Source organism: Nelumbo nucifera, chromosome 4 (genome assembly GCF_055504915.1).
Source record: "Nelumbo nucifera cultivar China Antique chromosome 4, China Antique-T2T, whole genome shotgun sequence".
Lineage (NCBI taxonomy): Eukaryota > Viridiplantae > Streptophyta > Magnoliopsida > Proteales > Nelumbonaceae > Nelumbo > Nelumbo nucifera.
In genome coordinates, this window is record NC_142652.1 from 30,913,240 (window position 1) to 30,979,833 (window position 66,594).

Sequence of the window (66,594 nt, forward strand, 5' to 3'; positions counted from 1 at the left end):
GATGCTACAATCCAATATTCAAACTTTTAAAATGTGACAATCCAATACCCGAACTTTCAAAATATGAAAGTTCGTTAACCAGAAAGTTAATCAACCGTTAAGTAACATTTGAAAAGTCAAAAATGCCCTAAAAATGTCATCTAATTTTCTTTATCAACCATCTAAACATTGACAATAAAATGAACAGTCCCAAATTCTAGATTCTTCTAAACAATCACCAACTTTTTTGAATAAAAAATACTAGGAGTTCAAGTACTGAATTATCACATTTTGAGAGTTCGAAAACCAAATTGTCACTTGAGACAAGTACAGGGTGCTGATGAGGAATTTTCCCTTAATATTTTCAGTGGATGAATAAACAACTTATCCACCTTCCAGGAGGATATCAGGTAGTCTCTGAAAGGTTTTACTTACCATGGAACCCATTAAAGCAGCAAAAGAATGCAGAGAAATTGACCAATTGCCCAGTTGACCAACTTACCCCCCCCCCCCCCCGCAAGATACCGGCAAATCAACCAGGCCTTAAAGACAACAGTTGGGATGGCACTTGCACTTTCCCTTCTTTTTCCCTGAGTACGACACATCGGCCCCGGCCCATATCGGCCAATACATATCGTGCCAATGGCTTCCTGATATGGCCCTCCAGGGGGTTGTATCAAGTCAAACCAAGGTTCAGAGGATAGCCGGGACTTAAACCAACCCCTCTGAACCGGTTTTTAAAAAAAAAAAAAAACTTCAAATAAAAGCACCGATACAGGCCGAACACAGCCTAGTGGGCCATGGGAGCCATGGCTGACCAGCCTATTGCCATCCCTTCCCTGCCAACAAAGCCCAAATTATGTTTGCTGTTTTAAGCAATTGACGATTCACAGTAGGACTACACAAATTCAAATAAGCTCCCATATGTTTCTTTCTCTAACTATGTTTATTCTACTCACCAATTCCTAGTTCATAAGAAGTTAAGAACAAAACGAATTCTAAATCCTAAATTAAGAACATCATATCCACAAGGACAAAAAGGAAACCAGGTATGAACTCAACAAGCTTACTGTCATCCCGTTAATACACCAAAATTAAACAAACCAAACAGAAATCACAACAAATCAAATTCTGTTACAGGTAAGAAAAAAAAAAATATATATAATAACTTTCAACCATCTCGCTTTCCATTTCTAATGCCAATATATTCTCAACATAATAATCATTACTTATTAGAAACAGCTATAACGATAGCCCTTTCAATTTATGTAGGTATGATCCGTAAAGTAGCTGGACAATAGTAGGATTCATCACCATCGTCATATTATAATCATAGGCAACCACTGGTATGAAAAGAGAGGAGAACTACCATACCACAATAACCAAGCCGCAGCATAGCAAAGCCCCAGAATAACCAAAACTCAGCCGTCAGCCCCCAACTGTTGGCAAGAGGACAATGCGCATCTTGTTGAGATGGATACATCAAAGCCCTTCTATACAAATAGATATTACTGATTCACCTTAATACTCCGAAATTCTGGTTGAAAGCATGAAAGAAAGCCCATCCTTCACTACCAAACACTACATGCCACAAGAAATGTAATTGTAAGAAGAAACAATACGCAATCACTTGTTTTTCCCTCTTTTTTCCTTTTCCTTTTCCTTTTTCCCACTTCTGTGCAATGGACAATCTGTGGACAAAACAAATGTACGATAACATCGCACAATCACCAAACTTCTTATTGCAAACCTGAAAACTGTTTTGAGTGATTGCACTCATCTTTGTTACTGTGGGGTTAATCTCCACACACGAACACATGCATCCTCACCTGAGCTCACAACACTGCATTCATCAATGAAACCCACTCCATATACACCACCCAAATGAGCACCTTTTATGGTTATTCGGCTTGATGCAGGCTTTTCAATTTCATATATTATGACACATGTATCTAATGATCCAGTAGCAACCATGGTGTTGTCAGGAGACCAAGCCAAGCAGTTTATGCGGGCAGTGTGGTATAGCATGTTCTTGAGCTTAACCTGCAAAAGATAACCTTTCAAAAATCAAATGCATGTTCTAGAAATCTGCCACGTAGAAAAAGAAATCAGCATTTGAAGAAGAATAAGAGCTCTAAGAATTGGAGATTAATTTGTATCATACAAGTTTCTTTTCAACTAAAATATGGCCTGTATGGGGCTGGTCCTTGTAATAAGTTTAAGAAGGTCTACAAGAAGAAGACATTGAAGGGTGGTAATTGGTTTGCTAAGATTGGTGAATGTCTGAAAAATGACCAGAAAGAAATGATGCCATGCATTATCTCCTAATGATGCGGAGTAAGATGACATTGCAAATAGAAAGAGAAGAGAGGAGAGGAGTGGAGCTTACATGCAGTAGTGGTGGTAGAAAGAGATGAGAGGAGAGCCAACTCACCCAAAATCTCTTTATTTTTTTTGGTAGTACAAGAGTGAATCTCAAGTAGGAGGTGGGAATTGCTGGCGTTTTGGGAAGAAGAATAACAAGGTAAAAGGGTGGCTTTGTCATAGGGATGAGGGTGATTTCAAATGACAATACTTATTTTAAGGAGGAATAGATTTTGGAGGGTGGACTTGTTTCTATTGGTCAGTTGTTAGAAGTTGGCAAGGGGTTTATTGGATGGAATTTTATTTTAAAATAGGGGTTTTTCTTTTTGCTGGATTTGCAGGGGATCATATTTTTCCTTTCTCTCATTGGCGATATCTTATCACCTGGCTTTTTTACTTTTCTTTATCTTCATTTTTCTTTCTCCTTTATTATCAAAAAATGAATCTGCCATCCAATGTTTTAAGTAGAAGAGGAAAAAGATGTTCATTTCATCTAATAAAAAATCAGCAAATTTTCTGTATTTTCAAAAAATGGAATTTTAATCTTGACAGGAAATCTGTGATCTTCTGAGAATCCATGATTCAAACAATCAGTGCTTCTAAAATCATAGCCACAGCATTGCATCATTATCTAAATTTTTTATGCATCTTTCTAGCAGAGGGGCCCTGTGTTCCAGGGTTTTCCAAAACTAAATTACTGTATAGGAAAAAATGAATTTGCAAAAGATAAATTTTTTAGCTTAAAATTTTTAGGAAAAAAGATTTACTTAAAATATGTAGAAATTTATGGATAATAATATATTTAATTTAATAAAATAAAACAATAAATAAAAATTTCAGCTTTGAAGTCAATTTAATATAAATAAATCAATTTTGTTCTTAAATAAAGAATACAAATCTTTTTTCTCAATTTCTTGACCGGGCTTTGGGCTTTATAGGCCAGGGTTGGGCTCAAGATCTAGGCCCAATGGTCTAGTCATGCTCAGGCTTGGGCCTGAATATGTTCCATAGATATAAAGGCAAAGCCTAGCGTGGCCTATGAATAGGTTTAATCCGGGGGTGGAGAGTGGAGACAGGGGGAACCCAAGGAGCCATGGCCCCCCTATGGCCCAGCAAATCCCCACTTTTCATGTATATTTTCCCCCTCTCCCACTCCCCACCCCAATGGTTGCCCCCCCCCCATTGGCCATCCATATTTATTCCCCCTATCCCTTATCCCCAATGGCCATCCATATTTATGCTTGTCAACGGTCTTTCTAGCTTTTGAAAAAATCTTAAAAAAATTGCAACCAAACGGTCTTTAATCTTTGAAGATCTACTTGTGAAAGCTCACCGGTCTTTTAAGGTCTTGAGCTTTTGGAAGATCTTCTTAAAAAGAATTGCTAAACGCTTCCTTAATTTTCGTGAACAGTTTGTAACCAATGAATAGTTTGTCAGAGCTAACACAATACCTCCCCCTCCCTTTACCCACTCTCTAGATCTCAGTAAATCTCATCACAATCCATAGGACTCTCTCTCTCTCTCTCTCTCTCTAGATCTCCATGCATCTCGTCACAACTCATAGGATTGGATTACTGCTAGCAAGTGGTTAAATATAATTAATAAGGAACTGTATACGATTTCTATGGGTTAATTTCATACTACCAGGAACTCGTGTGATGCACGGGAAAATCTAAAAGATTTAATAATTTTATTTTTCGTTTAATGTTGATTTATAAAAAATAATTATTGTTAATTGAATATGAACAAATATTTTTTAATAAACTTAGTTTTATTAATAATTTGTAGTAATCTTAATAAATTTTATTCTTTTTATTATTTTTAAAATAAATTTTGATTAACTCTAACTAACTAAAAATAATTATAAAAGCTAACATTTTTATTAATTCCACTAATAATTAACAACTATATAGGAATGACAACGGGGTGGGTTTAGGGCAGGGCACCCCATCCCTTTCCCTGTCCCATAGTCAAGACACTCTACCCCATCCCCGCCCCGTCCCTAGCGTCACACGAGTTCAGGGCAAGGTAACCACTCATTGTCAGGCGAGTTCAGGGGCAAGGCACCCCACTCCTCATCAAGGATGGAGAATCCTTGAATTTCCCTGCCCCGTCCCCAGTATTGGGCGGGTTCAAGTAGAGGTGTAAATTGGGTCGTGCTGGGTCGGCACGACACGACTCGCATGTGGCCTACACAAAGTGAGTCGTGCCGTGCTGGCCCAACAAGGCATCCCGGGCCGTGCCTCCCTCCTCTAGGATAATTTGGGGGGGTCGGTTTGGCACAACCCACGGCCTGAGCCCACACGGCCCCACTCCCTAATTTATCTTTTATTTTTCAATATAAATTAATTAATAATTTCATTTTCTAACATTGTAATATTTTGTTCCCCCATTTGTATTTGGTTATTAATTATAATAATAACAATATAAAATTTTATACTTTTTGATAATTGTTAAATATAATTCTCAATTTCATAGAAATTAGTTAAAGAATTTTCAATTTCTATAAAATGTTGTTAATGAGTTAATTAATAACAATATTTAAATAAATGAATAATAAAAGTTGAGATAAAGAATAGGAGAGAGAAAAATAATTTATTTAATTTTATTGATAAATAAATAAATGCTTAGATAATAATAAAAAAATGAATAAATAAAAGTTGAGATAAAGAATAGGAGAGAGAAAAATAATTTATTTAATTTTATTGATAAATAAATAAATGCTTAGATAATAATAAAAAAATGAATAAATAAAAGTTGAGATAAAGAATAGGAGAGAGAAAATTAGGTGAGAGTAGGGGTGCAACTTGGGCAAGCCTAACCCTAGCCCGAATCGGCCCAACCCAAAATTTTACATGGGTTGGGCTTGGATTTTCGGTCCTCAGGCTAGGCTCGCGCCTAAAAAGTTAGGCTTTTTTAATTTTCGGGCCGGGCCCGAGCCTAGCCCTTGGGTAGCCCGAGCCAGCCCAACTATACACATTTATATATATATATATATATGTGTGTGTGTGTGTGTGTGTGTGTGTGTGGGTGGGTGGGTGGGTTCATTGACCAACCCGAGTGCATCATATTACAATGCAGGTTGGGCTCGGGTTGGGAAAGTCGGGCTTGACCTCGAGCCTGGTCTGGGCTTGGGCCTTCCCAACTTTTAGGGTCGGGCCTGGGTTAACCATGAACCCGGCCCAACCCGCCCGACTTGCACCCCTAGTTGAGAGAGAGGAGGGATGGAATTTTATTTTATAGGATGGCATAATCGTAAATAATAATAAAACAAATAAATGCTTAGATAATAGTAAAAAATAAATAAATGAATAAATAAAAGTCTCTCTCAATGTCAAATCTCCTTTATTTTACTGATTTATAATTAATTTATTTAATTTTATTAAATAATTAAATGCTTAGATAATAATAAATAAATAAAAGTAGAGATAAAGAATAGGAGAGAAAATTAGGTGAGAGAATTGGGATGGAATTTTATTTTATAGGACGACATAATCATAAATAATAATAAAATAATAGATGCTTAGATAATACTAGAAAAATAAATAAATGAATAATAAAAGTTGAGATAATGAATAGCAAGGAGAGAGAACTGGCCCAACCCAAAATTTTACATGGGCTGGGCTTGGATTTTTGGTCCTCGGGCTAGGATGGGGCCCAAAAGGTCGGGCTTTTTTACTTTTCAGGCCAGCCCGACCTAGCCCTTAGGTAGCCTGAGCCCGGCCCAACTATAAACATATATGTATATATGTATACATATTTGCATTAATATATGTATAATTTTAGATTGGGTTCATTGACCAACCCGAGCCCAGCCCAAGCCCAAACCCAACCCAAGTGCATCATATTACAGTGTGGACCGGGCTTAGGTTGGGAAAATCAGGCTTGACCTTGGGCCCAGTCTAGGCTCGGGCCTTAAGCCCAACCTTTAGGGTTGGGCCCGAGTTAACCATAAACATGACCCAACTCGCCCGACTTGCACCCCTAGGTGAGAGAGAAGAGGGATGGAATTTTATTTTATAGGATGGCATAATCATAAATAATAATAAAATAAATAAATGCTTAGATAATAATAAAAAAATAAATGAATAAATAAAAGTTGAGATAAAGATTAAAGAATAGGAGGAGAGAATTAGGTGAGAGAGAATAGGGATGGCATTTTGTTTTATAGGATGGCATAATCTAACTAATTATATATGGCACTCTTGTAATTTTCAAATATGATAGAGTTAGTTACAAGTTGGAAGGTTTGTCTTAATGGCACTCTATAGTTGTCATGAGACCCATTGGGTTAGTTCTGTTGTGAATTAATGAATAGAAAATAAAAATAAAACAAAATAATATTAATGAATAGAAAATAAAAAAACAAAATAATACGATATCTTTTTCTATTGTGAATTAATGAATAGAAAATAAAAAAAAAAAAAAACATACAGTTTCGTGTTTCCTACTCTTTCTTCCTTTCTACCTGTATTCCTCTCTCTAAGCCCATATTCATCTGTTTGAAACCCAACCAATCAGTCATTTTCCACATTTTACATTTTACCCAATAGCTAATCCCCCTTGCCCATTCTAAGTAACTGGCTTGTACCATAAGTCTCAAGATTAGTTTCATGCGTAAAACCCAATAGCTAATCCCCCTTGCCCAATCTAAGTAACTAGCTCATACCATCATCTCGAGATTAGTTTCATGCGTAAAAAGGAGAGAGAGAGAGAGTGGAGGACGCCACTAACGGGTTAAAAGATTAACCCGGGCTACAAGAATAACCCCAGCTGATTGGTTTCATATGTGAAAAGGAGAGAGAGAGTGGAGAACGCCATTAACCGGTTAAAAGATTAACCCGAGCTACCCCGGCTACTGGTTAAAAGATTGCTGAAAAGGAAAGAGAGAGAGAGAGAGTGGAGGTAGTTGGAAGATTTGTCCTAATGTGGTCTTTCTGTAATTTATAAGAAAAAAAAGGCAAAAGTTACTGTTAGATTCCGATTCCTGCATCCTCAAGCCTTCTTTCGTACACATTTCAGCTTAATATATTTATATAGATTATTATTTTTATCATTAACCAGATTAAAGAGCCTTATTAATTGTAATTTAAGCTGATCCAAACCACAAACATCTAACCTGCCCAAGGAAGGGGATATCTGACCCGAAGCCTCTCCGATGCATATTTTTCCCTCCATGGAAAGAAAATACATGGAAAATTCATTAAAAAAATGGAAAAACCACAAGCTTTTGTTGTATTACCTCTCGAGAGACACGGTCCCAAACAACAGCTTCTCGATTGGAATCCCCTGACGCAAACATAGAAACATCCGGGGAGTAACATATGACAGTTATAGCACCCCGATGCTTTTCAAGCACTGTTTCTTCAGTAAGTGTATCACCTGTGATGGAATATATGTGCAACTTTCCATCCTGCCCACCCACAATCGCCTCACTTCCATCAGGTGTAATTGTAGCTGCCGTCACAGTAAACCCAAGATTGATGGTTGATACTATTGTTGAACCACGAAGCATGACAACTCCTGAATCAATTGAAACCAAAGCAAGTCCAGGAGAAAGATGGGCAAGGCTCAAGTCCTTTGGCTGACTTCCAACATCAATAGGTTCTGCATCTCCAAATTGATCCCCAAGAAGAGCATTTCTATATACCTATATTTATGAGGAAAGAAAAGAGAATATTAAAGCCAGAAAGACATGAAACCAAATACAAAGACATTGATAATTAATGTGATCTATATGTGTGTCTGGAAGCACATATTTAAACATTTTAAAAATGCATAAAACTAGTTATTCATAATACAATAATAGAAGATAAGATGAATAAAATAAGATATTCATTTAAGCCTGTAATTTAACAATGGATATGTCACTAAACAGAACAAAATGGTGAAACAGAATTCATGTAGCTGACCCATTTGGGACTATGTTAGTCTTTGGTTGGAGGAAACAATTTATCAAAATCATTTCTTCAAGAATCAGTGATTTTGAAGGGTTTGGTGAATCACAGTTTTTCTCCAAGAAAGTGTGTTTGGTAGAAATGATGTCACATCATTTATTTACACATTATTGGCATGGACATGTCACTGCCATGCCAGAAATCAATTTGAAAATCACCCCCCCCCCCAATTCATGAAGCTATGTCCCAAATCTTCAGGCATCATCTCAAATCACAACGATTCCTCTTTTGATTTTCAAGGAATTGGTCTTACCAAATTGGAATTTTTACATGATTCATGATTCAGGGAATCAGCTGATGTGGCAAATTCATAAATCAGAATTCAGCAAATTGATCCTTTAAATAAAAAATCTCAAGTTTTCATAATTATGCATACAATGCAACACATCCAGTGTTTCAAAAGGCATGCCTGAGGCACAAATAGACACAGAGGCAAGGTGCGTTTTAGGTTGGGTGCTGATACAGGTATGGCTCCAGTTGGCAGCAACAGGTGCCTCACCTACGTCAAGGGAAAAAGGGCTCTACTTGGCCTCAATGCCTCAACTCTGCAGAAAAGATAACAGTTCAAAGAAAGCAAAGATGATGAGAAATTGGACTGCACCACAAAGGGATTTATAAACTTAATTTTGACAGCAGCAGTTTTGGGAATCCAGGGCCTTTTGGCCTTTTGGCCTTTTGGGATAAGAGGGGCGTTTGAGAATGAAGATTTAATATCATATATATATGCATTTGGGTCCAATTGAAGTAGGTGACTCAATAAGAGCAGAACTTAAGGCTGCAACTTATGGAGTGCAAAAAGCTATGGAGATGAGAATGGAGAAATTAATCATTGAAGGTGACTCCAAGGTGGTTATAAATTGATTGCTGAATAAGGATAGAGACTTATGCATAAAACTGTACTAGAATAGAAAGAGTATGGACAAATAAAATGAGAAATATATAGAAACATTTTTCAGCAAACATTTTTCACCTTGTTATCGAATCCAGATGAAATAACTTCTCCTTCAGCAGCAATTAAACATTTAATTTGAGCATTCTCTTTCCTCACTAATTTACCACTGTATCCCATGCCCTGAATCCATTTGATTATCAAACCATCATAGCTGCTAGACAAGATGGCTTTGCCTTGGAGAACAGATAGTGACGAAACATTCTTCATGTGCCCAGAGAAACAAACTGGGCTTTTATCAGGATCACTTGCTGCGTATACGCTAATAGTTCCACCAAGAGAAACTGTGACAAGATGGTCATTCTGCCAAAGGCATCCAACCAGCATATCATCTACTCCTCCTGAGCCAAGACATTGTAATGTTTTCTTCACTGTTCCAAGCTTACCATCATCAGCAATTTCCCATATCTTGGCAGACTTGTCAGCAGACACAGTCAGTACCTAATATCAATAGATTCATAGTTTAGATCAGTGCACAACTATGCAAGTAAGAAACTAAGAATATGCTTATAGTAGAAAAGCAAAATTATGCTCAGCCACATAGGTTAGTAGTAAATTCTGACACATGTATCCAGGGTGACGGAAATTTAAATCTAACCACACACATCGGTATAATTATACAATAAAAATAATCAATTACCTGCTTTCTGTGGGCCTGTTTGGGAGGGCTTCAGCTTTGATTGAGCTGCTTTCACTGAGCCACTTTGAAGAAGCTACTAAAAGTAGCTTCACAAGAAAGTCAATTTCTTGACTGAAAGAAAGCATGAAAAAGCTTTCTGGGTTTTTCACCAAACATAGCTTCTGGGCTTTCCATGTGGGGCCTACATTGCAAAGCCAGAAGCTACTGCATGAAAGCCCTCCCAAACGAGCACTATAGCATTTCTAGATGTCATTAATATAATATCCAAATTTTATGCTCTTATTCATTTAAGGAAAAAAGAATCACCTATTTAGTACTACCATGAGATGATTTTTAGCAGTTCTCCAATAAAAAGGGAACGATTAAGAAGAGGTAAACTGACAAACAAGTAAATAAAAGGAAATGGATGGAGAAATTCCACTCACACAGTTCTGTTTCACCTTGTTAGGAATGTAAAATCCCTGAGTTGCAATTCATAATTTTACTAAGTTACATATTTCAAGAAAAGACATAATTTTAAGGCCAAGTCTGAAATTTTCAGATGTTCATGTAGAAATGAAATTGCTGGTCCCAAAAGGTAAAGATACAAAAGCTTGTTAAGTAGCCATGACGAAGGGAGTATATGTAGCTTTTGAATGATGGAGAATATGGTCCTAGATGAATAGAGCTGCAAAATAGAAGATTTGTGTAGCCAAACCTAAATATACATGGCAAGGCTTTGGTAATGAAGATAGTGTTTGTATATTGACACTAGGATGTTGGGAATAGCCAGGTGCTATAATTGATGTTAAACTAGTCTTCTCTGATTTTATCTTGAAGTTTTGAACATTTTTTCTTGGAATCATGGAGTTGAATTCCTATAATAGAAAGCCAACAATTTGGTTGTTGTTGCTGATAAACTGTCCTTGTAATGGCTGCATCATGATATTATGTTAATTAAAAAAAAAGCATACTTATCAAAAAAAATTAAAATGCAGTTCTGCTTTGTATGGGAGTGCATTCACAGAAGGCTTCTTCAAACTATTACTAGTGAAGATAATAAGGAGAACTAGTGAAGCAAAAAATTACAAACTAAAATGGATATAGGACAACTTAAACTAATCATATACACCAAACATGTCTATAAACTCAACTGCAAATATCTAAGCTCCAGAAACCCTTACTTCTTTACTATCAGGACTCCAACTAACAGCATAAATGCTCCCTTTATGGCCATCTTCAGAGGACAACTCTCCAATCTTTTCCCCAGTCTTCCCATCATATATTATCCCCTTCTTATCTGAACTCACACTGATAAACTTGCTGCCATCTGGAGAAAATCTTATACAATTGACGAAATTTGAATGGTCCCTGTGGATATCGGAAAAAAGAAAAAGAAAGAGCATTTCATGAATTCGGTATTTCACGAAACAAGAGTCATGCACATCTAAGCAGCCTTGAATTTAAAGTTGCAATAGCCTGCCCCGAAGAAATTGGGGCTTAATTGCATCAACAAGACCGTCCATAAGAAAGCTTGCAGACAAATGGTTCAAGCATTTTATTTACAGCATTGCAGTGAGTTCCCTGAACTTGAAGCAATTTGTTAGACCTTTTTCAAGTGTAAAAAAGTTCCACAAAAAGGGGAATTGCAAGCCAAATCCCACCTCAGGAGAAAACAATTAAATGATATATCTAAGTTCAGCAGTGGAGTTGTGCCAAGCACAGGACTAAATGGAATAAGATCTAGTTTTTCACATATGAAAAAGGCATGTTCTGCATGTACCACAGTTACTAGGTCATGTTGTTGACTTTTAGCATTCTGCTCTCACAAGACTGTTGGCTGATCTACAAATCACGTTGAACAAAGGTGTTTGCTCTGGAACACAAGAATCTTACCTCTCTAATCTTCTATATTATTTTATAGGATCTGTTGGATTTGCATTTTCTGCACATGCATAGCCACCAAATGCCACTGGATGTGCATTCAGTGGCATCCAGTGGGTTGCAAGTCCATATATGTATTATTCTGGAGGAAAGCCAATACAGGTATATGCAACCACCAACACACGTAGATATGAAATGCATCTCATAAAATTAGAAGTCATATACTACTCAAAAAATAAATAAAGAAATACAACAGTTATATCTATAATTGGCAGAGCATACCTGTGAGACAGCTTGAATTTAAACGGTGGTCCTTCATAGAAGTTCACCAAAAAATCCTCACCACATGTGACAATACGGAATGGTCTTGTTGGCTTAAAAGCACAACTTAATACTCGTCTTGAATGACCATCAAATTCCCCGACATTAGAGCCTGAGTCCCACCTGCAAAATTAGTGTGCCCTGATTATTTTATAGTAAGAGAGGATGCCTATGAGAAAAGGAAACAAAATGCAGCATATATTGAACTCTGAAGAGCTGTCTGTACTCCATATTTCTTCCCTAAAATGGAGGAAAAAAACAGTAGACTATGGCATGTAACAAAATCTAGAGGTCATTATCTTACTCAGAAAGATTAGTTACCCCTAAGCGCCATTATATCTAGGTGTAAGATAAAAACAGACATAGAGTAGTACCATCAGGGGTGAAATTTATTGGACACTGTAGGAAATTAAGGGAAAGAGTCATTGGGCGGAGATTAAATATAAAATTGGAAAATTAGTAATTCAATTTCAATAGGCCAAGCATTTAGGCTATTTCCTTTCTTAAAGTAGTTGATGGAGAACAGAGGGAAATCTTCAGATGGTATATATACACATATGCATACATAAATGCATATACACGAAGTATTTCTGTATGTACGTTCGCATGTACATATTCATGTATCTGTATGTAACACATACGCGTGTTACAGAGAAAGCTAAAATAATTTCCAATGCCTACAAGATAAATTTTATTAACTAATACTCAAATAACGTGTTGTATTCACTTGATGTCATTAACTATCAAATTACTCTAATTTCATATTCTGATTTGATTGACTTTATCAGAATTTTGAATCAGTTCTTCCATAATTAAAACATTCTTAATGCTATTCTTAATTCTTCTAAAGTAATAAACATTAATTTTTTTATAAGTAATAAACGTTAAAATTTTCAAAAATTTACATTTTTTTTTCTCTCCCTATTTCTATTGAAGCAAGAGCAACAACACCCAAGACAAGTGAGTTCATTGACGGAGTTAAGAAATGGAACTCACATAAAAGCACGAACAAAGGATTTGCCTTTCCCGTCACCGGAAGCGACGATCCTGAGACCATCAGGAGACCACTGGAGGTCGTCGATCCGACCGGAAAGAACCTTAAATTCATTCTTGAGGACGAAATCATTGTGTGTCCCCCAGATCCTGATCGTTCCGGACACATCAGCGGAGGCGACCCACTCACCGTTGGGAGAGAACCGAGCGACGGTGGCCTGGTAACCGTGCTCACCGTATACGGAAACTTCGAGAGGCTTGTCGAGGTAGCGCATAATCACGGATCTTCCATTGCAGTAGAGGATCGCATTCGATTTTGGATCGCCTGAGATTAGTATCCCCCGCCCTCGCTCCGTGGAGGGGGCACATGCATATGTTTCTGCAAGTTGCGCCATTCTTCTTCTTCTTCTTCTTCTTCTTCTTCTTCTTCTTCTTCGGATTTATTTACCAAATTCTGGTAATTCTTATGCCCTCTTCGCTGCTGTCGAGAGGGAATGATGTATCGAACCCGCGAAAGAAAGGAGAATGTTGAACAGTGAACGTGTGTAATGTACACGCATTTCGCTATTCGTGTTTTGCGCTACGAAACCGAGTTGGACATAGCGGTCATTTTGTTCTTTCTTTTTCATCTCCTGTCGGTCTGTCACCACCCGACCTTTGTTAATAATAGGTAGGGATGCAACTCGGGCCGGGTTGAGATCAACTAAGCCCAACTCGAATAGCCCAATTTTCTTTATGGGATTGCATTGGGCTAAGGAAGGACCAGGTTTGGGTTGGATTAATTTGCTTGAGCCTTGAGGCCTCAGCCCAAACCCCAATCCATCCAGAACCGGGTTAGGTTGAACCCTATGTTGGCCAACCTGATTTTTGTAAACCCAATCCAGTCAGTGTCATAATATGATTGGGGTGAGTCGGGTTCAGGCTGGCCCACATCAAAGTTGCAGTCCTGCTTTTGAGATGTCTCACGTGATCGGCTGAAGAAAATAGGCCACGAGTCGTGACTCATAATGATCAGATGTGGGCCGGGAATAAAAACCCAAAAAAGGAGGCAAGGCCAATGTTGTAGTCAAGGCAACAAGCTACAAGGTACAAGCCACACCTGTTGGTATTGGACTCAAAAATTCTTCCAAGGTCATGTTTGGCGTGGCTTAAAATAAGTGCTTTTAGCACTTATTGCGTTTTAAAAGCCAACAGCACTTTCAAAAATTGCTTAGTGAGAAAGTAGTAAATGGGTTTTTTTTTTTTTTTCCCATCGAAAAAGCCCATTTGAAAAAGCAGTTGATGAGCGGCTTATTGCTTCTTACGTTTCCAAGAAGCACTTCTTCATTTTCTGTGTCCTGATTTTGCCCATTTAAACTTTTATAAATACCCAAATTGTCCCATCAAATCTAAAACCCTCCCCCCAAATCCCCAATCTTCTTCCTCACTTTTCCTCTCTATTCTCATTTTTCGTCACTTGCAATGGTAACAGGCTACAACCAAGTTCCATTTTCAGCCTTTTTTTTTTGTTGTTTTTATTTCACAAAAGGATGATTGTTGATTATTGATTCTAACCACTTCATCTCATCCCTTCTTCATTTTTTTTTTCTTTTATTATTGTTTGCTTTGAATCAAATGCCTCTACCAGTGGATTTTGCAAGGAATCAGGTATGATTCTTGCGTTTCCTCCTTTTATTCCTATGATGAACATGGATAGATTGAAACCCCTTGCCATTAGAAACATTGATTTGTTTATAAATGCTACAATCAAATGCCTCCGTTGATTTGTTTATAAAATGCTCGTGTGAAAACCTCTATAGACTTGGCAATTTATTTGCAGCAAAGAAAATGGCGTTTAATGGCCATGAAATGCTGTTTATACATTTTTTTATGTTTATAATTTTAACATATTCAAATATTCAATTCCATCTCATTAAATCCAACATTTAAGTTATTAATTTGTATTTATGTTCATTGAATCATATATTTAAGTCATTTTTGTTTTTTTTTATCGTTAAGTTCAATTAACTATATCTATACTTAATAAATTAATAATTCCAATAATATAAAATCTTATATTTTTAAAATCTACCTAGAAAAAATAGTGTTTTCATTTAGATGGTAATAAGAAATTAAACTATTTTGAATCAATCCATATTGCCACCACTACAAGAAAAATGGCTTAGGCTGGTGGTTTTTTTCTGGCGGTCTTATCTAATGTTAGGAAAGATCGGCAAATTCGAACAAAAAAATGACCTGTTTGGGAGCCGGCGGTCAAATTTTAATTAAAACAGGGATCACATAACGCACCACACATCCCAGCGTTTTTTATTGGCAAATAAAATTAAAAATAATAAAAATCGAGATATAATTTTAAGGGTCCCACCAAAATGGTTAAGTTGCGCCAAGAGAGGGGGTCGTTAATGCCAAACGACGAATCCCTCACTAAAAAATCTTCGGTTCCATGAATCTTGGTGCCATTACTTTCTTGGTTCCTTTGAGAATATACATCTTTCTCCCTCCACCGATTCAGAGAACTAAATCCCTAATCTCATGCCATTTATCTTCTTGCTTCTTCGAGCCTATCCTTCTCTCTTGACCGGTTCAGAGAACTACTTCGTGTCCTTCATTCTCAATGCTAGAACTGTGAAGCGATGAATAGTTGAAGCCACGAACATAGAGGTTGATTTGAATTCTAGACCGATGGAGAGAGGTCGATTTGAATACTCGACTGATTCAAAGAGGTCGATTTGAAGCAATGAACTTGTGAATACCCCACTTGAAGATTTGAAGCCAGGGAGTTTGCAGTGTACACAGAGAGTTCAATCAAATACCCACCGTTTTGAGGATTTGAAGCCAGAGAGTTTGCGGTGAAGACAGAGAGTTCAATCGAAGCTTCATTCCTGGCACTCCATTTCCGCTACTCAATTTGAATTTTTGTCTACTGATGCTTGTGTGATTTGAGTAGATGTGCTTATTTATTTGGTTAGTTAAGGCTGTTTAATCCATAATAGTAAATGTGGATTCTAGAACCCCTGTATATATTAGTATCTTGCTTTCATGAAGCCGTGTTTTAGATATGCTTGCCTTTAATATGTTTTTAAAATTTATCTTGACTTTAAGAATGTATGTTTAGAAATGCATTGCAAAATATTTATTATTGAAATTTCACCTTTCATTTAATTAAAATAAGGATTGATGGCAAAAAATTACTTAATGCAACTCATCTACAAGTCCAGCTTTTACTTTTAGTGCGATGACTTACCAGCTCAGAATTGCATAGACTTGGGAGTTGGTCTGGACTAATTTCGAAATGTTGTTATATAATTTACAAGATTTTAAGCTGGAAAGCTTAAATTGTTTTAATTGTATAACCGTATGTCCTGATCTGCATCAACCAACATTGTGATCAATACATTCACAGTCCTATCAGCTAAAGATAGATGACCAAAGACAATATAAGAGGAAAAAAATGGCAAGCACCAAGAACCAGCCTACCAATATGCCTAAGTCTAGCATAGTTTAAACCTAGAAGCATGGTGGTGATACTCTAGAACCTATCTATAAATGAAAGAATGCCATGCATATAAAACTAGCCAGAGAACTGATACATTTGCAAGAAAAAAAAAAAAAAAAAACAGAAGTTTAAAGCCAATATTCAAAAGTTTGAATAGATTTACATGCAAGGAGACACTTTACTGGTGTTCAGAATTACCTGACAAAATCTCTTTAGACTCCTTTGAGCAACCGATGAGTATACTTCGGTAAAGTAGTAGAAAACTGTCACAGAAAGTTCTAACTCAATTCAAGAGATCATTTGACTTGTTCCAGAAACGTATATAAATCAGCCAAAAGCTAAGTAAAAAATACTGAATTGATAAATAATACTGATATATAAACAAAGAAATCAATGTATTCTTCCAAAATTGTTGTCCTACTACAAGGTGACTTTAGTGTGCCATTAGATCTAACAGATGGGTTGGGTTCAAGTAGGACCAATGGACGGACAGGTTACGGTGAAGGGTTCAAATCCTTTCTTAACGTTATATAAAAAAAAAAATCCATTCTTAACATTTTTTACTATGTATATTATTTTTATAAAATATCTAATATATATGGATTTATAATTGGGTACCCTAAAGTCAATCTTATAGAATTTTATGTCCAGCTAGGGGCGGAACAGGTTGGGAGTATCCAAAAATTCCCGTGGAATTGCCATTCCTTTCAGATGTCAATATTCCTAGAGGTGTAAATCAGGTCATACAAGACCGACACGGCAAGACCCACATGTGGTTCATACAAAGTGTAGGCCGTGTTGTGCCGGTTCGCAGGTCGAGTCAGGCCATGTATCCCTTCCCCTTGGATATTTTGGGGGGTTGGCCTGACATGGCCCATGGCTCGAGCCTATGCGGGCCTGTGCCATGTCGTGCCACGGGCTGGCTAGTCCATGGGTCGAGCCTTGGGCCAGGTTGGGCCAAACCATGTTTTTTTTTTAATTTTTGAAAATATAATGAAATTTTTAACATAAATTAAAAAATATATACAAAAAATAGAAATGGATCTTAAAATTTTATTTTATATGAATTTTGATGTATACAATTGTTTTATATATAATAATAAAATTATATATTAATATATTATATATAATATACATATACATTATATATATATATATATTATATATAAAATATAAATATGGGCCGTGCTGACATGTGAGCCCCACAGTCTGCTCTGTCGTGCCATGCCGGGCCGACTCAAAATCGTGTCAGACCGTGCCGCCATTTACACCTATAAATATTCTTTTGTTGAAGTTTTGGTCATTTTTTTCACATTTAATTCCTGTTGCTATGCCTGAAACCAAATTTCAAGAAATCTCACCGAAATTTAAAATTGGATCTGCTCATATCTTTTTTGTTTCATTTGTTAATGAAAATATATTAAACGGTAGTGCATCTCTAATTCACCTTTTGCTCTATCCCTTTATTTAGAAAATTTTCTTTTTTTTTCAGTTTCTTTTGAAAATGAACTATAAAAAGTTTGTCTTGCTGCACGTCAAATTTTAATAGTTTGTTGAACGCTAGAATTTTTTATTGCAGCCGTTGTCTTTGCCTTCATATCCTAATCATCATTTTGTGAATTAATTAACATTTAACATTATGAGCAGGAGAACACTGTTGTTGCTTGTTGGCCAAAGTTTATCTTAGGGTCTATTTGATTTATAGTCAAAATCGGAATTAATCCTTCAAAATTAGAATCAGAATGGTCTATTTTCATAGTCTGTTTAGTTCAAACAAGAATGAAAATGAAAATTAGAATTAATAGAAATGAAATTTCATTTCCAAAAGAGAGACAGAGGATGGCCATTCCCTCAAATGAGGAAATATCATTCCAGCATGAATAAGACTCTTCTACCCAACCAAATAATTGGAATTGGACCATTCCAATTCTGATTTCAAACCCCTATTCCCGTGACCCAAACAGAGCCTTAATGTTTTTATATACAAAATCCTATTTCAATTTATAGGTTTTAGTTTCTTTCTGGGCTGTGTACAATTCGGCTAGAACCTCAGTCGGATACCCTTTGAAGATTTTACATTGTATCCGATTTAGGTTGGGCCGATTGAAATTTTAACAAATTTTCAATCCGAATTTGCCCAAATTGCACCGCTACCTGTACCATGGTCATATGTCGAAAGGTCCACCCAAATCCAGGTCCAGGTCCACATATGAATGATAACAATGGATTCGGTTCTAGCTTAATCCGTGTAGGATGAATCCATATCCAATCCATTTCTACATCCAGATTGGATTATGTGGTTGGATAGCAAAGTAGCAGGCATATATGGTTAGACCCATGCCTGCTCTAGATTTTGGCTGCATCCTCCATATATGGGAATGGATTAGCGTCAGGTACCGGGCCGACTGCTCCATCAGTCCATTGTATGCCTAACTCTTAAATTTTAAGGCTACATTTGTTTGTAATGTAAATCCAAATCAGTAAAAATGTTCAAAATATCAATAAGGCCGATGTGTACAGAGGCGTATTGGCCTGTATCAAAGCTTATTTCTTTAATTTTTTTTAATTTTTTCTAAATTTAGGTGTCGTTTGATTGCACTTTTTCAGAGGTCTGAATCTGAAAATGTTACTTTTCGGACATCACCCCTTGTTTGGTTTTACTTCTTAAAATTGGTCTGAATTTTATTTTCAGATTTGAGAATAATAGACCTTGGGCCGGCTCTTAACGCGCTCAAATGCATTTCAAAGCCGGTACATAGTCCAAAATATCCTTACAATATTTTGGAATTCTCTCTCTCTCTTCGCCCTGTCTTCCTACCACTGCCGCTGCAACTTGCAGTAGCTCTCTCTCTCTCTCTCTCTCTCCCTCCCCTATCTCCCCACCACCGCCACCGCCACTACAACTTGCAGCGGTGACTCTTTCTCTCTCTCTCTCTCACTATTGCTCTCGCTTTCTCTCTCTCTCTCTCCCTCTCCTGTCTTCCCACCATTGCCACCGCCGCTACAACATGCAACAGCGATGGTCCGGTGAATAATAATAATAATAATATTTTTGTTAAACATTAATTATTTTTATTAAATTTACTTGTGTTAATTATTTTTATCAACTAGCAATTTTTTATTATTTCATTAATTTTTAAAAATTATCTTAATTTTTATTTATGTAAATTATTAATTAGTATTATTAATTTATTAATTTTTATTTGTATTATTTCAATATTATTTTGAGGTTAAAAATTATTTTTAATGAGATAATGCAAATTGAATTCAACATTTCCAAATAGTATGTTTTAGGGGTAAAATAGTAAAATTAGTAAATTTCAGATGGTAAATGGTTGATCCAATACAAACAAACTTATGAATTCAGTTCCTCTAAAAAGTAGAAAAGCATTTATGCCTCTTTTCAGATTTCAGACACATTTAATATCTTTTTAACTTTTCGGATCTGAATTTTCAGATTTGTCAAATGCCACCTTAATTCAGAGGGGTTGGTTTAAGATTTGTCTATCCCCTGAACTGGGTTAAACCCTGAAACACCCCTTGTAGGGACGTATCAAAAAGCCCCCGAAACGGCCCAATATATATCAAAATTTCAAACCTTGCGAATCAGATATAAATTTTGCATCCAATCAGTTTTGCTTCTTATTTGTGATAATGATTTGCATTCTTACCTGATGCAAAATTTGTATTTTCTGTTTCATTTGCATCCATTAGCCATGCACATTTTGCATCTAAAAACTAATGCAAAATTTGCACTTCCTCCTACCTTAATCATCATATAAAGTGGGGATTACGTCAATTTGGTTCCTAATTTCCCCAAACAGACAAAACTATGTATTTTGCAAAGGAGATTTGTTCCGCAACCAAACAGAGCCTAATGCATTGAATTGTAATGTAAGTTTTGGGATTCAAGTTCCTAAGTACCCCGTAAAGCAACTTGACTCTTGGAATATCTTCTATTATTTCAGTCATTGAAAAGCTGAAGTATAGTGAGAACTGAGAAGTATGTATATAAAAGCTGTTTCCCCATGTGTAACAGTTCTCTTTGTTTTAGAAGTCAAGTCAGAACTCATATCAAGTAACAGAATTCAAGTTCGTGTTACCTTATCCACCATTAATAGGCTCATGGTTCAGCCCAACAACCATCGTCATAGATCAGAAGGTCACATGACCCGTTCTGAAAAAGTAGATTACCTTTAGCGATTGAAAACAAACGAAAGGAAAATGTCTCCCCACCTTCCACTACTAGCACGCCTGACGCCGCTACATCCTTGCCTGGGATAATGTTACAAACGTCCGAGACACGCAGAGTACTTATTCCAACTTTTCTTTCATTTTCAGTGTAAATAATATTCATGAAACAAATCAATTTATTATTCATCTCAACTCAAGCTCCAGCCGCCTACACCCCCAAAAGATGCTTAATTTGATCCCTCTATTTGGTTGAGACCAATGGAAATTGGAAAAGTATCCATTTGTTGATGAATCGGAGCTTGTTTGGTTGTTAACTTTTACATATTCCTTCTAAGTTCCAAGGGGAAATTATATGGTTCAATCCAAGGACATAGAAACTGGACCCCACTCATCATAATGCCCACGTGGATAATTGTCTCGTCTACTTGATTTTTTTCATCTCTAGTGGGCCATTTGGCCCATCTAAGAGTCTGGTAGCTCATGAATTCAACTGTCTCCATCAGTATGCCTTCTGGTTCTTCCAAGAATCCAAGGTATTGGTCTCCAGTAGATTGAGAATGATGGGTTTCACGTCTCTGTATCAAAGGAATGACATTGATGTAGTAGAATTTGTAAAAGCGGATGTCTCTTTATCAAAGCAATGCCCTTGATGGGCCGGTTGACGGATGACTTGGAAGTTGGGTCAACCCAGGAATCTTCCAAGTGGTAGCTTAAATGGACCAGGACCACTAGGGCTCGGCTCTTTGTGGGCTACCTAATAGCCCATTATCCCTTGCCTATTAGGCTATTACCAAACTAAAATCCCTATTTCTTCCTTTCAAAAGTTCTCCATGCCATCATGATTCATTAGCAACATGAGCAAAAGCCTACTCGAATGCCCGAAGGCACAAAGGATGCCAATGAGACAGGTTCGGTATGGTTCTGCTTAACCCGAACCGAATTTAACCATACCTGTCCCATCCCATGTAGAGCTGGCCGGGTCAGTGTTGGTGCAGGGTAGGGTAAGATGAAAGATGAAAAAAATTTAATAAAAATAATAAGAATAAAAGATAAAAGCACTTTTATTTATAAAAAAATATTGAAATGCATATGATATGGAAATCTTGAAATGACAAATACCCTATCCCTCATCCCACCCAAACCCATTAAAAAAATTATCTTTTTTATTTTGTCTAAACTTTCTTTCTATTCTGATTTTCCTTACTAGTCAAATTATTATTTTTTAATCTAATTTTCTTTTACTTCTCACTTTCTTCACAACCAAACACAATATTAATGAATAATATTGATTATGGTAGAGGAAATTAGTGGAGTATAACAACGTAGGCAATACACCAAGATAATCTCTCTGAATGATCACCAAAATTGGCCTCCCTAATCCCCAACTACTCCCCTAAGAAAAGAAAATTTTAAGTATAAAAATAAAAGCAATAGAAATAGCAACTACTAATTCTGCTACTATTTATCCTTTTGGTGAATAGGGCCAATAATTCCCTTGCAATTTATCTACAAAAATCAATGTTTTGACTTTTGTAGAACTGGACTGCACATAGAACCAGAAAAGGCCATCTTGCTTTAGCCAGCAATTCAGCCACAGAATTCCTGTTTTCCTAAGGCTCAGTTCGAAAAGAGTACAAATACAAATATGTACAGTACAAATACATACAAAATATAAGATTTTGCACTCTAAATTTTTGTATTTATATTCCTTTCGAAAAAAATATAAATACAAATACAATGCAAATACATACAAAATAGTGCAAAATACTTGGTTTTACACTCTACATATTTGCATTTATACTTTTTTTAAACTGAGCCTAAATTTCATTGAATAGAAAAGGGGTTCAGTTGTAGTAGACCCTTGTCAATGCCTGACTTCATCCCATTTTCAAAACATTAGGCTCAATTTGGAAAGAGTACTAATACAATGTATATACATATAAAATAATAGAAAATACAATATTTTGCACTCTATATATTTGTATTTGCATTCTTTCCAAAGTGAAACAAGCTGCTTCGACAAACTGCTGCAAATTCATTGCATTTATCCATTAGTATTCGGATTTAAATACTTGGATCAAAATGGAATATTATATACCATTAACTAATTAAAATAAATGATCAAATTATTCTATATTATTAATAAATAAATTAGAAACGACTTTGATATATTATACCATGAATAAATAAATAAATAAACTAGTAAATATACAAATCATAATTAGATCAGATTGGATTGGAATGGGTCTCATACCTTTTCTAATTATATATGGGTCAAATTTGGATGGTCTTAAAGCTATATTTGATTTGACAGAAAATAAGAGAAAAAATAAAAAATTGAGGGAAAGTTCTCAAAGTTTCCAGCCTAATGGTATTGGAGTTGATGTCAAATTCAGACAACCATTTGTAATCGTGTAGGAAGGTGGGATTGGAATTTATTAATACCTATACACACCTTGTATCACCATCACCATATGAATGCAGCTCTTTTACTCTCTCTAAATGTAGTCAAACCACAAATTTTTTCTTGTGATTCACCAAATCTTTCAATTTAGAGCCAGTCCATCTCATTCACTTGAAGCAATGGAAAGATTTTTCCAGTGATGTAATGGCTCATCTGCCCTCAAGTTATTCATTACAGATAGGACTTGACCTGAGAATGAAGAAGACTTAAATATACCAATAAGAAAAAAAAGACTTAGATATAAAATGTCTTTCTCAAGTCATGGTCCTCTTCATGAGATTCCATATCCTCTCATCATAGTCTATGCCTTCGATTGTTTCCTATACAAATGGAAGAAATTAAGAATTGCATCACTAAAATATAATGGACGTTGACAATTGTCAGCATCTTTTAGACAATGTCAACCTATTTTTTTAGAAGGTATAGGGATTTGTATGGCCTATGGTCCTTCCGGAACCATGTTATATGTCAAGAAATCATGCAATTTAAAAGCTTAAGTTGTTAAGTGAGATTCTTAAATAGAGTTTTATTCTCTAACATGCTCTCTCGCATGAAAGTTCATTGGGTTTGAAGCATGGATAAGCACAGGCCCACCCATACCTTTCATGAAATTTAATTAATTATAATGGGGTGGTGAGATCAAACACTAGACCACATGGTCATATAAGCTCTAATACCATGTGAAGAAACTGTTCAACCAGTGGTTGTGGAGCCATGAATTTTCTTTCCTTTTCTTTGGGTGGAGGGGGGGGGGGGGGGGGAGTCAAGAAAATGAGATAGGGAGGAGAAGAAATAGGGGTGGTCAAGGATGTAACTGAATAGAATAATATTTAATTGCTTTAAAAATAGTTTCAAGAAAATGTCATATGTCACATTTTTTCATGTGTCCAACAAGAAATTTGTGGCATTACCGGTAAGGTTCTAACTTGAAAGTATTGATACACCTATACACACAAATATGTGTATCAGGCATTTTGGGGATTAATACACTTTTTTTTCTTTGTTTCATATCTCTACAAGGGGTTTATGATACATGTATTTTACATTGAAAAAAAAAATCAAAATTTCAAAAATCCTAAAAGTAACCGATTAAGGTCCATTTATCAAATTAGGGAAATCTAGATATGTGCATTCCAATAGTCTGAACCCATATTCTATGAATTGAAGAGACAGTCATGCAAGTAGGCAACTAGTGGAGCAAGAGGGTAATGTAAATTCCAGTAGAACCGTATTCATCACTAGGCCATTTTGGTTGTTCTCATCAATGTTTGGAATCTTTGTTCTGGATTTTGTTCACACTAGTAAATGTGAACCTACCATGGCAACCTTAGAGGATGATAATGATGATAATATGTGTTCAAAATTTTCTTCAACTTTGTGAGAGAGAATTGAATTTAGTGAGAAAAATATCTTAAATATAAGATTTAATGGGAAAGAAAGAGAGTTAATGAACATTAAATGTAGTAATTAATGATAGGAATTGATTGAAGTGAAAAGTAGTAGTCCAAATTACATTTTGGCTCTCACAATTAGAAGGGAACCAAGTTAAAAGATAGGGATTTTTTGTTTTTTGCAATATTTTATATTTATTTCTATTTTAAAATTTTTATTATTTAACTATGGCATATTAGGTTGATCCATTTGACTTAAATGGTTTAATTGCTTACTTGCCACTTAGCTGATGAAGAACAATTTCATTATTTGGTTGGTTTTAAATAATATGGGTTTATATTGTCAAAAGTATTGGATATAAATCTAATTAGTAGAATTCATCAACCGATTGTGACTCAGTTGGTAGGATCTTTGACTCATAGTACAGACCTGGGATTAAGTCCTATTGCCCACCAAGATTGGGGGTTAAGGAGGTGGGGGATGGGCTACCCCCGTTTCGTAGCCCCGTGAAGCCAAAAAAATAGTAGAATTCAATGTTGAGAAAAATATCTTAAATATAGGATGAGAATTAAATGAAGTGAAAATTAGTAGTTCAAACTACATTTTGACCTTCACAATTAAAGGGGATTAAATCCAAAGGTAAGGGCATTTTAGTCAAAAAGAAAAACTCCACAAGCTCATTTATGAAACTTTAGTCAGATTCTAGTAAGTGTGCACGTACTTTGCACATGGCAAATTTTGATGGTGATAGTAAATAGTATGTTTCTAAAATTTTTTATATTTCTCTGTCTATAAAAATTATTCTTATTTGTCACACTTATTTTTGTTTAATATGATGAATATATGATATTAGAGATGTGCCCAAATATTTTTTACAATTTTTTTTGTATATTTTAAACTTTTATATGTTTTCATTTTTTAATTATTATTATTATTGTTATTTAATTACGACATCAGGGGTTTACACATTTGACCCAAAAAGGTTGAATTATTGACTTGCCACAAAACATTAATACAACTCTATTGTGTTGGTTTTAAATTAATATTTTATTTCTATCACCAATAAAATAATTATTTTTTATCACACTTTTGTTAATATGGTTAATTAATATAGTATTCAATGAAAGAATGAGAGTAAACACCCAAAATATGAGACTTAATGGAGGGAATTGAATGAAGAAAAATGTAGTAGTTCAAGTTATATTGTGCCCTTAGAGAGGAAGTAAATTAAAAAATAAGAGCATTCTAATCAATAATAGGATTCAGTGAATGTTAATGGGAGTTAGTACTTTTGACCTCAATTAGAGAGATACCAAATTTAGAATTTGGGGTATTGTAATCAAGAATAGGATTCAATGAATCCTAATATGAGTTAATACCTTAAATATAAGATTTAATGAGAGGGATTTGAATGAAGAGAAAATTAGTTGTTCAAATCACATTTTTGTTCTTAAATTACTAGTAAATGTGGACGTGCATTGCACATTGAAATTTTAAATTACAATGACAATTATTATCAACACCATTATTACTATAATAATAATAATAATAATAATAATAATAATAATAATAATAATAATAATAATAATAATAATAATAATAATAATAATAATAATAATAATAATAATAAAATAATAATAATAATAATAATAATAATTATTATTATTATTATTTAATTTTGTATTTCATATGATGAAATTATTAATGTCCCCAAATGTTTTTGATAAAATTATATACTTTTCAATTTTTGTGTTCATTTTTTTTAAATATTTATTATTTAATTAATGACATCACCATGAGTTTATTTGAAAATTTTGATCATTGACCCACCATCTAGATAGGAAAATAGCATTGCTTTTAGATCAATTTTAAATTATATATTTCATCTACTTTATATAAATAACGTTTGCCTATCATACTTAATTTGTATTTGATATAATTAATATATAATATTAGATATGTGTCCAAATTTTTATAATTTTTATATTTTTGATTCTTTGTACATTTTTTTTTAATTTATTATTTGACTATGACATCATTGGTTAATCGATTTGACCCAAACAACTAACCCACCACCCAAACCATTTATTATTGCATTTCCATCACTGATAAAATTATGTATAATACTTATTTTTGTTCAATATAATGAATGTATAATATTATAAATGGTCCCAATATTTTATTTTATATATATATATATATATATATATATATATATATATATATATCTATAGATCTATAGATCTCTCTCTCTCTCTCTCTCTCTCTATCTATCTATCTATCTATCTATCTATCTATCGCTATCTCTCTTTATCTGTCTCTTGCTATCTCTAGCTATCAATCTATATGTGTGTGTGTGCCCAAATTGTTCTCTAATTTTTTTGTTATTTTTTGTTTTTATTTTAAAAATTTTATTATTTAACTATGACATCATTTAATTTAATTTCAAGGTTTATTTTTTATTTGTAATTCCATTTTCATCATTTAATAAAAATATTTAGTATAATGAATATATAATATTAGAGATATGTGTTATTCATTTTTCTTATATGTTTATATATTATTTATTTTGATTTTTTATTATTTGATTATGGCATTATTAATTAACCCATTTGACCCAAATGGTTGAATTGCTTGCCCACCATTGGGAGGGAAGAAAATGGTTTTATTTTCAATTTATTTATTTTTATACTATTAAAATCATTGTTATGGATTTAATTAATAGAATTTAATGATGATAAAAATATACCTTAAATATAGGATTTAATGAGAGAATATACCTTAGATATGAGACTTAATAAGAGAGAATAAGAAAATAATTTTTTTTTCCAATTTGTTTTAAATTTTATATTCTATTTCCATCATTAATAAAAGTATTTCTTATTTATCATACTTATTCTTGTCTAATATGATGAATATATGTTATTAAAGATGTTCCCAAAATTTTCTTTAATTTCTATATTTTTTGTATTTTATCAAATTTTAATTTTTTATTATTAAACTATGGTAACAATGCAACATGGGTTGGCCTATTTGACCCAAAGTTCTTTAATTCCTTACCACTACATAAAAATACTGCTTTTCCAAGTCTATTTCAAAAGTACAAGTTTTTATGTTATTAGAATTATTTATGTATGGATTTAATTAGTGGAATTTAGTAATTAAAAGAAACAAAAATGCCTTAAATGTAAGGTTAAATGAGGGTGAATGAGAGTTAATAACTTAGATGGAATTTAATGAGGGGGAATTGAATACGATGAATAATAGTATTCAAATTACATTTTCTACCCTCATAATAGATAGGGGCCCTATTTCAAAAATGGGGTATTTTAGTCCAAAAAAATTCTAAAAATCTTACACCATATTTGTACTTTTTATAGTAGTATAGATAGAACATTAGGGCAACCAAATTCATTAATTGGGGTATTTTAGTCAAACAAAAAATTTCACTCTCATTCACACATTTAATGATAGTATATATATAATACCTTAAATGTAAAACTTAATGAGATGGAATTGAATCTGGAGAAATGCAGTAGCTCAAATTATATTTTATATTCTGACAATTAGAGAGAGAGAGAGAGAGAGAGAGAGAGAGAGAGAGAGAGAGAGAGACCAAATTCAGAAATAGGGGCATTCTAGTCAAGAATAGGATTCATGAATGTTAATGGGAATTAATATCTTCAATATAAAACTTAATGAGAAGATAAAAATGAAGAAAACAGTAGTTGTTTAAATTATATTTTTGTCCTTAAATTAGAGAGCAACCAAATTAAAAAAATTAAGGTATTTTAATAAAACAAAAAGTCCACTCTCATTCACATTTACCCACAAGAATCTTACTCACACTTACCAACACATCACTACAGTTGTACATCATAAACATCTCCCTATGAATACGAGAGATGTTTTCAATGTGGGGTTTGATAAATTTGCTTCACAATTTAATTAATTATTAATTTACTTTTGTGCCCATTGACTTTCACGATTTGTTCATTGGTGGTTTGAACTTTGAAGTGCTGATATTAGACTTGGCAAAAAGTTGACCCAACCCGCGAACCTGACCCAACCCAATCCGAAAAAAATAAGGTTATGGGTCAACTCGTTGACTCGATTGTTAGGTCTAATTGGGATTATTTATGCATTGAAGAAGTTTCCATTCTTCATTTTTTCTATTTAGCCTTTACTCTTTGAATTGTTAAATGTTCAAATTTTATTATTTTATATTTGAAAATTTAAGGTTAATTCCTTTAATTTTGACATTTTTCAGATATTTAATCTTTATTTTTTAAATTAATTTTTTTTTGGGATAACCCGAATTGACCCATGGGTCAACCCTAATCCAAACATTTAGGATTAGGGTATAGTATTTGGCAACCCAACCCGAAGTTCAACCCGATCCAAAATCAGCCCGAAGTGTATTGACCCAACCCGAACCCGAACCCGACCCACCCAACCCAATTGCCAGGTCTGGCTGATATATTTATTTTATGCGACCAATTTGCCAAAGAAAGGAAGAAAAAGTTGATCCATTTCTACCCCTTCCTTCTAAAGAAGAAAATTTGGTGTTAGTCATAGACCTTTTGAAAAGTATAAAAGATTAAAAGCCACGGATGCCTATAACCCCCCTCCGTGTCTAAAATTAAATGTTTCTACAAATACAATTTATATATTAGTCTCAACGCTTAAAAGGTCTTTGAATTTGCTTTTCTACTTTTCTATAAACATTCTAGCATTTATTGTCTGGACTAGAAAATTAATTACAGAATCTGAGCAAGAAATACGAACAACATTTTGTGGAATAAATGTTTATTCCATCTATCTCCTGGCTGCTTTGGAATGATATCCAAACGCTACCCCAAGTGAGCCGAGAACCAGAAAATTTGAAAAAATGAAGAAATATTAATCGTGAAGAAGAAGATATCTGTCTGGGCTGTTTTGTAATTAAAGACGTGGTTGGGGTCCTCCCGAACCCAACCGGACTACCCAATTAATGCTGATTGGGTTGACATATCCCTAACTCCCAACCCGAGAGATCTGAGCCCCAGAAACAAGAACAAAGAAAGACAGAGGTGCGGGTCGTAACGTCGTAATGGGTTGATATATATGTCACCGTGCCAAGAATTGGCCCATTTCCAGCACGGCAGCCACGTATAGCCTTACTAGAAAGTAGCGATAGTGTTTTCATTTTCCTTGATCGTGCTCGAGAGAGATGTAGACTTTGATAATTTCCAGTGGGATTAGGTGGAGACCCTTGACAAATTGGTGCCTACTCTCACCAAATAATCTCCACCAATTTATACGTCCCCAGTTCTGAAAAGAACCCATATATGGCCAAATGGATTTAAATGTTGATGAAATTAGTTTTCCAGTTTCTTTTGTGAAATGGCTGAAATTTCTAAGGTCTGTAAAACGTTTTACCTGCCAAAAAATCGCTAGATTTTGTGAAAAAATGCTAAGAGATGAGATGACAGCTGAGAGAGATACAAGTAAACACTCACCACAAGAGGGTAAACAAACACTCAGTCAAGCAAGCAAACGGACAAAAGAGATGAGATATGATAAAGGAAATCATACAATGACACCCTTTCTTCTCTTTCTCTCACTTGCCTCTTTCGACTTTTCTTTTACTTTTTTATAAACATCGAAGCCCACTAAAAGAAAAGGATGGTTCTTCTCATGCTCATCGAAGCCTCCATCCATCCATCCTCCATCCTTTACAGATACTCGAAGCATCGATTATAGAAATACCATTCACTTGCGCTAAAGTTGAAAAAAAAAAAAAAGAAACTGAATTACATTCCTCAGTCCTCGCTTTCTTTTTCCCCACAAAGCTCTTTTCCTTTCTCTCCCTCCTTCTCCCCTTCCTCTTCTTCTTTAGTTGTTTCTTTCAGGCTAAAGAAGAAGACTAGATGATGATGAAGGCTCTTTTGTTCCTTATCATATCTTTACCCTTCTCATGGGTTCCTACCACACGAGCAGATCCAAAACTAATCAGCCCATCCAGGATGAAAATGTTTGTGGATGAGCTTCCAGACATGCCCAGAGTTCAAGGTTTCGACTTCAAAAACGGTGTACCAGTATCAAAATCGCTAACAATCGGCATGTTCCAGAAGAAATGGGTAAGAGTACATATCTCTATTATTCATCTCTTGAAGCTAAAACTTTTTTTTTTTGGTATTCGGTGCTATTCACCATTAACAATTTTCCCCTGAAACAAACCGGCTAACACACCAACGAGCCAGCCCTCGGTTGATTGAAGCTAAAACTCTGGGTCTACTTGTTTTTCTGTTTCTTCTTTCTTCCTTTCTTCAGTTCTTCTTCTAGTAATCTACTCTACATTCACAACTCAGGCGCTCAACTATATTATTATGTTCACAATTCTCAAGTGAACTCTGCAAGCTCACAGAACTTTTCACCTTCCTGAGTATCAATCTGCGATTGCAGTTGCAGAAATGGTGTTTTCTGTGTGTCCCCTGCGTTTTCTTTCACACCACCATCACCATGAGAAACCAGATGGGTTAGACTTATCACTTAACCATGTGGCCACATGTGAATCCCCATTAAATGCTTGCAGGCGTCACTACATGAAACTACGTACCCTTTTATTCATGGGCTTTGTGAGTTGTTATAAACTTTGTTGGTAGATTGGTTCCAACTCCCAAGAATCAGGCAGGCTTCATTCCGTCTGATTGACGAAAATGGACTCAGGACTCTGGAGGAGAACGAGATGAATAACAGATCTCCCATCACTGGGCCCCACGTTATGGTAGGAACTAGGAACCTGAGCCACATATCTTTGTGGTTGACTGGTTGCCTATCATCAGTACCAGCATGCCCGTCTGCCGTCTGATTGCCATTTTGTACTGTCCTCCCGTCCGGACCTACCTACCTATGAAACTTGTGTCGACGATTTTGCCCAGTTGATCGTTGCCTATATATTTCAATCAGAAACCACTCGCAAATCACAACCCATATCGAAGATTTCAAATTTGAAGAATTGAATAACTCGGTCCACTGTCAGTCTCTGAGAGAAAAAAAAAAAAAAAAGAAACTCTCCGAGTCTCTGGAGAACCACGAATCTGCTCATAACAATGTCGGAGTGCGCACAGTAATACAAAATTAATTACTTTTAAAATTTTAATTAATGTTTGTGTCATTGGTTTGCAGAAATTCCATAGAGATCTCCCACCCACAACGGTTTTCGCTTATGGAACTTCCCAGAAGACCGCTACTGTACCGGGTCCAACAATCGAGGCCCTTGATAACGTCGAAACCTCCGTGACGTGGAAAAATCACCTCCCTTCAAAACATATCTTACCATGGGATCCCACCATCCCAGCTGCCATTCCCAAGAAGGGGGTTCCCACGGTTGTGCATCTACATGGTGGCATTAATGAACCCTCAAGTGATGGGCACTCTAATTCGTGGTTCACCGCTGGATTCAAAGAGAGGGGCCCCACTTGGACCAGGAAAAAGTATCGCTACCGTAATGCTCAACATCCGGGCACCTTGTGGTACCATGATCATGCGATGGGATTAACGAGAGTCAACCTCCTAGCCGGCCTCATCGGGGCCTACATTGTCCGTCATCCTGAGGTTGAGGTCCCGCTTGGACTTCCCCATGGCGATGAGTTTGATCGTCCGTTGGTGGTCTTTGATCGTAGCTTCCGCACCGATGGTTCCATCTACATGAATTCCACCGGAAACAATCCGTCCATACATCCGCAGTGGCAACCGGAGTACTTCGGCGATGCAATCATCGTCAACGGAAAAGCGTGGCCTCGGATGACGGTACGCCGTAGGAAGTACCGATTCCGCATCATCAACGCCAGCAACGCCCGGTTCTTCCGATTTTTCTTCAGCAACGGTCTGAGATTTATCCATGTCGGATCTGACTCATCTTACTTATCTCGACCAGTCACGACCAACAAACTCCTCCTGGCCCCATCCGAGATTGCTCATGTGATCATCGATTTCTCTACATCAACATCTGATGTGGCGATCTTAGCCAATGATGCACCGTACCCGTACCCTGATGGCGATCCGACGGACGAGATCAACGGTAAGGTTATGAAGTTCGAAATCACAGGAGAACGCGTAGTCGACACATCTCGTGTCCCAGCGAAATTGATAGCGTATCCCAATCCCGATGTGTCAAGTGCTTCAACTACTCGATACATCGCGATGTACGAGTACACAACGCCAGAGGATGAGCCTACTCACCTGTATCTGAACGGGAAGTCGTACGATGATCCAGCAACGGAGTTTCCAAGGTCGGGGACAACCGAGATCTGGAACGTGATCAATCTGACGGACGACAACCACCCGTTACACGTTCATCTGGGATTGGTTGCTGCTTTGGAACAGACGGAGCTGGTTGACCGTGATAAGTTGACAGACTGCATGAAGAAGGAGAACGATGCAATAAAGTGCCAACTAAGCAAGCACGCACGTGGCGAGAGACTCACCGTGCCAGCTCAGGAGAGAGGGTGGAAGAACGTGTTCAAGATGAGACCGGGTTACGTGACCAAGATCCTAGTCAGATTCTCTCTCATCCATTCAAATGCATCATATCCGTTCGATGCTACAGAGGAGCCTGGCTACGTTTACCATTGCCACGTAAGCTATTTCCTCTCCTATAGTCCTATATTAGGTGCTTAGAATTAGAAGTTAGAACCGGATTGGTATGGGGAATATCCAACCTATCCATTTGGATCGGGTGCTTATAATACTCTGTCTGACTGACTGATGGGTCCGGCCTGTTGGGCCCGAGGAAAAGAACAGACCCAATACAGAGGAGCTTGGGTTAACGTGGACTGCCCAGTAGCCATAAGTGGAGGGATAGGAAAATCAAGGATGAGATAGAAAAAACTTGAAAGAACTTTTTGTTTTTTGTTTCTTGACTGCAATTCAAAGCACTTTTTGTTGCTTGTGAGAAAGTTGTCAAGAAAAGCTCCTCCTTCCGTAACGTTCTGTCAGGTTTTGTTTGGTCCAGAACCCACATAATAATGCAAAGTAAAGAGGATAGACTATAGGGGCCTACTTGTTAACCACCCCAACCTAACTAATTAGAGAAGAAAATGAAAAAGAAGAATCGGTTAAACCACTTAAACAATAAAGCGGCTGCTTAGGCTCAGTTTGAAAGGAGTACAAATACAAATATACATAGTATAAAATAATACAAAATACAGAGTTTTGCGCTCTCCATATTTATATTTGTACCTTTTCCAAACTGAGCCTTAAGTAATTAAGTTTTGTGAATTGTAGATAGCGATATATGTTTGTTTGTAGTTGTAGAGAAAGCCCAACTTTGAAGATGTTGTTAGATTATTTTGGTTATGTTTTTAAGTCCCTTTCATCGCTGTGTTAACCTTTTTCTTTGTCCCTTTTCTTGGTGCAGATCTTGGATCATGAAGATAATGTGATGATGAGGCCTTTGAAATTAATCTCTTGAGTAGTGGGCTGGACCCCACAAAGGGGGAGGGATTATGTGTGAAGACTGAAGAGCCTATGATGGTACTTGTAACCCATGATTAAATCACCCAATATCAAACTGGGATTAGAGTGTATTCATTGGGCCTCAGGCCCAACATGGAATGAGGTGCATATTCATATTGTTCCCAACAACAAAACTAATGAAATAAATCCCTATACTGTAAATTAGATGTTTCATAATGTTCTTGACTTGAAATTAATAGGCAGGGATTTTTCTTTTCTCGGTAAAAGTCAGTCTGGAAAACTTCCATCCAATATTTTATACAAGTATATATAAAGTGGCGTAAAGAAACAATCAAGCAATATCTTAGTTAAATTTGATACAAATTATCTATATTGTAGGGTTCATTTTACAGATGTCTTGTTAAGCAAACCCGCTGTTAGAAGTTAGCTACGTTTTTTGTTTGAAGTTAGGAACCTATCACGACGACAGATAGGGGAGGAAAATTTTCCTTATAAATATGTAAGTAAACTATTTTCATGATTCGTTTCTTTGTTTAGGTATGTTTAAATATGTATCTCTTTATTTTCTTTGTTTTCTCTATTTTCTTTTATCTCTAACTTTCTTTAATTTCTGTCTTTAGGGAATTCTTGCTCCATACTTTGATTTTTTTTTCTATTGTCTACCAAGGTTCAAAGTATCGGCACTACAAGAAAATTGACTACCACTAAAAATCCTAAAAACTGCCACTAAATGTTTTATCGGCTGTCGGAAAACTGCCGCTAAAACAATTGTCGTTAAAAGTTCTAGCGGCAGTTTTCCCAATTACCGGTAAAGCTTAAAAACTGCCGCTAAAACAATTGTCGCTAAAAGTTCTAGCGGCAGTTTTCCCAATTACCTGTAAAGCTTAAAAACTGCCGCTAGTTATAGTTTTAGCGCGACTGCCACTAAAACTATATATATTTTTCACACCTACCTAAATAATCTGTAATTATTTTCAATTATTAAATAAGCTTATAATTTGCTTCATAAAACCTGTTTTATATTCATTCATCCAAATTGAAATGAAATACAAAAAACAAAACATCAAATACAAATAAAATAAAATAAAAATTATTCTCCATTCATTCATTCATTCTTTCTTAAAAATACAAATTATATCCGTTCACTCATTCGTTCTTAAAAATACAAATTACTTCATTTACAAAAAACAGAAGCTCAAAATCATTCCCTTCACCTGCAGCCATCAAGAGGGCATTATATGAATTTGCACTCGAGAATAACTACTTATTGCGTAGATGATGTAGTAATCTTGCACCATCCAATAGATTTCCACCTCTGCATAGTTTCTCAACATAAACAGTATAAATTTCCTGTAAGAAAGACAAAAAAATCTGGGTCTCTAATCCTTCTTCATGGTGGTAATGGAGTTGTCCTCTCTGCATCTATGCTATTCCATCCAGTAAGATACCACATTGTTTCTCCCACATCATCAAATCATAGAAAGACTAAAATGTGTAGGGTAATGCAAATTGTTAGTAATCTCAAATAATGTGGAAAATAAGCTCTTAAAGATATTTAACCTTAAATGTTGTCCAATTAGCTTTTTCAAAACCATTTTTAAAAGAGATACAACAAAAGCTTTTAAAGTTAGAACCAACCTATCTCAGTTTTTCATAACTAGAGTAAATTCGACCCCAACGCCAAGAAATTCAGATTTAGCATTATAATATATAAAAAGTCATGGTTTAATAAAATTTTGCCTTAAAACTCAAAAGTGTTGACAGACACATACATGTTTATACACATGCATAAGTTTATGGATATATAATTGCATATATACATACATATATAAAATGCATATTTATGTGATATTTATACATACAAAAATGAAGTCAATATTAATCAAGACTTCAACACTAATCAAACCAAAAGTTAAATCGGATCCATACTTTTTAACCTTAACCCTAATCCAAGCTTCAAACCAAGGAACCAACCCATCTCATCAATCTTCAAGAAAGACATTAACGACACCATTTTTTTCTCTTCTGCAAATGAATTTTTGTTGAAGTTTCGAGTTGGGTACAAATTACAAAAAGAAAAGAAAAAAAAAAAAAAACAATGGGCAACAAATTCGTTTTTGTAAACAGCTTGTTTGTTATGAAAGGGAGCAGGAGAGTAACCGGTCCATAGGATATAATAGATGTATAAGGGGCCGTGGTCAGGCTTTCTGAGATGTTGACAGTCTTCTTGTCTGTGTTTAAAAAAGTTTGCATTGTAAGTTTCATTGACTGAATCATATAAACAAAGGTTGCCAGATCCAACCACACCTTTTGTTTTTCCAGACGGACCATGAAGACCTGCTTATATTACTTCTCCTTCATGTACATGTCTTGTTTGTAACAGATCCAGAGTTGATGGTAAAAGACCAAAACTTCTTACCATTAACTGTTTTCTTTTTCTTCTTCCTAATCAGCCAGCAATAGCAGAGAGTTGACTGAGTTGAACTGCAGGTACTTCCCATATGTCTTTGTGACAAGTTTACTATATGCCACCAAACTTCCCAAAGGAGAATGAGTAATTTACATGATTTACATTCAATTTTATTGAAGCATGGTGATCAGCCTTTCTCTCTGTTGTCAATTGTCGCGAATCATATTGGTTGGCTCACTCAAAACATACTTGGGCAATTCATATTTAGCACCTGCAAGGGAAGCTCTGTAAGAAACAAATCCCAAAAAACATGGGGCACATAGAAATAAGAATCTACAGCTAACAAAATAAACAAAGCACTTCTTTCGTCATAGCAGGTTGTCAAGTCCGCACTTGTAACAATGACACCTGCACTGTTCACAATTGCTTGTGCAAGGGTCAAATCAGCTTCTGCAGCTGCTCGAAGTGCATCCCAAATCTCTGAAAACAATGAAAAATTAAGCTTTTCTTTCTAATAAAATTACAGAGATTTTCATGGATAAAGAGGGAAGAAGAATCGTTGCCCTTCTTTCTGTTCTATGTTTTCAATAATGTTCACTTCATATCAACAACTAATGATGGCCCAGTTGGTATGGGGGATGGGCTACCCTCCATTGTGTCTCATTAGGCTCACCATCCCCTCCCAAGTTCAGGAGTAGCTTTAGGTAACAAAATCACAAATAATAACCACTGGATACCAAGAAGACAGAAAACACCTGACAGAAAGCAGTAAAAAGAAACAAGAATCACAAGCATCATTTTTGCTCTTTTTCCGCTGCTCCTCTTGGATAAGTAGAGAAATTAACAAAAAGAATACATAGCACTGGAACAAATATATTCTTCTTTAGTTAAGTTTGGGACCAATGGAAACGGGGTGCCCAAATTCCACTGTCTTGATGGGTTTTATTAAATTATGAAGTTTTCAATTTGATGGATTTTATGCTTAGTTATAATATAATAATTAACTTAATTCAATATATTTTATACTGGGAAAAAACAAAGAGAAATATCAGTATTCAAATGAAATCAGTATTCAAAGTTTCAAATTATGCTCAGGTACAGTAAAACATCATCTAACAAGTGAATTGGTGTTGTATGCCTGACCACTGCTATAATGTGTTAATGCACCAAAGAGATTGGTGTTGTATGCCAAAGCCAGTGCAGCCAACACACCATGCACTCCAGATGCCAAGTGCATGGCAAGAAATGCAGAGAACAGAGCTCCTACATGACCAGTCTGACTTGTAAATAAGTAGTGGATGAAGAAATAAGCTGCCTGGAGAATACCAAATGCATCTGGCCAGCTCAATGACAATGACTGAAGGGACTTGGCCACACAACTAGACATCCATGTTACTATACCAAGATTTGTCAATTGACCTGCCATGCCAACAAGAACCGCAAACCAAGCTAAAGTATAGGAACGCAGGGACAATCCCCAAAATACTGTTTCTGAGTCCAATCTAGTTTTTAACAGTTTCCCAACAGAGGACAATATGAGGGGTCGGACTACGAATACAGTGGGAGTAACTGGAGCATTGGGGGAGGGCACGGAAAAGAGAAAATAGAGGGAGAGAGAGGGAGGACTTCGGAAGTCTACACCATCACCACCACTCATCTGGTTCAGATCATTCACCTGCAAGAGATCAGGTCATTCTCTTTCTGTTTTACAGTTGATTAATTAATATGTATGTGTAGGTCTGTTTGCAAGTGAACTGAGTACAAATTAGCTATCTTCTTTCTGCTTCTACTTTCTCTGTGAGACCTAGGCAGGTTGATAAATGGAGATGGAAATGGGAGAACAGTGGTAGGTTTTCTGTCAGATCCTATGAGATAAACCTCTGTGGGCCAAGGCTCTATTCCCTTGCAGTTTGATTTGGTAACTTCAGATTGATAAATGGAGATGGAAATAGGAGAACAGTGGTAGGTTTTCTGTCAGATCCTATGAGATAAACCTCTGTGGACCAAGGCTCTATTCCCTTGCAGTTTGATTTGGTAACTTCAGATTGCTTCTAAGGTAGGCTTCCTAGTTTGGTCAGCTGTGCTTGGTAGGTGTCTAAAAAGGGAAACTTTGGCAAGAAGGGGTATGCAGATTCAAGATAGCTTGTATGGGCTTTGTGGGTTGGTGTGGGAGTGTGCTGATCGTCCTTTTATCCACTGCCAGGTGGCTCAAAGTCTTTGGCTGCACTTTCTTAAGGCTAGGGCTGTTACCGGGTCGGGTTGGGTCGGTTTATTGGCATTTTTCCAATCGACCCGACCTGGTTGGTTTACCTAGAAATGAAACCGAAACCGACCCAGTACTAAGTAAAACCGACCTGGTCGGTTTGAATCAGTTTGGGTCGGTTTTATGAATGATTCTCTCGGTGTGAACGGTAAAGGATTCAAGTCTAAGAAAGTAAAGGCTGGATGCCTGGAAATTAAAAATGATTTGATGGATTAAAACTGATATTTTATATATCAGAAATTTTATATATAATATGTATATTTCTGAAATAAAGCTGAAATATATATAATATATCTAAGTCGGTTCGGTTTCGATTTTTACACATAAAAATCGAAATCGAACCGAACTATCGGTTTATGTTTTTTGTAACCCAAAACCGACCGATGATAAAAAAAAACCAGCCAACTCGGGTTGGATCGGACCGAGTTGGTCGGTTTAGGTCTTGTTATGAATAGCCCTACTTAAGGCAACTAGCTTGTATTGGGTGATGCCAAGGACCCTCAAAAGAGGTACTACTTGCCTGGTGGGAGTGTGCTGATCGTCCTTTTATCCACTGCCAGGTGGCTCAAAGCCTTTGGCTGCACTTTCTTAAGGCAGCTAGCTTGTATTGGGTGATGCCAAGGACCCTCAAAGAGGTACTACTTGCCTGGCCTCTCAAGGTTTAGCTAGGAAAGGTGAACAGATTTGAGAGATGGCCCCAGATGCCATTACTTGGGCTTTGTAGGCTGAGAGAAACAGAATGGTTTTCTATAATAAGAGTAGAGCTGTGGATGAGCTTGTTAGGGGTCTCAGTGTCATCTAAAGAGTTTCAGGGTTTGTCTTTGTGTCTGTGTTGGGGAGGGGGAGGGGGGGGGGTGTTATTACAGAATGTAAATTTGCAGTGGGGCTTATTATGTGGTAGTTTACCAAAAAAATGTTGTTGCTCTGCAGGGGTTGCCTGCTCCCCTGCTGTCTCTATTTTACTATATTCTTCTTTGCATTGAGATTACCTTGCCTTTCTCAAAAAAAAAAAAAAAAAAAGACACACACATCAAGACCTACTACCCAAAACCTAGCAGACAGCCATAACTTAATTTGATTATTAAATGACTATGCAAGGCAAAATACCAACTACCAACAAACTTTGGATTTATCATAATTGGTTCCTGTACCAAACCATCACCCTAAATTACGTTACCTAGATGCAGAAATGACATAGCTGGCCAACATGTTGAACATGGAATTTACACTAAAAATTGATATGGCACCCTTGTAAAGGTATCCAAATGTCATAGACCATAAACTAGTTGCTTGCCATGCCCATCTAAAATATAAAGTACAGAGGGATCCACTTATAAAGCCGATACGATTTTATAATAGTCCGTTACAAATGAAAGAAGCCTTATAACCTTAATAGCTTCTTCTATTTGAGTCACAGCCTTTCAAGTTAAACAATCATTATATTTCTTCTACTTTTCCAGAAATCAAATAATAATATATAGTTAACCTGGTCAGCTGGTCTATAAACCTCCACTAGCAAGTTTATAAAACTCATTTTCAATGCTAAAATAAATGAGTCAAGAAACCTCTTCTCATGGTAATAAATGTATACACTCTACTTTCATAATAAACAATGCCAACAATAAATCAAATTTATATATATTTTTTATAACAAGTAAAATAAAATATTTGTATTTATTATTTATATAACAATCAAAACATATAAATACGCTCAGGTTTGATCAACATGAACATGATGAAGGACTAAAGAAAATTCAGATACTGTGCCAAAATCTTTCTAAATCATCTCGAGAAAAAGGCACTAGTTGAATTCAAAATTTATTAATCAACTTAGGTTTGTTTAGTTAATAATAACAAATACTTTACTTTCAGACATCTACAAAATTTATTAATCAAAATAAAATAGGGAATTCGATATACATGTATCACATCCATTGATATTGACCGTGGATTCTGGTATGAGACTTGTGCAAGCTGAAAAAAGAGGGCAATTGAATCAAATTGGCAATAAGAAAATGTTGGCATGTTGCAACAATTAACAAGTAACTATCAAAATTGAAATTAAATTCTTAATACCTCTATTAATATCTCATACTAATACTATTGTTTATTTCTAGATATAAAGTTTCCATCACTATCTCAAAATTTCACCATTTTATTTTTAATAAATATGTAGTGATTGTATGAGAGTTAAAAGAAATATTGTCAAAAGTATTATTCATAACAAAATTATTTGTCTCAACGATAACGATAACAAAACTTCCACTTTCATCACACCAATATTATATGATACCTGAAAATAAAATCAATAATTTTTGTTTGATACACTCATGCTTACGAAATTATTTGTGCTTGTTGTTACCTTAATTTTTGATTTTGATGTGAATTGGGCTCAAGAATCAATAAGGCTCTGAAATTGAGAGCATGAAATCTGACCAAGGTAAAAAAAAAAAAACAAATTACTTCAAATTTATAAAACATTCCCAAACATAGAAAAGCATTTGATTGTTTTCCCTTTGTTCTATCATCTTATTAGTTGCACCATTTTTTCTCTAAAAAGTCTCTTTTCTCAAGCCTATTCACAAGTGGTGAGTTAGTTATCAATTAAGTAATATTCATCCACTTCAACTAGTTTAGCATTGGTTCTATTCAGTTAAATATTATATTTGCTTTCTTAATTAAGTATAAGTTCATTGTTTACTTCAGATGAGGGAGCAAGGATTCGATTCTAGGCGTGATCCTAATATTTAGTTATAACCTCAACAACTTTACATAATACATATAAGCACCTCAACCATTCCAATTGTCATAGAAAGTAGAAGCTTCCACCACTACAGATACGAGAAATGAGGGAACCTCCCTAAGGTAACAATTCTCAAAATACATGCCTTTTCAGTGTCATCTACATTAAACACTTTTTCTATTTTGTTTAAATTACTGTAATAGTAATTAAGTATAAATCTCTATCTTAATTAGGTGGACAAGCCATCCAACAAGTGACAAATAACCACAAATCAAAACCAAAAATTGAATAGTACATAGATCTAAAACCTATGCCACCATTGATCACAGACCCAAAACCTATGGCGCCATAGGTTAAATTATAAGATCTTTTGTAGCAAATCTCTCTCTCTCTCTCTTGACAAACATCTCTATTTTCTAGCAAATATATCTCTAGCATAATTGTTAAGCTATAAGATCTTTTGGAAACTTTGTATTAGCAGCTGTATCACTTCAAATATCGAAAGCATGAAAGCTCTCATTTTATCTCTTTGAAATTTCTTTTGGAAACTTTGTTTGCTTCTAAAATATACCAATTCTTCAAACATTAGTTAACCCTTTCTTAAAAAATAACTATTTCATTTAAGCCCAAATTCATCTTCTCCATTCTCTCTCTTCTAAGAAATTTTCTATTCTGTGCTTGATTGTTAATATACAAAAAGCCCATTTCAGATTTCTTCAAGGATCAAGAAAAAAAAATCTTTGTAGCTCTAGCCGCACTCCACACAAATCGATAGAAAAGTTATACAAATCCTCTCGTGCTACCTATCAAAATTTCCATCTTCCGTCTCAATTGTTTGCCTTGCCTCTATAGACTATTTGCTTGGATCTGTAGGTTTACTATTTTACCACAAGTAATTCAAAATTTTCTTACAATCCAAAAATCTTATCAATGTTCATAGAAACATAAAAGTTATACTCCTCCCAACATCTTCATCGGCAACAACAAGAAAAACAAATCCAATGTTTAGGAGGAAATTGAATGTGTAGTCTCCTTTGCAACAAACTATATATCAATGCCCAAAAGAACCTCTCTGATTCATGGCTCATATGCGGCGTTAAATGTATTAACTAGTATCTAAAAGAACTCAGTTTGATCTTTATATGTTTTAAACCCACAACTTGAATGCTGAACTAGTTAGAATTATTTCTTGATCTTGGGGAAATTGAAAAGGGGGCTTTCATTGAATAGAACAACGATAAAGTTTCAATGAATATTATAATGGAAAAGAGAGAATGGGGAATTTGTGTAGAATTAAAATTAGACCTGTTCACAAGCCAAACCTTGCTTTCTCTATGTATCAATAGAATAAATTTACCTCGAGTCCAAGCATGACCCGATCATTGGGCCTATATCTTGAGACTGAGCCTGACCATCAAATAAAGCCCGGAGCCCAGGCCTGAGCTCAAGCTTGGCTAGAAATTTGAAAACAGATTTTTTCTTCTTTTTTATTCAATAAAAGTGTTTTATTTATATTAAAAACCTTCAAAACTCAAAAAAAATAAAAATCTCACTATTACTTGAAAAAAGAGGAAAAGAACAAAGTCTGTTTTTATATATATATATATATATATATTCAATAATATATATATATATTAAATAAAGTATGTTTTTTTATTATTTAAATCAAGTCAGGCTCGAGCCAGGCTTTTTTTGAGAAAGCCTGAGCCCAGTTAGAAAAAAGTTGGGCTTGGTGTTCTAGGCCTGAGTCCAAGCCCGCGGGCCTAAAATTATGACCAAACCCGACTTAGAATGGGCCGGGCCAGGCTGGCCCGTTGGGCTACCCGACCCATGAACATGTCTAATTTTATTTTTATTTTTTTTAAGCTTAGTAAGGAAAATTCATGCATCGACCAAAGATTTACAGATCATCCAAGATTTTTTTCATTTTTGGAAATATTTAATTAATGCATAAAAATAGGTATTTCTTTAAAAGAGTATCTAACGGAGGGATTAAGCCGTTGGCCAATCGTTACACTAGGTAGGACTTAGGGACAACTGGAATCATTTTATTGGGTTAGTAGAGAGGGGAGTATAGGGAAGTTAGTAGGAAATCCAGATTGGTCAATGATACCCAAAAATCTGAGGCCCAATCCGATTATTTCGGATTTAGATGATGTGCTCATGTATTTAGATCGGATTTGGATTTTGTAATCTACATCCGATTAATAATTGGATGGAATTAAAAAAAATAAAAAGGAATCAGATTTTAATATTTTTTGTATTTAAAAAATGTAATTAACCTTTTAATATTTTGTATTAAAAAAAAAGGAATCAGATTAAATCCAAATATGATCCAAGTATGTTAGATTCGAATTCGAATATGAGGCCTAGTTAGGTGATTGTTTAAATAATTCCACCATTTGGACTAGGTCAATGGTTTAAGTGGTTTCTCACTAGGTCCAGGGAAAACAACACACCTAGGGGTGCCCACGAGCCAAGCTTTTCCGGAGTTGTTCGAGCTCGGTTTGGTCTAAACCGAGCTTTGAGCTGAACTCAAGCTTAATATATAGGTTCTTTTGCTAATCGAGCCAAGCTCAAGCCTAGTAAAACTCAGCTCGTGAGGTTCACGAACCTAATCGAGCTTTTACATGTATACATATGTATATATGTACATAGGGTGTCACCTCAGCAATTAAGGGAGACTTCGACAATTGAGAGAGACCTACAAACAGAGGCAGCCAAGTTCGGCTTGTGAAAAGCTTGGCTCGGTCTAAACTAAGCTTTGAACCGAATTTGAGCATAATATATAGCATGGTTTTTAAAACCGACCCAGTGACCGAACTGGTCAGGGGTCCGGTTACCAGGTCGAACGGTCCAACTGTTCGGATCGAACGCTCAGCCATTCTGATAGAAAAATAATAAAAATAAATAAAAAAGCGGTCAAAACCGTTCGAACGGTTAACTGCTCAGTTCAGCGGTTCGCTAACCAAAATCAACGGTTTTGGAGAGAAATCTAATTTTTGGGGAAAACGGAGCCGATTAAGTGACCTGCTCCCAGTTTTTCCAGTCCGACCGTCTGATTTTGAAAACCATGATATATAGTCTTATTTGCTAATCGAATCGAGCTCAAACCTAATAAAATTTGGCTTGTAAGACTTATGATCCTAATCGAACTTTTAGCTAAAATAATCTATAACTTCTAAGCTTTTGACTCAAGCTCGAACTCAACTCTCTAGCTCTCGAATAGAGCCTAATAGTTTAGTAACAAGATAAAGATATTCAGCTAAGCTCAAATCCACCCCTAAACACAACGAATAGAGAGAACCTTATGTTAACGTTGGCTGCTCCGTAATTAGAAGACAAGAAAGGAAAGCTTCAACCGTACTTTTTGTTACTTTGCTTGAAAGCTGCCAAGAAAAGTTCCTCTCTTTCTTACCTGTCAGGTTCTCTGGTCCATAATCCATGTAAAGAGGATAGAGAGTATAGACTTAGTTTTTAACCATCTTAACCTACTAAAATTACTAATTAGAGAAGAAAAGTAAATAACAAAAGAGGAATCCGTTAAACCACTTAAACTGAAAAAAGCAATTTCTTAATTATATTATGTGACATTGTACATAGTAATGCATGTCCGTAGACAAGGTTTTACATATCGATGGGGCATATCGGCTTTGTATCTTTGGCCTCTTATTATTGGGTCGCTGATACGATATGTATCAGCCAATATCCTCCGATATACATTGCGAAGTTTCAATCTTTGGTTCTAGAAATAGCCCAATTCTGAAGATGTTCTCTGATTATTTTGATCTATTTTCAAGTCCTTTCATCACTGTCTTGGATCTTGAAGATAATGTGATGACGAGGCCTTTGAAATTCATCTATTGAATAGTGGGAGTGGGCTGGACCCCGCAAAGGGATTGGAGGAAGAGAGAATTAAAAAAAATCAAACTGGATTAGAGTGTATTGGGCCTGAGGCCCATGAATGAGATGCATATCCATATTGGTCTCAACAACAAATTAATAATTTAATCCCTACATAGCTCATAAGTTAGATGTGCCATACACCTCAACATTGTTCTTTGCATTGGCTAAAATAGTAGGGTTTTTTATATGCAAATTTATTGTATGTATAAACTACGATACATCACATGGTGCCTCGTATTAGTAAATCTGCGCTCTGTTTCTATCAAAGGGGACTAGATGGAAAGTTTTTTCATGTTGAATTTTTTATTAGCTTCATTTTCTTCACTTTTACTTTGCAAACAACTTTTTTTCACTGTCGTTTGCATCAAAGCAAATAAAGTAGCTCAAGACAAAGTTTGACTAATATGGGCCGATTCTTATCTAGTTTTAATTGAATTCAAATCAAATTAAAATGTAAAGCGCCTGTAGCTCAGTGGATAGAGCGTCTGTTTCCTAAGCAGAAGGTCGTAGGTTCGACCCCTACCTGGCGCGTTTTCTTTTCATTTTCGTTATCAACAAAAAAAAAAAATATCAAAAGTTAGAATAGGGGTTAGTTAAAGTTTCACTTCAATACTCAAACATCCGAAACTGTTCTAGGACCCGACAAAGACCCCAATCAGTCTAAACTTATTTTGATAAAAAATAAAAATAAAAAAAGGTAAAAAACTGTTGTTCGGATGGACAGTTTGACCGCCTAGGTCAGTGTCCGTATGAACATGGATGACCCACTTTGAAAAAAATAAAAAATAAAACCGTTTGAACATGGATGAGCCAGAAAACAGCCCAACCGGTTTGAACGCAACTATTGTTCGGGTCGATAGATCGACGGTTTGGTCGACTGGGTCAGTGCCAGTCTGAACATGGACGACCTACTTCGACAAAAAATAAGAAAATAAAAAAAAACAAAAAATGGCCAAAAACCGTTGTTCAGGTTGACAATTCGATGATTCGACCACCCGGGTCAATGAACCAATCAGATCTGGTTCGTTGTTTCACCCCAAAAAGTAGTTTTGGGGTGAAATGGACCGGTTCTTGGTTTTTCCGGTCCGGTTTTGAAAACATTGACAAAATCCTCCCATTCGTTGGTTCTCCATTCATTTCTGTTAGAACATGACATAAGTGCAGTTTAAGTTTTTAAAAATCCAATTTTGCCCTTGGAGAAAATTTTCCTCTTTAATTCATTGTGTGGCTTGTGTTTTATGTGGACAAAAACCTCCCCTTTCTTGCCAGTTTAGGCACAACGTTGTAAGCACGTTCAATAAGCACTTGAAAATTTTTTTGACACCTATCCCTTAAAATATCCTCAGGCCTCAGCTCACTCTTGAAAAAGATTAAAAATCACTATTGACAATTGTCACAATATTTATCAAGTGCTCATTCAACGTGCTTACTTATATTATGCCTACTAGATCGGGCCCCCTTTTCTGCACTTTGCTCTCTATATAGAAAATGTAAGAATAAAAATATTCTGCCTTTCTTTCCTTTACACAGTGAGTCATGACCAAAGATATCGATTGCTGATGTATCAATTTTTGGTGATGGCCAATTTTTTGTGCTAAGTACCTCGTCATTTGGTCTGCTTCCAAGTGGTTGATGACTCAGAGGCCGAATTGAACTTTTGCCGGATGAGGACCTGGATGCCAAGCACCAAATGATGTAGCACAATCCGACTGCTCCTAGATGGAGGTGACCTGGCTCTCGGTAGACGGCGGACCTGGTGACCTGCAAGAGATGAACCAGAGAACCCGGGGGTTGTTTACCTGGCGGGGTCGCTCCGATGCTTAAGTTAGCACTTAGTTGTGAGCTGAAAATGATATTGGATTGTGAGAGAGCTAGAGAGCAGAGATTACACATCTTTTTCTTCTCCCCATCACCCTTGGGGGTTGAAGCCTTTATATACTGGAGTCCTTGCGGGTTTGGTGGAGTAGTTCCTGGATCCCCGCTGTGATGGGATCTGTTTCTGTGTTAGTTGGGGATAACACCACCAATCGGTAAGGTTGTCCATTCCCGCCTGAATCGGGGAGTAGGTGAACTAATATTAGCCGTTACAAGGCATGATCCCATAAGATGCGGGGTACGATGGTGAGATCCTTGAAATTACCATGTGGTGGTCAGTCTGACTAGGAGGCGAGCTGCCTGTGAAGTGCCGGGCTGCTTGGTGGCGAGCTGCCTAGTGGTGAGCTGCTTGGGAAGTGCCGGGCTGCTTGGTGGCGAGCTGCCTAGTGGCGAGCTGCCTGTGAAGTGCCGGGCTGCTTGGTGGCGAGCTGCTTGGTGGTGAGCTGCCTGGGAAGTGCTGGGCTGCACCTACTTGTCATGAGGTGCCATGTGTCCCAATATCATTGGAGGGCCAAATCCGCCCTCATCATTTCCCCCCCACTACTGAGCTGAAAGTAACTCGGCGAAGGGAGTAGATTGCTTTTTTTGGCATGAAATGACTAATTCGATGAGCTCGTAAGCGTAGATTCAATTCCTTAGGCTCTGGGAACGACTTGCAGTACACTCTCCTTACCCTTGATTTTGTCCATGCCAAAGAGGCGACTGGGTCTTATGTAGTGCCGAAGTCTTTGCCAGTTCGACACTTTAGCCCTTAGGCTCTAGGAGTGACTCATAGTCCACTCTCCTTGATCTTTGATTTTGCCCATGCCGAAGAGGCGACTGGGTCTTATGTGGTGCCGAAGTCTTTGCCGGTTTAGCACTTTAGCCCTTAGGCTCTGGGAGCAACTTATAGTCCACTCTCGTTGATTTTGCCCATGCCGAAGAGGCGATTGTGTCTTATGTGGTATTTTAGCCCTTAGGCTGAGGGAGCGACTCATAGTCCACTCTCCTTGATCTTTGATTTTGCCCTTGCCGAAGAGGCAACTGGGTCTTTTGTGGAGCCGAAGTCTTTGCCAGTTCGGCACCTTAGCCCTTAGGCTTTGGGAGCGACTCGTAGTCCACTCTCCTTGATCTTTGATTTTGCCCATGCCGAAGAGGCGATTGGGTCTTTTGTGGAGCCGAAGTCTTTGCCAGTTCGACACCTTAGCCCTTACGTTCTGGGAGTGACTCGTAATCCACTCTCCTTGATCTTTGATTTTGCCCATGCCGAAGAGGCGACTGGGTCTTATGTGGTGCCGAAGTCTTTGCCAGTTCGCGCTTGGGCCAGGTCGCCAGGTCGGCGCCTGGGCCAGGTCGCTAGGCCGCACCTATGCCAGGCTGCCAGCTCGCACCTGTGCCAGCCTGCCAGCTCGTGCCTGTGCCAGCTTGCCAGGCTGCCAGGTCGCGCCTGGGCCAGGCCACCAGGTCGGTGCCTGTGACAAGCCGCTAGGTCGCGCTCCTGGGCCAGGCCGCCAGGTTGCCAAGTTGGTGCCTTAGAGCTATGACTGCGCTGCATCAGCCTCGTGATGCCGGTCACCCACTCCTACAAGAAGCTACTAGGAGCTCGACCTTCGAGGGCAGCACTACTAACTTTAGGTCGCTAGCTCGCACGGAAGCCTTGGAAGGCTTGACCAGCAAGGGCGCCCATGCAGTCTGTTGGCCGCCAACTCCCGTAGAAGCCATGAAGAGTTCATCTTTGTAGAGGGGACTTCGCAAAGAGGACTGGCGAGGTTTTATCTGAATTGAAAGTTAAGTCGGTAGAGCTGCTTAGTCTGTTAGCTTCTTGCATAGTCTTTGAGTTCATAAAAAATGGAAACTATAAAGCGAGAACTTTAGTTTCTAAAAAGGTGAGAACTTAGCTTTATGGAAGAAGAGGACTTAGCCCTTCAGAGGATAAGAACTTAGCTCTTTGTAGCGTTTCCCATAGACGACGCCAAATGATGTATCAATTTTTTGTGCTATGTACCTCGTCATTTCGTCTGCTTCCAAGTGGCCGATGACTCAGAGGTCGAAGTGAACTTTTGCCGGATGAAGACCTGGATGCCGAGCGCCAAATAATGTAGCACAATCCGACTGCTCCTAGATGGAGGTGACCTGGCTCCCGGTAGACGGCGGACCTGGTGACCTGCAAGAGATGAACCAAAGAACCCGGGGTTGTTTACCCGGCGGGGTCGCTCCGATGCTTAAGTTAGCACTTAGTTGTGAGCTGAAAATGATATTGGATTGTGAGAGAGCTAGAGAGCAGAGATTACGCATCTTTTTCTTCTCCCCCTCACCCTTGGGGGGTGAAGCCTTTATATACTGGAGTCCTCGCGGGTTTGGTGGAGTAGTTCCTGGATCCCCGCTGTGATGGGATTTGTTTCCGTGTCAGTTGGGGATAATGCCACCAACCGATAAGGTTGTCCATTCTTGCCTGAATCGGGGAGTGAGTGAGCTAATACTAGCCGTTACAAGGCATGATCCCGTAAGACGCGGGGTACGATGGTGAGATCCTTGAAATTACCATGCGGTGGTCGGTCTGACTAAGAGGCAAGCTGCCTGTGAAGTGCCAGGCTGCTTGGTGGTGAGCTGCCTAGGAAGTGCCAGGCTGCTTAGTGGCGAGCTGCTTGGGAAGTGCCGGGCTGCTTGGTGGCGAGTTGTCTAGTGGTGAGGTGCCTGTGAAGTGTCAGACTGCTTGGTGGCGAGCTACCTGGGAAGTGCCGGGCTGCTTGGTGGTGAGCTGCCTAGTGGCGAGCTACCTGTGAAGTGGCAGGCTGCTTGGTGGCGAGTTGCCTGGGAAGTGGCGGGCTGCTTGGTGGCGAGCTGCCTGGAAAGTGTCGGACTGCACCTAGTTGTCATGAGGTGCCATATGTCACAATGTCATTGGAGGGCCAAATCCGCCCTCATCATTTACCATCATGAATGATCAGATTGATTAATTCTCTGCGAGCAATGGAAGAAAAAATAAAAAAGGAAAACAAGTTGAACAAGAGCACACGAATATAATAATAGAGGAAAGCAAACAGTGATGGAGAGTGAAGCGACTTCTTTACTATTCTCCAACAAATACACAATGCCGTTAAATTATTTTGAAGAGATGAAGGCGAAAGAGAGGAGGGACAAACAGATGGAAGAGAACATAGTGTTGGATATAAATGCAAATGGGATAGCTGATAGGAACACTATTTGGCACTCTGGCTCAGTTTGAAAGGAGTACAAATGCAAATTTGTAGAGTGCAAATACATACAAAATACAAGGTTTTACACTCTACAAATTTGCATTTGCAAAATATCCGACTCATTCTATCACTCAGCTTAATTTCCATAAAGTGACTGTATATTAGAGATTTTACGGGTTTTCTCACCTTTTTCTTCTTTTTACTTAAAAGGATATAATTGAAATTTATTAAAAAAATGAAGATGGATGTACAGATAATTGGCAAATTTACAAAAACAATCAAAATGTAATCAAACCCAGAACATATTCTAACTTCCCTAAAAATAGAGAACTGATTTTTTTTTTTTGTGGGAAAACCCAAAAAATCGGAATAGACTCTGATTTCTCCATATGATTTCCTTATAAATGAACTGATAATGAATCCAAGAGAAATAACTGATTTTTTCGTTTGAAAACAAAGAAAAATCAAAACAGATTCTGATTTCTCCGTATGAGTTCCTTGTAAAAGAAATGATAATGAATCCATTATCTTTCGTTAGAGAAACCCTGCAGTAATATAAAAGTCAGTCAAGTTTTCACCATTCCAATGTTGAAGGTGGTGGGATTTTTTTTCTCTCTAAATTAACTAGACGCATTAAATCTCAAATTTAATGCAGGGTTGTATCAGTCATTTTCATTCTACGGTTTATGGATTAGGTTTAAGTCCAATACCCAAAATGAGAGAATGTTTCTTAAGAAAGAAATATCAAGGGAGGTTCAAATCTTTTACCCAAAAAAAGCTTCAATAGTTTTAACATAGGCAAATATTATAGCTGAAAAGACTCGAGCTCGTAGGGATTGGGTTTGGATTTAACCCAGCCCAATTGCATACAATGCAGCTAAGATGGATCAGGTGCTCTTCTCGTCTATGAAGCTAAGAACAAGGCTTTTAAAATTGAACAGAATGTGGAACCGTTCTGGGGTCCGGTTCCTGGGTTGAAGGATTTGATCTTTCAAATCGAACGGATAACTTGTTTGTTGACCAAATCAATAATTTTTAGCCATAAAAGTGGTTCTAGGCTGAAACGTGACTGATTCCCTATTTTTCTGATCTGGTCCAGTTTTGAAAACATTGGATAAAAATGTTAGGAAGAACGAGTTAATTACCAAGCATTACATGCTTGTCATTTTTTGTTACATCAGGATCCATTTGTTCCGTGAAAGATATAAAGAAATATAACTGAAAGAAATTAGATTAAAAAAGTGAAAACAAATGGGACCTTAATTTCTTAACAAACCAAGCTGAACGTTGTCTATATATATGTGGGGACTAGGCTTAGTTTAAATTAGTTTCTGCAATTTGCATTCTTTTCACGGGAATATTGATCTGAAATAAGAACTGGAATGGTCTATTTCGATGTCAATGGTTTGGTGGGGTGAAATCTGAATTCAATTCCAAGTAGAATAGTTTTCCAATTTTAAAAAATGGCCATTCCCTCTCACTCTGTTGAAAATAAGAATCCATTTCAACTGATCACGATTTCCATCTGAATTAAATAAATAGAAGAATTGACCATTAATTCTGATTCTGATTGCAAACCAAACTCACCTAATACTGAGCACATGTGGGTTTCAACGGACTAATATTTTTCATTATCATCGACATCATTACCCTCCCTCGGTGGAATGATTCGCACCGCTACGTGTGTCATTTATTTCTCATGTACGCTGTATGGGTCAACCATGCAATTCAAGCCCCACCTTTTTATCTAATCATTACAATTATATAAAATCATTGAATAAATTTAATATATTTTCATTTTTTTTTTCTTTGGTAGAGAAAGATTCTCTTGTTTAGTCGATATCTCTGATCAATGGATATTATATTTTTACTTGTTTTTTCGACTAAATTGACAAGATTTATCAGAACCCAGTTCAAATCCACGTTTCAGGTCAAGTCTGAAATTGATTTTCTTAATGGGGTTCAGGGGGACATTTATGAACCGGAGGACTCGACCTACCATCACCCTAAGAAAACAATGACAAGAGTTTTGGGCTAGTTGGAATACAATAAGAAAATACACATTCAAATCAGTTTTGTATTAATTTAAGCTTAGTTTGGAAGGAGTATAGATACAAATAAATAGAGTTTAAAAAATCTTGTATTTTGTATTAATTTTTGTATGTATTTATAGTATATTTGTACTGTTTGAGCCTTACATTTTTTTTTTCCTACTCTTTCTCATTGTTTGGACTCAAATAATTCCGAAATCCCAATAACTACATTATTTTCAAACTTGGTTACGATTGTTAACCGCAAAGAAGGATTGATACAATTTGTGCCATCATCAAGCAAGTAAAATTTATTATTACAATGAATGAACCAATCTCTATCTCCCGAGTCTTTGTTATCTGCAGTTAAGAAACAAATGTAATTGATTAGTAATTAACCACAACTGGCCCAAATTAAAATCAAAATAGAGGAAGACTTTACATGACAATGATAGCTAGATATATCATGGAGCCGTAGTAGCGATAAATGAGGCAGCTAGGTCAGAAGAGATGTTGGTACGGAATATAATTAGTCTTCTTCCTTGTGGGATGAGAGCAAACTCTAGCGGACAACAAAGGCTTCACCTTCAAGGTTGCCATCTACAAATCCGACATGCTCTTCGTCCTTAGACTAAGAGTTGTCTGATTGCACCGGAGGGGCTTAGAAGATGTTGGGCTTAATTGGAGTTGGAGTAGGACTGTAGGAGGATTCATTACAGGCTTGGGATTCTACAGCTTCTCCACTTTCCGCGCAATTTGTTCAGCGTCTAGATGTGCGATGCATTGCAGCCAAGAGTTGTGTCAAGCCTGGTTTAAGTCCCTTGGTGTACTTGGTGACTATGATCCCTTTGGGCTCCTAGAGACTTATTTGTGTTAATAGCCATTGGAACTCAAAGGTATTCATTCATCTACGGTGGCGTAGTAGAGACTGTAACTGGATGAAGAGACTGTGCTGGTAATCCAGCAGTAGGAGTTTTCTTTTAATTTTGACCTTCATGGTTCCCACACCCGAATGTTATGCTTGCCTTGCTGGTGACGCATCTGACCTTCATGATTCTCTTGAAGAAGACATGCACCGACGCGCCATTAAACTCTTCTATACTCTAATCGTCAAGGAGATCTGGGGATAGACGTTGGGGATTGGCAACCTCACCTAGAAACTCTCCTGTCTCGGAGCTCAAGAACCAGGTTAAGTCACCAATCTGTGTTGGTTTTTCTTTCTTCAGGATCCATCCTACATTGAAGGGGGAGTTCCTGTGCATACCTTGAACAGAGCTTTCTTTGGAAGCCATGGAATCTTAGACACTAGATGGTGCTACCGATATTCTGTAATGGAGGAAGTCTCACAGAAAAGGGCAGCAGCAACGATCGATATTGACTCTCAGCTTTTGCAACCCGACAAGGCCCAACAACCTTAATTAACCTGTATGCAAGTAAATGATATTAAGGTTGGAGGCTTTGTGACTCTAGAACGAGACCCTCCAGAGCAAGGTAACGGAGGACTAAAGAAGAGCAGAGAATGAAAAACCCCTTTGGGAGCTTGGTATTCCAAAATATTCAAAGCCGTCTAATACAATATACAAGCAGGCTCATCTTCGCTTATAGAATGCCGAGAGACAAACAATTAATGACCCAAAATATTTAAACAAAAATCATCAGATGGGTTTGAGATAAAAATGGAGACGGGTGGCTCACGGCGTCAGGGAGTGCAATCATATCTGGCGCTAGAGGCCTCAACAAGATATCCCTTGGATGGTCGGTTATGTAGTTGAGTCACTCTACGTGCCGTGGTGATAACTGATGATAACCCTCTTACACAACTTCGTGGATATTATTAATTGGAATGAAAAACATGCATGTTGAATCTAATTAAAGATAGAACGCTTAATTTTAAACCCTTCCCTTATGGAAGAAGACTTGATCCATCATACACAGCATATTTAGAAACAAATTTTAGGATAGCACATGATAAATTAAACAAAACTAAATTTATGGACTACTCATCAAACAGGAAAAAGGCATAAAACACATTAATTTGAGCTTATCTGTCGTTAAATGCATGGGTCCCAAGGGAGTTTTATACTGAAGTTGACTGACTAACCAAATTGGGCATACTTAGAACTGACTTAATTATATATTTGTATCATTATCATCAACATCATCATCCTCATCCTCATCCTCAGTGGAATATGATTCGCACTGTCATTTTTTTCCCATGTACGCTGTATGGATGCAAGCCCTAGCACTACCTTTTATCTTATCATTACAACTACATAAAACAATTGAATAAATTTAGTCATTTTTTTTTTCCTTTTCCTTTGTAGAGAATGGTTCTCTTGTTTAGTAGAGATAATCTCTGATCGATGGCTTATATATTTTTATTTGTTTCTCTGACTAAATTGACAAGATTTACTAGGGGTTCAGGTCAAGCTGGCCTTTCTTAAACCGGTCTGAAATTGATTTTCCTTATTAATTAGGGTTCAAATGGACGCTTATGAACCGGGAGGACTCGACCTACAATCACCCTAAAAAAACAACTACAAGAGTTTCGATCGGCTTCAATTCGTGGAATAGGTACAATAAGAAAATACACATTCAAACCGGTTTTCATTTACTTACGCATTTCTTTTTCTATTCTTTCTCATTGTTTGGTGGACTCAACCAATTCCAAAATCCCAATAACATTATTATTTTCACACTTGGTTACAATTGCTAATCGCAAATTCGCAATGCAGGATTAAGATACAATTGGTGCCATCATCAAGCAAATACGTAGTACAATTAAAATTTATTACAATGAAAAAAACCAATCTCTATCGATCTCCGAAGCCTCTAGCTTTCTTCTCCTCAAATCAAACCAGCTGCAATGGTCGTATCATTGCGTTATCTTCATGATCCAGAATCTGCATGCAATTACAGAAAGAGATAATTCAGTAGTTAGTAATTGACCACATGCAGCTAGCCCAAATTAAAATCAAAATCCATCCAAATGCATATTTCCGAGAAGCAGAGGAAGGCTTACATGACAATGGTAGACATATCCTGGACCCGTAGTAGCGACGAATGGGTAAGGTGAATTGGTGTCCACCAGATTAAACTTGACGACCACCGTCGTTTGGGTTCCCGGAGTCATCTTCACCACGTTCTTCCATGTCATCTCATTCGCCGGTACGGCGCCCGCTTGCGGTGGCGATAGGTATGAGGCCACGTTGCAGGCAATTGCATCGTTGTTTTGCGTCATGCAGTTGGTGAATTGAGCCTGGTTTGTAAGTGTTCGAACCTGAATCGCTGTAAACGTTGCCAAATGTATGTGCAACGGGTGATTATCGTTGGTTAAGTTGATCACCTCCCATATCTCAGTACTACCCGACTTGGGTGTCTCTGTAACCGGGTCCTCAAATCTTTTACCGTTTATGTACAGGTGTGTGGACGACCCGGATGGTGTCGTATATTCATACAACACAATGTACCTCGTTGTGGTTGCGGGATCCGTCGTTGATGCCTTGTAGCTCACTAGACTCGCCGGGATCGTAGAGGTGTCGGGTATGGCCGGGCTTCCGGGTGTGATTATGAACTTCATGACCTTCGAGTTCAGGTTATCCACCGGGTTGCCCGTCGGGAATGGGTAGGCTGCATCATTACCCATAACAATCTCGGGGGTGGTAGAAGTGGAGAAGTCAATGACGACGTCAGCGATCTCGGAAGGGGCCATAAGGATCTTTGACATCTGTACGGGTGCAGGTAGATACGAGGAATCGGATCCAACTTGGGTAAAGGAGAGGCCGTTACTTAGAGAGAGCTGGAAGTAACGGGCGTTTGCAGCGTTGATGATTCTGAACCGGTACTTGCGTCTCTGGACCCTCATGAAGGGCCAGGCCTTCCCGTTGACGACGATGGCATGGCCGAAGTATTCTGGTTGCCACTGAGGGTGAATGGACGGGGCAATGCCGGTGAAGTTCATGTAGAGGGAACCGTCCCGGCTGAAGCTCCGGTCAAAGATCATGAGGGTCCGGTCGAACTCTGGACCGGATGGAAGGTTTAGGGAGGCATCCAGGGTTGGGTCACGAATGACATAAGCGCCAACCAAACCGGCCAGCAAATTAACACGTGTCAATCCAATAGCATGGTCATGGTACCAGAGGTTCCCTGAGTGTTGGACATTAGGGTAGGTGTATGTAGATGTGGACCACGAGGACCCGGTCTCTCTAAAACCGGAGGTGAACCAGGCAAGAGCGTGTCCATCATATTGTGATTCATGGACCCCACCGTGCAGATGCACAACTGTTGGGACCCCACCTCTCGTAGCAATGGCGGTGGGGATGGAAGCATCCCAGGGAAGTATGTGGGTTTGGGGAAGATAATTTTGCCACGTCACTGACGTTGGGACTCCTTTGATAGCCTCAATTGTGGGACCGGGTACAGTTGCCGTGAGTTGCGACGTCCCAAATGCGAAGACTGTCGTTGGAGGTAAACTACGATGAAATTTCTGCATGGGAAGAGCAGAGAAACGTCCGTTAATTAGAAGTATTCAGAGAGAGAGAGAGAGAGAGAGAGAGAGAGAGATGAGTACCCATTTCTTCTGATACATGCCAATGGTGAGACTCCCGGGTTTAGGAGAGACGGCTCCATTTGAATGCCCCAAGAGTGTCGGTATCTGAGGGAGTTCATCGACGAACATTCGCAGAGAACCAGCCACCTGAGTTAGAATCGCGTCAGTGAAAGGAGGTGGCGGGGCGGCTCCACTACAAATCGTCACGACGTAAGATATGAGAACGAAGAACAGTTTAGTCGCCATCTTTTCTTCTTGTTAAGTTGTTATCGACTACTTGTCTGATCAAAAGGTAAGCCGAAGTAACGATATAAATAGAAGGGATGACCCAGGTTGGTGACATGTCTTCCTCTGTGTTGTGTGAAGAAGAAAAACAATGACGTAAACAGAAGAACGCGTGGTCCAAACGGAATCAGCCGGCGACGAAGTTTTCGTCGATTAGTTCAAACACTGAAATGTCAGTAACGTTTGTTTAATGTTAATTGCTAGCTAGCAGGGAAAAGAACTGCACCAGGCAATTTGATTCCTTGAGGATCAACGTATAAATTAACGATGCTTGAGATATTTAGCAGGGGTCAAAGAAAATAAAGTAATTAAGGGATCCCACTGAAGAGGAGAAACGACAAACAATTTCGGTAGAAGGAAAAGAGTGTTGATAAGTATCGCTTTCTTTGGTAGATCAGTTAAATGGTTGGTTTGGTGGTTGAAATTATACCTTGACTTTGTGCGCGGTAAGAGGACCCATCGTCACATTAATAAATCTTCTTTCTTGGTAACGACATTAGTATATGAATTTCTATGTAACAAACATTGAAAACGGGTATGGACTACGGAGTTTAGGAGGATTACTGAAGTTTTGATATGCAAGAAACCAGCTTGCAAACGAGGATGGACTATGGAATGGTAAACCCATGTGTCATAATTTTTCAATTGGAGCGTAGTTATACCTACCTATACCCTAATGGGTTATCAGGCCCAGCGGCCTTGGCCCATAATGAGATAAATATTGTTTACCTGGCACTAATAATAAAGGGGCAGAAATATAACTGAAATTTTGTCGATTGAAATTAATTTCTTCAATGTAAACAAGAGCTCAAAGCTCCAATCAAGACTGAAGGAGGCTAAAAAACTAAAACTTGATATTTTTTTTTGCTATAATCTGATGCCAAGGCCACTATAGCTAGACTGGCTGGACCACTATCGAGCATATAGAACGTGGCAAGGTTACTAATTTGTCGAAAGTAATTTCCACATACCCCTTTGAATTTGTTTCGACAAAACTATGTCATAAGAAAAAAACATACGCACTCACAAACAAATTTCAGGAAGTTAAAAAGGGGTAGTGACTAGTGAGAGACAACATAGCTCCAATATTTCAGCCTGGAAAAATAAGTATAAAAAAAAAAAAAAAAATCTGAGCGCAGATATGCTATGCACAGGAGAGACGCTCCATTGTGTTGCTGTAGTGTTTCGTTGATAACACGCGCACAGCACATCCGGACTCTAAACGCAAATACCAAAAAAAAGCCATCTTGGTAATTAGACTTATGATTCAATATCTTTGGTCACCTCGGCAGGTTGGGCCAGCTTGGGTATCTTGGTCACCTTGGATAGCACCGAAGCCTAGGTTCGTGCGACTACTTGCATACTAGCTTTTTCATTACAAGCTTTCAGCTTGCAATACATTCAATACTAACTTAAGCATCGAAGCGATCACACCGGGCTAACCATCCCAGATTCTCTGGTTCCATCTGTCTTGCAATTCGACCGGCCTACTACACAATTGACATCCGAGCTGTCTTCCAGTTAGGAGCAACTAGATCGTACTTCCTCAATTGGCACCGTCCGTGGGAAACGCGACTAAAAGTCCAGTTTTTATTTTCAACTATTCCCAGCAAATCACCAATGGCATCTTCAAGCAACACAGGAAAGAGCGTTGAGATGAAAATCTCTGGGCGGTAGGAACAAACCTTCGCCAGTCCAGAGTTCCCCATAGTCTGCATCGGCCAGTTCAACATCCCCCTTACTATATCGGGGGTGCCAACACTGCAAAGCCAGCAACAATTCCATACCCAGCCGTTGCACGCTCTGTTACCCCAGGTGAGCACCACCACTTCGATCCCAGAGCCCTCAGTGGTTCCTCCTAGGGTCGAGCATCAGCAGTTCGACAACCTGGTCCAAAGTGTTCGGGTCTATGAAGATCTATATGCAACAAATCCACCAATTCCAACAGTATCAACAATACTATTTCTACTAGCAGTATCAGTAGTAGTTTCCACCACTGCAAAACCAGAACGTTCTGCAGAACCAAAGCTAGAACTAGAAGTAGAATGTGCATCGATTTCCCCCTCGGGGCATGGGGATATCTCAGATTCTCGGGTCCCAGTTCCTCCTCAGGGTTGGACCCCACCTCAGGACCGGCCAGCGGGTCAGTGCACACCCCCACCCTTTCAAGTAGACAACCAGAAAGATTGGCCCCAAAATAGCCACCACACTAGGACCGATCAGCAGTAACACTCGCGACGTGAAAACCACGATCCCTAGGTAAGTAACCGCCAGCTCGGGGCACAAGGTATGGACTCGCACCGAGACCCCTTGTCCCCCATAGCAGCCAACATCAAGTTCGCGATCGTGAAGACGCGGGTAACAAGAGCCAGCTACCTCCTTGCGACAACATCTGGGAACAAGAGCGCACCAGGGTCGAGATCCCAAACAACACCGAAGTGAACAACACCAACGTTAAGGCCGCGAAGAAGCGACATCACAAAGCACACCGGACATCAGTTAGGAACAGCCTGTCGTTGGCACCGAGCAGGGTGAGGGAGGAAGTGGGCTTCGTAGCTGTACAACCGGCTCCAGTACTATTTAGCCGACCCTCCCCCTTCCACCTGAAATTCTCTCAGCCCCAAGGCCACAAGGGTTTAAGACGCCCACACTGGAGTCCTACGACAGGAAGTTTGATTCCAATGATCATGTTGACGGTTTCCAGTCTCAGATGTTGCTCGCCGGAGCAGATGGAGTGAGCATGTGTGTAGCATTTTCCACAAGATTTAGAGGGTTGGCCATGTTATGGTACAGGAGTTTAGCACTAGGCTTAATCAAGGGCTGGGAGCAGTTCATAGACTTGTTTACTGCTCACTTTATCTCAAGTAGGAAGTGCCTGAAATCTACAACAAGCCTTCTGAACGTGGTCTAGAGAGAAAACAAATTGATCAGGAGCTACATCAAGCAATTCAATGAAGAATATTTGCAAATACCCAACCTCGACCTAGAAGTGTGTCTCACCGCAGCGCAGGAGGGAGCTCGCCATGTTGAATTTTCTTGGCACCTCGGTGTGAACCCACCAAAGACAATGGAGAAGTTCCTTGACGATGCTGACAAGTTTATGCGATCAGAAGAGGCTCTCGGGTCCAAGGCAGAGCTCCAACAAGGAGAGAAGAGAAAAAGAGATGATGAAGGCACCAGTAGTAGTAAACACCGGCGACAAAAAAGCACGTCGCCGAAGAGAAGTCCCCAGAAAAGAGAAGCAAGCCACTATCTCGGGGTTCTAGGTCAGGTCGACAATCTAGAACCCCTCCAGTCCAGAAGACTGCCGAGCTAGTCTGGGTGCACATTGGAGAGTGGACTATGAGTCGCTCCCAAAGACTAAGGGCTAAGGTGCCAAGCTGATAAAAGACCTCAGCGCTAAATAAGACCCATCCGCCTCTTTGGCATAGGCAACATAAGACCTAGTCACCTCCTCGGCATGGTCAACATCAGACCCAGTCGCCTCTTCGGCATGGGCAGCCTTATTGGTGCGCAGATAGGTCGAGCATATACCCTACAGTGTCTACCCACCTTGGCATACATTGACTTCGGATTATTCCTAACTATGCCTAGCTCGCCAGCTCAATTCCTCGGGGTAATCTACACTTAGAAATTTGTGTCATTATACACAAAGTGGCAAAAGAAAAGTACTTCATTACTTCATTGTAAGACGAGCTAAATCGACTTAACTTCGTTGTGACCTCCCCGCACCAGTTCAGGACCCCTAGCACGGGTATCTCGGGATGATCAATCCCGTCGATTTGACATGTAACAGATCTCTAGAAGCTTGCTAGCTGTCTTCGAGCCCTTCGGGATCACACCGTGCAACTGTAGGCCTTATCCCCTTCCCGCCCGAATTGGATGGACACGATAGGCCTTATCAGCTAGCACGCTATCCACCTTTCGGAGCGGGGTAGAATCCTACGTCTCGGCCGACGATCTCGGGAATGTTTCGTGAGACACATGGCAACTCAGCTATATAAGGGCATCAACCCCTGAGACTCAGGTATGCGCGAGTACTTGCATACTAGCTCATTACAAGATTTCAGCTCACAATACATCGAGTACTAACTTAAGCATCGGAGTGACCACACCAATCTAGCCACCCTGGGTTCTTTGATTCCATCTGTCTTGTAGTTCGACCGGCCTACTATGCAATCGACATTCGAGCTGCCTTCTAGCTAGGAGCAACCAGATTGCGCTCTATCAGCAACCATATATAAAGTCATTCTAAAGACCTAGTCCAGATTTGATCCAACCCTAAGGTTCCATTAGGTTGCGTTTGGAAATGGTTCAAATACGTGTGAATGCAAATATGTAAAGTGTAAAATGATTCATATAAATTGCAAAATTGGGTTAGTTTTGCATTGACAAATTTACACTCTTACCAAATAGACTTTTAGCTATAACAGATGCAAACACAAATTCCAATAAAGCATATGCTTTTTTTTTATCAAAATCCCACTTAAAAGCAAATTTACTTCTTTTTTATTGATGTACTTTTACATCTTATTATTAATGTAAATATGCATTGGTCTGTCATTTGTCAATGCAAAAATGTAATGTTGCCAAACATAGGCAAAAGTGAACCAGAGTGCAAATTTACCCTAAACTGGGATTTACACTCCATTTGCATCATTTCCAAACACAGCCTTAGGTTGTAGTGCCCATTTCATTTGCAATGGTGTAGTTGCGAATGAGCTCATTGGAAATCCTGGTTTAATTCTGCTTTTGATGTGTCCTTGTTGAGTTTATTTATAAGAAATAAAATAGGAAGTAAGATGATGCAGTCTCCAATTTGTTTGAAAAAGAAATAAGACGGGAGAGTTTATTTATTTTGAAGGAATAAGGTGGAAAGCAAATTGATATACCCCAACTTTATATTAGGGGTGAGCATGTGTCCGTTTGGTTCAATTTTAAAGCAAATTTATATGCCCCAGTTTGAGGTTGGTTCCACATAGAACCGACTCATTTGCTCATCCCTACTTCATACGAGAGAGAATTAAGGTAGGAAGAAGTGCAAATTTTGCATCAATTATTCAGATGGAAATTTCTAGTGATAATGGATACAATTAGACATAAAGAAAGGTAAAAGACTTCAAGATAACTTGAGATTTCATAAATTGACTTAAATATACCCTAAGCTTTTGAAATAGACTTAATACTTTGTGTGCTTATCCCGCTGGAATTAAATATACCTGCATCAATGAAACAACTCATTTAAAAATTTTAAAATCCTACTTTGCGCTTCTATGCAAGAAAGAGAAGAAAGAAAAGCGAGTTGAAAGAAGAAGAGTTGGAATTCTTATTTTGAACAGAAAAAGTGAGTTGCAACCAGAGTCTTTCTCTTTCACTCATTTCATCTGCCATTGCATTTCAACTATTGAAATAGAGTTTATTATCGATGTGGTTTTCTTTCATTTACTTTCATTTTTTAGCTCTGCTCTAGCAAGAGTGGGATGTTCTCTCCATCCCATGCTCTATTGGTGAAACCAAAGAGACCTAGTTGGTAGGGAAAGAAAAGACAGGTACGAGCATTCGAGCGGGTAAGAGACAGCTCATGAATTTCCTTCTGTTAGGTGTCGTGTCACTCCCCTGCACAGGCATGCCGATTCCCTACCGTGTGATCTCTAATTAAGCATCTAATAATTAAATTCTTTATAATCTCAAATATGTGGAGTGATCCTTGTCAATCTTTACAAAATTATGTTGAGTTAGATAGGAAATGAAATGTATTTAGCAATACCACTTCATTTTTATTATAATAAGCTGCAAGGAAGCCATCCGTCTGATTAGCATAGCATCCCTCCTAAAAGCAATGAATTTAATAGACCCATATAGTTAAATCCGTATCTCCAAAAGCTGTGTGGCTCAAAAGATGTTTTGTTTTTTATTTTTTTTTTTGTGTGACTTTCTTTGTATGCCATGAATTTATTTGTCATTTAGGCTGTATTTGAAAATGATGCAAATGGAGTGTAAATTTTGGTTTAAGATAGATTTGTATTCTAGTTCATTTTTGTTTGTGTTTGACAACAACATATTTATGTATTGACAAATGACAGAAAACATATTTTTTAATGTATATTTATATTGATAATAAAATGTAAAAATACATCGATAAAAAAGAAGTAAATTTGCATTAAAGTGGGCTTTTGATAAAAAAAGTCATACCCTTTATTTGAATTCAAGTTTGCACCCATTACAGCTAAAAGTCTATTTGGTAAAAAGATAAATTGTCAGTGTAAAGATAACTCAACTTTGCAATTTATATGTACCGTTCTACACTCTACATATTTGTAATTTGCTTCGTTTCTCAACACAGCCTTAGAGAAAGATAGACAAGAATTCCCTTCTCTTTGTCAATCATTTTATATCCTCAACTATTGATACAGGAGAGAGAGAAAGGGAGAGAACCCACCATCACATGAATTTGAAATTTTTAGGGTAGATTTTGAAAATGTAAAAGAAAATAAAGGACGAAAGAATCACAAAGTATTTTTTAAATCTTTTTTAAAAATTCGGGGTACCTTCAATTAAATCAATTAAAAAAACACAATGTATCTTTAAATCTTGGGAAAATCTACAATGCAAGAGAGATATGGTAGTGGAAGATTTTGACCAATCAAAACCCATGCATGAATTTTGATAAATAACACTTGATTGGCTAGCGAGTTTATAATTCCAATTGATTGATCAGAATATTTTTGGCTATAAATGTGCTTTTGTGAAAGTACTTTCGCAAAAGTGCTTTTGTAAGAGTGCTTTAATATAAAAGTGCTTTTTCAAAAGTAAGCATATATGGCAACAGTTTTGTAGGCATAGTTTCCTCAAAGAATGAAGGGATTATAACTGATAAGGGCAACTTTTGGGCCCTAATATCAATAAAAGTAATATTTTTAATATAATTTATAAAATAGATTAACTTTTTTAGAAAATTTCAAAAATGGGCAAAACTAATGATTAATTAACACCGCTACCTGCGTCATTTATTTCTCATTCATGTACGCTGTATGGGTCCACCATGCAATGCAAGCCCCACCTTTTATCATATGATTACAACTATATAAAATAAATGAATAAATTTAACATATTTTCATTTTTTTCTTTGGTAGAGAAATATTCTCTTTAGATATATCTGATCAATGGATTATTATATTTTTATTTGTTTTTTTGACTAAATTAACAAGATTTATTAGAACCCAATTCAAACTTCAAATTCAGGTTCAGGTCAAGTTGGCCTTTAAACCGGTCTAAAATTGATTTTCTTTAATGGGGTTCAGGGGGACATTTATGAACAGGAGGACTCGACCTACCATCACCCTAAAAAAACAACTAAAGAGTTTCGGACTAGCTGGAACACAATAAGAAAATACACATTCAAATCAGTTTTCATTTACATATATTTCTTTTCTATATTTAGGTCCACGGGCCGGCATGGCCTAATCCGCGGCCAGGCCCAACACAATCCATATATATTTTATATATAGTTATATAATATTATATAAATTATAATTGTATAATAATATATAGTATATAATATATTAATAAAATATATATTTTTTTAATTTTGTTATACTAATTTATTTAATTATTGCATATATAAGCAATTTTGTACACAAAATTCATATAAAATTAAAATTTTAAGTTTTGTCAATTTTTTTTAAAATAAAAAGCTTTGGCCCGATGCACAGCCCGACTTGACCCAAGGATCGGGCCACGGGCCAGCCCGGGCCCGGGCCGTGGACCATGCTAGGCTGACCCCGAAATTTTTCACCATGGAGGACGGCACGACCGTGACAGGTTGTGGACCAACATGACATAACCCACACTTTGCATAGGCCGTCCACGGGCCACAAATAACAACAGTCCTTCCACCTCGTCCAGCATTGCGAGTATTGGCTATGAATCCGAGAGCCCCCCTCGAGCGCTTAGAGTCCAGTTACTGAGGGAGAGCACGGCCCCTGGAGGCACCAAGTGTGACCAGTGGGGCAGGGAATCTCCTAATGAAAATATCGGCTCTACGAGGTTGAGGAGTGACGCCACGTGGAATGCCTTAGCGCATCCTGAAATGGTGGAGCCAGAGGAAGCTGAGGACCCTACTCCTAAGGAGCTATCCGAGGCCGAGGTGTGACATTGATGCGTTATCCGCACTCTGTCCTAGACAGTGATCTCAAGATGGAGCAAGTGAAGGCTCTTACCGAGATGTACAATATTCCTGGGAGCTATAAGGTTAGAGTCACCAACGTCGACAACATGCCGTGGCAGCCAGCTGAGGGGGAGGTGTGTGTGCACGAGCACTACCTCCACTTTGGCCTTCGATTCCCTATTCCCCTGCTCATCCCAAAGATCCTTAATTATTATAACATCTCCCTCAGTCAATTAGCTTCGAATGCAATTAGGACCATTATAGTCGGGCTAGTGATGGCCCATTTCCGAGGAGCGTACGTTACCATGAACATCTTCTGAGGTTTGTTCACCTTGAGGAAGCGTCCAACTGTATCCGGCTTGTGGTACTTCCAAGGCCGACGGGGTAGGGTAGTGGTACTTCCAAGCCCGCTCACCTCGGTATGGGCATTCTTGTTGTCGGCTATCTACATCGTCTTCATACTATACTTTGCCCTTGTTCTAACTCGTTTCTTTGTGTGTTGTAGAGATGGATAGTGGCATTGAGGAACGCCTCATGCAAATGGCAAAGTCCACCGAGAGGGGCCCAAGTGAGGGGCCATCGAAGAGGTCTGCCCCAAAGGAATTGCCTCGGGCGAAGGCCCCTACCGAGGCTGAGATGAGGAGGGTGCATACGCCCAAGAGACCTGTTAAATGCCCTTAAGCTTCGAGGAGGAAGAGACAGGCGGTGAGGGACTGCCAAGCCGAGGGTGTTACTGGGGGCTCTCAGTAGTCGGGGGCCCTAAACCCCAGCCAACCAAAAATACATATCCTTAAAATTTCATATCAAGATTCCTTCATTTACCCGTTCATCAAGCGAAGATTCCATTTCGACCTCTCTTATTACCCTAAACACTCAAAACCTAGATTACTTTGATCTTGACACATCAGAATCGATCAGACCACACCTTTCGAATCCATACATACCATAACACCTGCTCATAAAATTTCACCCCCAGATTCTCCCACTTATCCATCTATCATACCAAGATTTTATTTTGAAACATCTTGTTGACCCAAATTCCTATGATCTTAACCTTCTAAGACTAATCAGACCACATCTTCAGATCTTAGACACCCCCAAATACTTACCTATGAA

At 37.8% G+C, this 66,594-nt stretch overlaps 3 protein-coding genes and 1 non-coding gene across 4 annotated transcripts; 2 read left to right on the plus strand and 2 right to left on the minus strand.

Annotated features, from left to right (window-relative positions):
* Positions 1 to 1,031: 1,031 nt before the first annotated feature.
* On the minus strand, positions 1,032 to 13,700 carry LOC104587785 (actin-interacting protein 1-2-like). Its single transcript, XM_010245507.3, has 6 exons — positions 13,070 to 13,700; positions 12,035 to 12,196; positions 11,053 to 11,239; positions 9,271 to 9,690; positions 7,586 to 7,993; positions 1,032 to 2,022 (listed from the first exon to the last, which is right to left on the minus strand). Exons 1-6 carry the CDS (start codon positions 13,459 to 13,461, stop codon positions 1,765 to 1,767), a joined length of 1,827 nt encoding a protein of 608 aa, XP_010243809.1. The 5' UTR covers positions 13,462 to 13,700; the 3' UTR covers positions 1,032 to 1,764.
* Positions 13,701 to 30,341: 16,641 nt separating this feature from the next.
* Positions 30,342 to 34,340, plus strand: LOC104587786 (multicopper oxidase LPR1-like). Its single transcript, XM_010245508.3, has 3 exons — positions 30,342 to 30,734; positions 31,783 to 33,234; positions 34,016 to 34,340. The coding sequence occupies exons 1-3, from the start codon at positions 30,525 to 30,527 to the stop codon at positions 34,067 to 34,069; spliced, it is 1,716 nt and encodes a 571-aa protein (XP_010243810.1). The 5' UTR covers positions 30,342 to 30,524; the 3' UTR covers positions 34,070 to 34,340.
* An 11,514-nt stretch (positions 34,341 to 45,854) lies between these two features.
* TRNAR-CCU (transfer RNA arginine (anticodon CCU)) lies at positions 45,855 to 45,927 on the plus strand. Its single transcript has one exon. It is a non-coding gene; the product is annotated as a tRNA-Arg (tRNA).
* A 9,154-nt stretch (positions 45,928 to 55,081) lies between these two features.
* Positions 55,082 to 57,352, minus strand: LOC104587787 (multicopper oxidase LPR1 homolog 1-like). Its single transcript, XM_010245510.3, has 3 exons — positions 57,048 to 57,352; positions 55,500 to 56,963; positions 55,082 to 55,380 (listed from the first exon to the last, which is right to left on the minus strand). Exons 1-3 carry the CDS (start codon positions 57,270 to 57,272, stop codon positions 55,330 to 55,332), a joined length of 1,740 nt encoding a protein of 579 aa, XP_010243812.1. The 5' UTR covers positions 57,273 to 57,352; the 3' UTR covers positions 55,082 to 55,329.
* Positions 57,353 to 66,594: the final 9,242 nt, after the last annotated feature.

Bases quoted from the DNA above. Each gene is read 5' to 3' on its own strand.
- LOC104587785 (XM_010245507.3), bottom strand. From the start codon at position 13,461: ATGGCGCAACTTGCAGAAACATATGCATGTGCCCCCTCCACGGAGCGA. The intron at 12,197-13,069 runs GTGAGTTCCATT...CTAATTTTGCAG, and splicing joins TCCTTTGTTCGTGCTTTTAT to GTGGGACTCAGGCTCTAATG. The intron at 11,240-12,034 runs GTATGCTCTGCC...CGATATCCACAG, and splicing joins AAATTCAAGCTGTCTCACAG to GGACCATTCAAATTTCGTCA.
- LOC104587786 (XM_010245508.3), top strand. From the start codon at position 30,525: ATGATGATGAAGGCTCTTTTGTTCCTTATCATATCTTTACCCTTCTCA. The intron at 30,735-31,782 runs GTAAGAGTACAT...ATTGGTTTGCAG, and splicing joins GCATGTTCCAGAAGAAATGG to AAATTCCATAGAGATCTCCC. The intron at 33,235-34,015 runs GTAAGCTATTTC...TTCTTGGTGCAG, and splicing joins GCTACGTTTACCATTGCCAC to ATCTTGGATCATGAAGATAA.
- LOC104587787 (XM_010245510.3), bottom strand. From the start codon at position 57,272: ATGGCGACTAAACTGTTCTTCGTTCTCATATCTTACGTCGTGACGATT. The intron at 56,964-57,047 runs GTACTCATCTCT...CTTCCCATGCAG, and splicing joins GCATGTATCAGAAGAAATGG to AAATTTCATCGTAGTTTACC. The intron at 55,381-55,499 runs GTAAGCCTTCCT...AATTGCATGCAG, and splicing joins GATATGTCTACCATTGTCAT to ATTCTGGATCATGAAGATAA.